Source organism: Meleagris gallopavo, chromosome 1, assembly GCF_000146605.3.
Source record: "Meleagris gallopavo isolate NT-WF06-2002-E0010 breed Aviagen turkey brand Nicholas breeding stock chromosome 1, Turkey_5.1, whole genome shotgun sequence".
Classification (NCBI taxonomy): Eukaryota; Metazoa; Chordata; class Aves; order Galliformes; family Phasianidae; genus Meleagris; species Meleagris gallopavo.
This window is the reverse complement of record NC_015011.2, coordinates 107,381,989-107,443,364: the sequence shown is the minus strand read 5'-3', so window position 1 is coordinate 107,443,364 and position 61,376 is coordinate 107,381,989. Positions and strand designations below refer to the sequence as shown.

At 37.2% G+C, this 61,376-nt stretch overlaps 1 long non-coding RNA gene across 2 annotated transcripts; it reads left to right on the top strand.

Moving 5' to 3' along the window:
* The first annotated feature begins 22,714 nt into the window (after positions 1-22,714).
* LOC104914463 lies at positions 22,715-53,955 on the top strand. 2 transcript variants are annotated; one of them, XR_002120417.2, is made up of 4 exons: positions 22,715-23,622; positions 26,722-26,830; positions 40,088-40,137; positions 42,867-47,108. It is a non-coding gene; the product is annotated as an uncharacterized LOC104914463 (long non-coding RNA). The 2 variants fall into 2 exon arrangements; XR_002120416.2 differs by lacking the exon at positions 42,867-47,108 and adding an exon at positions 53,751-53,955 and having other exon boundaries at positions 22,716-23,622.
* The last annotated feature ends 7,421 nt before the right edge of the window (positions 53,956-61,376 follow it).

The window sequence follows — 61,376 nt, the reverse complement described above, 5'->3', positions numbered from 1 at the left end:
TTTATTGCTCCAAACTTAAGTCTTTGAGTATTTTGGCTATTTCATAATTTTAAAGTGCGATGTTGTTACTTCTTCCTGTGGACGAGGAAATGAGTGAAGTTACAGTTGTACTTTTAATATATTAAAGAGAAGGTAAGGAAGGATTAATCTCCTCAAACAACACTGTTTTCTCTGAAGTGTGGTTAGATTGCAGGGAAACTAACATACCCATTTCAGTATAATGTCCTCCATCAAGAAGCTTTTGTGAGGGAATACAATATAAGATTTTTCTTTGTTACAGTACCTTTCTTTAATAGAATACACGTTGTTACAAATGGCAGCCTCTAAGTTCTAATCTGCCGGTCTCTGAAGGCTGAAGTGACCTTTTACTCAAACCTATCCGTAGACTTAAGACTGTTTGTGCCCTACTGACTTAATTATTAAATAGACAAAGCAAGCAGCAGGAATAAAGAAGAGGGAATTGTTATTGTGTTTTAGCAGCTGAGGAAAAGGGGTTGTGATAGATTACTTGTTTAAAAATTGTGAGGAAAACTAATGGTGAGGATGGGGCTACCTTTTTCCACACTCAATTCCATTCTGATAATTTAACCACTCAGATCCTTCCATTAATCCTTCTGTGGTTCATGGTAATAGTGGGCTCTGTTTTTCAAAACTCTGTGTGGGTAATATTGGACACTGTATGCAAAAATGAAATGTCCAAAGTATGCGTTTTGTCTATGTGTAGTATTCAAGTGTGTTTCCTGCTTGTGAAACACAGGGGCCCTCTGCCTCTTGCCAGCTTTTGTGGCTGTCTATTCAGATTGAGTGTACATGTTAATTACAGTGGTAAGACTATCTGCAGATATTAACATCATTGTAGGTAAATGTTGAAAGCATGATGTAAAAACTGTACCATACATTTGTTTTGCATACAGTTTTAGAAAAGAATTACATTCAATACTTGGGCAGTTCTGCTTGTAGAACCTCATGTTTTCATCACATTTGTGTAGTGATGGAAAACTAAGGGAAGTAAGTGGAAAATATTTATGGCTATGAAGTTATTTGATAGTGATTAGCATTTATTACAGGACTCTGGTACCAGACTTATATGCAATGGCCTACTTTTATTCTTTTTTTCTTTTTCCTTTATTCCACTGAGAATTAGACAGGCTTCCATTCTGTGGAGAAATTAAACTTTGGTTTCCAGCTTTACATGTTCAAGAATTAGGCTTCAGGTTGTTCATGGTTGGTGAACAAATACTGTTCTTGGTCCTCAGCTGTTGGGATTTCCTGGGCAGCAGCAGGGATTTGTCCATGTTTCCAGCAGATGAAAGGGAAACAAATACATAGTTTATGAAAATGGAAATGGTTGTGTAAAACCTTTTAAAGGAATTAGATGAGTTTCTGCAGAAATGAACTAAGCGGATGAGTTGTGAATACTCTGCTGAGCAAGGGGACGGATTGTAGTGTTTGTTCATATGGTTCCAGAAGCTGACCTGTTGTTATGCTCACGCACTATGCCCGTAGGTAGGTTTACGTGTATGTCTGTCAGTCCCTTAGTTTCAAAGATACCTTGTGTTTACCCTATACCTTTGATGTTAGTTACTTTCTGTTGGGATCTCCCTTGTTGGTGAGGTCCTGCAGCTATGGTGTTTGAAATGTAACATTTGAATAATGTATCTTCACCATTAAAAGTGATGGAAGTGATGCTTATTAAACTTCCAGTGGCCTACAATTGCTAACAGCTTTCCCCTGTTCGGTGGCAGAATAGTTCTCTGTAGTTAAGAACAAAGACGGTGCTCAAGTCAGTGGTTCTGTATGGAGCCATACAGAGGTTGTCAAGTTTTGTGCAGTTCCTTCTGAGGAAGGAGAAGAACTGCGTTTGAGAAAGTCTAATCTGAGTTTGTCAGACCAGGGAAGTCTTGTGATGTATTTAACTCTTCTCTTACTTAATTATATATGTTCCTGGTTCTCAGATAAGCATAATAAAGCAATTGCATTAGTAGCTGTAATTTCTCTTGAGGAATGTGTTTTCTGGACTGGTCTGCTCAAAGCCTGCTTTCAAGACTAGATCTGCTGATACCACTGAAAGTACTGTGTGACATATGGCAGAGCTTGCATGAGGGTAGAGTTTACTGAATGGTACCCCTTTAAAATCAGCTGGTGTGTGTCAGGTGTTTGCAGTGAGTGAGTCAGGTATTAATCTTGATACTAGATAATATTTTTAATAGAATATGTAGATAAGAGTACCATGTTAATGAACAAATGTCCCTTAGGTGTGTTTGGCAGTTGAAGAACATTCTTTCTCAGATACTTTCACTTTAGAGTGTAAGAGGATGCACGGATTACCATCAGAGCAGTTCTGACAAAATAGCTTCCTTTATGATTCTTGCATTTGCTATATAGCATTCATGGAAGAAGCTTCTTTAATTAAGATATATAATTAAGGGTATTTTTAATGGGAGTGACTAAAAGCGTGTCGTGAATTACAGCTAGAACGCTGTACAGCTATATCTGAATTTCCTTTGTGGTATATTGTTGAATTAATTGTTGTCAGTTAAAATGCTTTAAGTAATTTCCTTTTCTCATGATGGTATTTTGTGGAAAGTTATTCATAGATTGGTTATTAAGTTCTAAAGCAGACTGAATCGTGAATATGCATTTCATGAAATTTTTGGTTGCATTTTGAGAATTTTAAAGTTTTGAACAATTTCAGGATATCATTTTTAGCATTAGTCAAATGTTCCAGTGTAATGGCTTCTAAAATGGAGCCCATCAATCTTTTTCGCTTTTGTATGGCGGTATCATGTTCCTTACATTGAAGTTGAGGTTGCCATTTTAACTTTTTTTATGTGAGCACTATTTTCATTATTTTGTGATTTGAAAACTTGTTTGTAAGTAAGTAAAACCTGTAAGTATTTATTGGCAAATAGGGAATTTAAGTTAAGACTTCAGGTTGTTTTTTTTTTATTAATTTTTCCCTTCAGAATTTTAGAATCTTAATTAATCTCTGTGCTTCTGTTTCTGTGCTGCTTCTCATATGTGCTAGTGAAACTATTTTTGGGCCTATGCAATAAACCAAGCTGGCAAATTGATTCAGATTAAAAAAATGTAAATAGTACAGGTTATTTTGCAGACTCAAAAATGGATGCATGGTTGTTTTAATAGTGAAAGATTTGAGAATCTAGTGTGGGTTCTGCTTAGCTGACACTTTCTGGAAAGGATATTTGCAGAATTGTTGCTGAAGCAGAAAGGATTGGTCCCTTGTTTTCTTATGGGAAGCACAAGTTGCTAGGATTATACATATGCCTTCTGAGGAGGGAAGATGGAATGAGTGTAGTGACCTGGCTTCGTTACCCTCTCTGAAGAAAGACCTAGCGTTTTGTGAAGGTAGCTGCCCGTATGAAACCAAGGACGGTTTCAGATCTGAGTTGATGTGCAGCAGCAAAGAATGCCTGTGTATGTGTGATCAGAACTGTGGAAGAAAGCTGAAAAAGTTTTGTGAAGATTTTTTTTTTAATGTTGTTATCGACGTGGCTCTGAATAGGGGAAAGATGCTGAAGGATCCAGGCTGTATACTCTGTAAACTGCATTTGAAGCTATGCCTTCTGAAAATGAGGCCTTCATTTGCTTTTGAGGAAGAAGAGAAATGAAACGTCCTTCTGGGAAAGTCTTTTCAGAAAGAATATAGTGTTAAAATAAAAGGAAGAGATTTTCAGTTAAAGGATATTGTGGTTTAACCCTACAGGTGGCTCAGCACCACAGTGTTGTTTGCTCACTCTCCCCCTATTCAGTGGGATGGGGGAGAGAATTGGGGGAAAATAAAAAGAGGGTAGAACTTGTGGGTTGAGATAGAACTAAGATAGAGAAAAGGAAAAGAATAATAGTTATGGCTGTGTGTTTGTGTATGAATGTGTATCACATATACAAGTGGTGCACAGGCAATTGCTCACCACCTGCTCACTGATGCCCAGCTAGCCCCCAAACAGTGGAAGAGAGAGAGCTGAACTCCCACTCCACTCAAAACTCCTTCTCCATGATGTCCTGTGGTATGGAATATCCCTTTAGCCAGTTGAAGTCAGCTGTCCTGATTCTCTCAGCTCCTTGGGCCCTTTGCTGTGAACAGCCTTGGCTCTGTACAGTTCTGCTTAGCAGCAGCTATAAACATCAGTGTGTTATCAATAGCGTTTTTCTCCTAGAACTAAAACATAGCATCTTACCAGGCATTCTGAAGAAAACAATTACATTCCAGGTGAAACTGAGACAAAAGAACCGAAAGAGAGGTTGACAAGGATAGTTGTTAGACATGAGGAAGCCAAGCAATAGGTGATAAAGTGATGCAGACAAAATGTGGGTGGCTGGGAAGCAGTGAAAATCAGAGTATTTTTTTCTAGCAACTACCTGAAAGCTGATCCTGGCTACCATCTAACTGTTACTGCTGACTTCAAGTAGCATTTGTGCTGTTGATGGTGATGTTGCCTGCTTCAAAAGGCTTTAAAAGCAAGGTAAACAGGAGCAGAATAGACAGAAGGAAGTGGAAGAAGGATTAGGAAGGGTGTGAGAAAGCCTAAGAAGAGTTATGTACTTTAGGTTCGCTTGTGTCTCTCTGTTCTCCCATTTTTGAAATAAAATTAAGGCCTGGTAGAGGAAGCAGCTCCTTTAGCAGGAGCACTGACTGCATTGTCCAAACCTTTGTCTTCTGCTGCTGCTGCCTCCCTTCTTCCCTCTGCCCTTGCCTCCTAACGGAGTGCAGGAGCTGGGAAACCAATAGATTTTGCTTTTTTCCTCAAGGTGAAAATGAAGGCTAAGAGGATTGACGTGTCTGTCTGTCCTCGTGTCATGTTTTCCAGCCTATAGATTTGAAGGATGGAGAAAGCTGAGCAAGTGAGGATGGTATAGGCGGTTATTTTAAAAGGGAAATAAATAGTTTTAAATGTGGAATTGAAAGTCTGAGTAAAGGGAGAGGAGATGTAACGGTATAATTCAGTGCTGAGAAGTGTAGAAAATGTACAAGATAAAGTGAAGGGTAAGAAAATTGTGAGACATCTTTTGCATAACATTATAAAGTGTGCCATAAGCAGTCACTGGTATGAAAGAAAAAGAGAAATGTTACTGGGAGGAATAAAGTACGGAAACTGAATACATTGGTTGGTAAACCATAAAAGAGCTTCTGGGCGGCTTGCAGATATGGTTTCTAAAGATATGGGACCACAGTGTTTCTTAAAATGTAATGCATTCTTGGTCTTCCTTGGGGGACACAAACCTGTGTTCTGTGTTTTTTTTTTTTTTGTTTGTTTTGTTTTGTTTTTTTTAATTCTTCTATTTTCTCTAAGGTTTTAATGGTTGGAAGGTCAGAACCTTTGAATTTTCGGTCTCATTAATGCTTATGCATTGTGAAACACGTTGAAGGATTATCTGATTTCAAATGCTACCTCTTGAAAAAGATAAGCAAATTACTCTTAAAAGTGCTTTTGTGGTCTTAAAAATTATAAAAAAAAGGCAGGAAAATTATGAAATTTAAGAGAAATTAGTTATTATTTCTCCCTTTCTTGGTTAAAAGATGAATATAGCTTTTAAAAAAAAAATCTGAAAATCTCATTAGAAGTTGTTTTTCAGCTAGTTTTGAATCAGAATGACACATACTCTTCTATTCCTTGCTTAAGAGGTGATAAAATAAAGAAATAGTTTGTATAAGGCAAAAACAGATATGAAAGAGATGCATGTCTGAGCCAGCTATGAAAGTGACCTCTGTGAAAATCCTCAAATACACTCTTAAGATCAGAGCACACATAATTTAAACAGTGAGTTACCTTTTGGGATTGTAATGGAGGCTTTCTTAACTGTAGTTACTGTGTGGAGGAAATGAGTAGTTTAAGTGGCTTCAATGCCTCTCTTGGTTACATGGGGAGAGAATTAGAGGGGCTTATGTTTACAGCAGAAATCAGTTTTGGTGCCTGTGTAAAATGACATGACAGAAGAAAATTACAGTCTGTGTTAACTAATGAGCAGAATAAGGTCTCATTTTCGACCTTAAATGGGCTCTCCTGACTTGAAAGTTCACGTGCTAAAGAATTTTAGTTTTGATGGTTTCTTGGATTAATTATACACCATCCATCTTTGCTGTTACTTTTTTTTTCTATGCAGAGCATAGAAAATGGGACATTTTTTAAAAAAAAGTTGCTTTGATAGAAATAATTTGCTAGTACTTTTAATGGTTGAGCAGGACCTGGAAAGGAGACACATGTTAGAGACAATGGAAGCACAGGAAAAGTTGCATTATAGTGTGGAAAACTGTTGCAGAGATGTAGTTGGAGGAACTGTGGAAGGTTGTATACAGATTCCTTAGATAATAGTGTGCGATGGGGATAGAGCTGTTACACTGGGCTTCAGTGCCTAATGTGTTGAAGGTTGTCTTCAGTTAATCTGAGAGCATAGATGGACCTAAAGCTGTGTGGAAAAACTTGGAGCTGGAATATTGCAATCTATTTATTCCCTGCCAGTAAAAATGCTGTCATCTTAAGTTGATGATCATTAGTTGATTCTCTTCCTCTGTGGCAGCTTGTTTGTTGATTTTGAATGGTAGGATGTTTTCAAGTGATGCCAGTTATGAACTTAGATCTTGCTTACGTTATGGCCAAAATTTTGAGAAAATTGATGAGACTTTTATAATCAGTGAGAAGAGAATCTTTTGTACTGCTTTCTTTTAATTGCTAATTATTCCAAGTCCTTGGTAGTTTGAAACAATGGCATAGCTCATGTCCTTCTCTTTAGATTAGCATTTGCTACTCAGATGGAAGGGGTGATTTTTAGAATGACTTCTAGATGAAAATGATCTTGTTTCTGAAAAAATGAGAATGGGTAAGCACAGCTGTTGTGTGCAGGAAGCTCTCAGAATTCAGGGAATGTGTGGCACCTGTGGAACTGAGGTGCACATTTGGATGACTTTGCTTCTTGAGAAGGCCCAGCAATGCATGCATTCCCAAAGCTCTCTTGGATTTTGCCTGACCACTCTGCTTTGATTTCTATTTATAGGAATAAAAGGTTTTTTAGATTGTCCAGGCAAGCAGCAGAGATCTTCTAGAGGAAGCTTTTTGATATTTGGAGATTATTTTAATTTCTTCATGGCTTTTTAATATTAGTTAAGGAGATTAAAGTGCAGCTTCCTTAATAGTGAAGCTCTGGCTCCAGTCCATTAACTCTTTTCTTCAGCACCAGTAGGTAGGAATTCTCTAACACCAGGAAATTGTGCCTCACGAGGAGCTGATAAGCAGATCTGTAGACTTACTGATTGAAACAGGGAACCAGGTCTCAACCACAGGTCACTTCACAGCTTTTTCCCTGGAGCCTTTTTCATTTCCAGAATCAAAACTCAAAAATGGAACAAACTGATGCAAAGCAATTCATTAATGATTGGCTTGAGGTCTGTTGGGCTTCAGACAGCTGTAAAGGAGAAAAAAAGCACTTCTACTCTAATGACTTCATTTTCACTAATTTTTCTATAGCAGTGTAAAACCTTTCTGGATTTTTGTCGTGTCATTACTGAAAGTGATTAACTCGTACATTCTCATAAGCAGATTACCTGTTTTGCTCAGCTCCTTGTTTGCCAATATATGGGTACACGAGTTCTGGAGTGGACGTATTATCAAATATCTATAACCTCTCTGTGTTTATGTTCACAATTGAATCTCAGTTGGACAGTAGTCTGCTGTTACAGCTGTACTGGCATTTTCTCTTAACTTGGCATTCCCTACATACAAGTTACTGTTAGCATCATTGCACTGTTATGTGCAGTGTCAGATTCAAAAGTGTAAGAGCCCTCTGTCGCTGTCCTGGTTGGAAGGTTGAGCCAAGATCTCTGATTATTTTTTTCTTCTTACCCTAATGTATGGGCCGCCAGCTTGGAAGCGTAGAGCTGACATTCTAAAAGTAGAGATGACATCTGTAGCTGTGGCTCTCTGTGCTGTTGTGATACTACTTGTATTATTTTCAATTTTCAGTATCTTCTGTGTTTTCTAAAGAATAAAAAATTGCAGTCAACCTTAAATGTTGTTACAAGTAATGTAATTTAGAGTCCAGGCCAATGGGGTCTTGCTACTTATTATCTCGAAAGACCAGAAAAGCTACATAATGTTATGTTGTGAAACAACTGCACATGTGGAGTGTCCCAGTGGTTGGCGACCCTGCACATAGCAGGGAGGTTGAAACTAGATGATCATTGTGGTCCTTTTCAACCCAGGCCATTCTATGATTCTCTAGATGAAAACTGTTGTGAAGTGGTAGCTTGTAACATTTGTTAGAGCCTTCATAAAAGGTGCATTGCAAGTTATGAGGTTTTCACTTAGCATATGTGAAGCTTCCACACCAGGATCATGACGTGACAGTGTAAGAGAAATGTGTTTTTAGTGTATGTTGTGTTGTACAGTTTTCTTGAAGATTTTTTTATTGTTGTGCAGATTCTTTGCTTTGCAACTGCTGTGTCAACCTACATCTTGATTACAAGCTAGTACATTTTTCCTGTTTTTAACTTGGTTTAGACAAACTACTGGAAAACAGACGTTGGTGATTAAATCCACAGTGTGAGAGGAATGACTAGTGTTGCTTAGATTTGCAGGTAGGAGAAATTATTAAAAACAGATATGTTTTGAAGATGATGCAACATTTATGTAACTTGATAATGTAAGCTAAATTGGTAGCTCATTTAAATAGAACAGATTCCCATTTTGTTTAGAAGACGCTGAACAAGAGGGACAGATACTGTGGTATTGCCTCTTCTTCCACAGTCTGATAAGGAATTAATGTTACTTCTGAATAATTTTCTCTTTGTTTGAGGATGAGTTATATCCTTCATTAAAATACACATTAAAAGTGAAGTGTTGGACTTTTTTTCCTTCATGTATATAAAAATTTTGGCATTTGATTACCCTTCGGTTGGATCCCTTTGTTGGCATGTAGAGCTTAAAGAAAGATTCCCTGAACTTTGGAGAAGGGATACCTGTTGGAAAGTGTTGTTCTGTACCACTTGCTAGGGGAATTGAGCTGAAATGAGTGAAGTTTCCATTGCCAGTTGACATTTACTACAGAAAAGTCCCCATGAAGTTGCCTGAGTGAAGCTGTACGTCTGTTAAGTCATCTTTTCTTTGGCTGGGTAATAGCAGTTAGAGCTTAAGGCTCCATTGCTTGCATAATGTTGACCTCCTGACCTCTCCAACAAGTTAACCATTTCATTTTTTCCCTACACCCCTCTGCCCTCCAGCATTTCTAGCTTTATCTCAAGTTCTTTGTGTGCCAAGCCCTCTGTCACTGTCAGTGTCAAGACGTGTGAGTTGTGGGTCACATTCTTACGTGTAGTGATAAAATGGGTGTGGGTGAGGGGGAGGCCCGTACTCTTCAATTTTAGAAAAAATAGTTTGAAATAATCAGTAATATTGAAAATGTTTTGAGATCTCCACCTTTCCTTAAGGAAGCTTACTCTCTACATTTACTCTATAGAGTGTACAGTAACAAAAAGTATGTGCTTGGCATGGGAGGAGGAAAGAAAGGGCAGAGCTGGCTGTGGGTGGGGACCTCTAATATAGGAAATTGAGCCCCAGTGGTATTTCTGGAGCTGCCTTAGCACATCCCAGTTGTGCGGTAGGGTTGGAGGTAGTGTATAGCGTGGGCCATGCATAATTAAATCACAAGCTGCATGCTAATCTCTCACTTGCTTATAATTATTGTTTACAATGGAAGGAGATCTCCCAAGGCTTTGGGAAGTAGCCCACTTTTGGACTTAAATGTCCCCATTAATTGCGCGCTCTTACATATACTCTGAAATACAAAGGGTTTTGCTTCATTCAGCCTGTGTGACGGAGGAAGGAAAGGAGATCACAGGACAGAAAAAGGCACTGTGTCATCTGCACACCTGTATGTCAGGTATGAATGGTCTGGCTAGTTACATCTGGCACGTAAAGTCATGGACCCTGTGAGCGCCAGTGGTTGTAAATGAGTTGTAGAGGTGAAGGAAGCCTAGCTTTGTGGGGAGGAGTTTTGAGTTCACAACCCGTAAGTCTTTTGAAATTATAGCACAGTTCTTGGGGGGGAGGGGGTACTTGAGAATTGCTTAGTATCCTTTAGCTAGTGATGGCTTTGCCTTATGCAATCTCTCTAGATTGAAATAGAAAAATAGAAATAGAAAAGATTATTTCTTCTGTCCTTCCCCTTGCCCTGCAAATTCAGTGTTAACAGCAAAAATTGTTAGTTTATGCAGTTAACTTTGTCCTTTGCTGTCTTTTGTCCTACATGACTGGTCTAGCAAGACTTTTGAAACTGGGAAATGAAATTGTTGTACTTATGGACATAACTTCAGCTCTAACTTCAAAGTGTGATGTTCTTCTATTTCTGTATCTGTTATCTATGCCGTGTGTGTTTCTTTTGCCACCCTCTGCAACTGGAGAGTAGCTGCCTGTAGCATTGCTATGGTTCAAGTTTAAGGCTGCTTTCCTGGAAGTTCACCTGCTCAGCTTTTTTCTGAAGTTGGGTATTTTTTACTTTTATTTTTTGTTTTCCCCTATCCGCTGATTTGCTTGCCATCCTTATCTTATGGTACTGCTGATGGTCATTGTTGCTTGGTGTCCCTCACATTGGTCCTGCTTAATATGGCACTGCTAAATAAATCATAGTGGTTTTCTGAAGGCACATGAGTGTTCTTCCATTTGATCATGTCAGCAGTCAGGCTCACAACATCTCTCAGGGGAAAGTCTTTTTGTTACATCACTGCTACCATAACTCATGCTTTTTTAGCTTAATACCTTAACTGTAGAGGACAGCCAGCCCTTCTGCAGCTAGAGTGCTAATAGCTGCTGCCCAGTGACTGTTGTCACAGCACTGTGGTTACATGCATTTCCTGTTCTCAGGACATTACTTGGTTGTTTGAAACCTTCTGAAAGACCTCATGCAAGCAGGATTCTACTTAACTATAATCAGAAAACTGTTAAATTTTGACAGAGACTTTCATGGTTTTGTGCTTAGCTTGCTGCTCTTAAAACTTGCTTCACTGACCGAGAGCTGCGATTTCTGTTTAGAAACTATATTATGTTTTCTGATATCACTGTCATTATTTGTATAAAATTCATCACTATTTGTAGATTTCACTATGGATGGATAGTGATACAAGTGTAGCTTTAGACAGTGATAGCTTTTTGATACTGAAAGCAAGTAGTAACATTAGGAAATAAATGTTGAAAATACCACTTCTCAAATTTTAAAATAGTGTGCCAGTGGTCTACCAGCAACAGAGCTGAGATTCAGACTTAATGAAAATGGGTAATAAGTTAATTATTCGATTCATTATTAAGTCCTGAACAAAAATCACAATAGAATCCAACTATAATGCTGCATTTTGCTGATGTTTCTTCATCTATCAGTTGCTTCTGATCTTGTTGAAACCACTTTCATTTTAGAGAGAAAAATCATCAGTCATAGAGTTTTTTTTTTGAGAACTAGAAGCACTTCAGAATTCTAGGTGACAGTGGCTGTTCCTGTGTGTTTTGGAAAGAAGAGCAAGTCAGAGTTAGAAGCCTACCTGTTTGGTGAATGATGCAGCAGAAAGCAGACTCCTTTCTCCTGCCCATTTGAATGCTATGGGGATGTCTTTGGGAGAAAAATGTTGTGAACACTCACTTGGAGCACTTTTAGAAAACTTGAAAAGGTAGTTGAACATAATAAAACCTTTAAAAATACCCTTTGCTGATGTAACTGCTGTGATTTCTGAATGCCTGCTTTACTTGTCGCATGTTATTTCTAGCTCTTGAGATCAGAAAGCTGTTTGTTTATTTGGTACCGTGCTTTGGGTGGCAGCACATGTTGGGCAAGAGACATCTGAAGTTATTTGAAAAGGGATATCCAGTTCTTTTTTTTTTTTTTCTATTAAAGCGTTTTTTTTTTAACTTAATAGAAAGTTAGGAATAACTGTTCAATTTTTGCTTCAAAAACTTTATTTTCTACATGAAGTTTTAGAAGCGCATCACCATGTGTGATGCTGCTGGCTTTCTGTGAATATTCTTACTTTTTTACTCCATCACTTTTCTTTTTTGGGAGTTGCCAAATGAAAACTTGTCTTCAAGTCTAGGAGGAATTTGTTACACAAATGACTTTTGAAGGGTGGTTACCTTTGTGTACAGAAATCTAGTTTGTATGAGGATGGGAAGCTTCAGTTATGTTTAGCTGAAATTAAAGTAGCTGCAGTGTTAGTACCCATCTTGCTAGAGTAATGCCAAAATGAAAAAACAAACTAGGTGAGTTTAGTTCTTAATAAACTAGATATAACTGCTAAAAATTGCATTCCTTCATTAATTGAAAATATTGAATCTCACATGTATTTCAAATATTGTCTGTAGTTTTGGGACTGTAGTTACACTCTCCACTGTCAGAAAACGTGGTTGCCTCCTTTCTGGATGGTAGAGATGCCATTATTTGAAATCTTAAGATGTTAGATCATTCTTCCTCAGGCTTTCCCAAATACTCTCATCCAAAAGAGCCTCAAGGGTATAAGTCCTTTGTTTCAGTTTAGCTCTTTATAGTAAGTAATTGGTATTGGTCTGTTGCACTCAGATAGAAATTGTTTTCAGAAATCCTGTGCAGAGTCTTCTAGAGAGAACACAAAGAATACATAGGTTTACATGAGAATTTCCAGCTGTTTATGAAGCCTATCCCTTCTTGTTGCAGGCAGTTATGTCATAGATCTTGTTATATTTATGAAATCCCACAGTCTTAAAAGTGGTAATGCTCCTTTGCCTCTACTCTTGTTATGTAAATGACAAGAAAATCCTAAATTTTCTAATTGTCAGAATCCTTTTTTAATTTTCAGTTTGAATTTATACATGTTAGTTTGTCAGCACTGCTGCCAGGCTGAAATAGCTCTCCTCTTTCTCTGATGTTTGTCCTGTTGGTACTTGTAGAAAAGAGTCGTGCTAGCTTTGGATTTGTTAACCTAAGTAACTTGAGCTGTTTTGACTTCCTTTTCCAAGAGAGGAACGTCTTTTCTCTTATCTTTGCATCTGGATGTATTTATATTTTTTGAACATGGAAATTACATAGAATGCTGTAGGTCATAGCTGCCAAGATGCTATTAATATTTCTGCCTTTACATGGGGTTATTCCCCATCTCTTGTACTAGGAGAGCTTGGGAGCACCAAATGAAGCTACAAGGAAGCGAATTCAACAAACGGAAGACAGTTCCTTGCAGTTAATCTGTGGAACTAGTTGTGACAGTATGTTGTTAATGTTAAATGATTTAACACGGTTTAAGAAGTAGTGGAACAAATTAATGGGAGGAAAATCAATTAATACCTGTGCTCAGGAAGTTTCTGAACTAATTTATGTTCTACAGTCTGTGAAAATATTAATAAAATGTTGTTATATGCAACCTTTTTCCTTTTGTTTTTCTTTCAAGGATGTGTGTTCATGGGAAGGCTGTGCTCATCTTTTCTTGCTGTTTTAATACACATTCTGTTGAAGTGAATGTGGAGACAGGACGGTGGGCTGGGCAGACTACTGGTCAGACTTAACACAGTGACCTCATTTTATCACTGTCAGGAAATTGATCATCTGTTGATTTTAGAATTGTGTACACGTTCTTTCATCTGTCTTATGTTGGCAGCATATACTCATTTTGCTTTGTTGCATTAAAATCCAATAATTAACATACTTGACTTGTCAGAGTAGTTTTAACAAGCCTTCTGAGGAGATCATGGTCTTCTGTGGATGTATAAAGTACTGCTGCCTGCCTCCTAGTTTTACCTTTGTAAAATGCAGCTGTGGCATTCTCATAAGTGTATTTTCAAGTTGTAATGTCTTCACCTCATTTATAATACTGTAAATTCAGTCCAAAGGCCGATATGGTGTCTCTGCAAATTACGGAGATAGTGATAGGCTGCCACCAATCAGTGTACTTCAGAGGTAAAATTCTGTAATACTGTGTTGTATTTCGTGTTTCCTGGACACAATAAAATACCTTTGAAAATGGATTTTAAGTAGAGTTGCGTCTGACCCACAGAAGAAATGAAAGCATTTTGGACTCTATGTGAAACAAAGCCCAGGAAACTGTTTCAGAAACTGTCATCTCAGATCTCATTCCATTACTACACAGAAGGAATAAACTTTGACAAATGTATTCAGGCCTGCTGCACCTTGTGGTCTCATGTGCAGCAGCTTAGCTGTACTGTTAATATTAGGGGAGTAAGGAGAATGTGGCTGAGGTTCTGCTCCTTTTAATTTACCTGAGCATGAGAGGGCCTAGCATCAAGTGGGTAGCCAAATCTTTACAGCTGGGAATGGAGAAATAAAATGAACAGGAGCTGTCAAATTTTAACAGTACTTGATTTTAATATTTCACAAATACTTTCAGTTGAAGTGTCTAGCAAAAAAGAAAAAAGTTTTCTTAATTTTTTCTTGTTCACTTACCATAAATTAAGAATCAGTTCTGTATGGCTTGCCTTTGAAGAGAGCAATAAAAATTTGGAATCTTACACCTGCAGCTTGTAATTTGTGAATGTGTTTTCCCTTCTCTCTGCCCTGATTCTAGGAGTATTTGTCACCTTCTTTTTGAGGCTCAGTGCCTCTGACTCACACTTTCTCTTCAGATCTGGGCCTCCTTGTCTCCTGTTGTCACTTTACAGAGCTCTTTCACCTGCTTGGCTCATGGAAAGGATGGACCCAGAGTTAAGAAGGCAGCTCTCTTAAGAGCCCCCACCATCGCTATTGCTGCTTGGCCCTGATTGCTCCATCCAGGAGAGCAGCTTCTCCTCCATTTATTCAGTGCTAGTTGGCCAAGAGGCTGAGAACAGTTGTAGCCTTTCCGTGCACTGCAGAACTGCAGAGCTTCACTAGTTAGCAGTTTTTTGCCCCTGTGAGCCACATTCATAACGTAGTGTAGCCACATGCACCTTGTAAGATACCAGTTCTCCACCTGTGACCTAAAGACAATGTAAATACAATATAAATAATTTCTTGCATGGGCACATGTTAGTCACGTTCTCAAACCTAGGTGTAAAGATTACACAACCTCCTGTTGCTTGCATAAGGTTGGCCTTGGTGGTCCTGAGTGGTAGTTGTTGCTTTGTTTAGATACAAATAAAGCTGTTATTTCAGACAACTATGCAAAATGAATCTTTTGTCTACAGTTGATGTCCTCAAATAAAGGAACTAAGAAGACTGATACTTGGGACTGACTTGCATATTATTCTTTGTGCTTTATTTTAAGTTGGGAGTTATAATTTTAATTTGATGTATTTTAAACTTTTCAAATGTTCTCGGACTCTGTAACCTTTATTTTTCATTCTCCCTACACATTCACAACAGAGGGCTAATTACTTGTTCTTTGAGTGACTGGTACCATTGAAGTGATCCATGGAGAAGTGATGTATAACAGGAAAACTGCTGCTGCTAGGTGGAGCAGGAGTGAGATGATAGGCAGTGTAGAAAGTGGTGATGTTCAGTTCTGCTGTGAGTGAATAGTGAACTATCTGCTTCTCTTCCCTGCCATTCCTCTGACTAAGGTTTTATCTCACTGCCCCTCGTATGTTCTCCCTTGCACACTTGTGATATTCTTTATTCTGCCTGAGCTTTTATTTGCTGCTTCTTTGGTTGTGCCCAGCACGTTCTTTAGAGTTTTACTCTGTGCTGGATGTTGTCATGCTTGGTTTGTAAATACTTGCTTGGTTTTACTCTTTTCCACGTTACTTGTCTAGGGGAATTGCTTGTTCACATACTGTTTTAATTGGGATTTTTTTTTACAGTATATGGTGATTTTTAATTTTTTAATAAAGGCAGTTTTAAATGTGCGCACCTTTCTGCATATCCAGTGTAGATGTCATACTCTTCCAGTGATTATTTGTTCCGTTCTTTGGTCAAGTACTGGAAAAAGTCCAGTCTTCTATGTAGTGAACCTTTTCTTCAATTGAGGAGTGTTTTTGTTAACTGCAGTTCTCACCAGTGTGTTTTCTGACAATGTAAAGGTCATTTGTGCTCAGGCCGGTGAGTCCTTCACTGAGTAGCTTTATGCCCTGGGTCAAATATTGGTGGTTTTGCAATCTCAATCTGCTTGCATTTTGGAAACTATTGTTTTTCCAGTAAAATTGATGGAGGTCTTTCTGAGATTTGTTGCAGTAACATGTTCTTGAAATTAATGATGTCTGCCACTATGAACAATGAAATTGGTTCTTCTCCAACTGAAGGCCTGAGTCATTACAGCTTCAGTTGAAGAGTCAGCTGCTTAACTTACCAAACACCTCACCTTTCGTGGAGTAAATCCAGTTGAATACAGTACATCTATCAGGAGGAGACGTTTGTCAATAAATGTCTGAAATACATGTTGTTGACTTCTGTCATTTCATTCTAAATGCAAACCCTGCAGTAATGTTAGGAGATCTTCAAAGGTATTTGATGAACAAATGATATAAGCATGCTGGTTTATGAGTGGTAGTAATAGCATGTGAACTTCCTGACATTAAATGCTGAACTGTGCATCTGTTCTTTTGGAATACTTAGTCCTATTTCCAATCTGTGATGATGGAGCTCACATTTCTGTGGGTTTATGAAATACTTTGTAGTAGTTAGATTATCACTCAGAGAATTTGTATTTTCTCCCCAGTTCTGAGAGACAAGAATTGTTTTTGGTGCTCAGGATGCTGAAAGTCAGTATAGATACAATGAAACGTAAATGCCAAGTTAAATGTTAGGTTTCCGTAAATAGAATTCTACTTGCCTTGTACATATTCATAGTTTTTTTTAAATCTACAAATAGGTAATGATCATCTTAGCTCCTAAAAATGCCTGTTTACCATGCAGGTTGGGACTGGCAAGTATACTGAACAATAAGAGCAGTGAACTGTGTATAAGCTCCAATAAACAATTTTATTCTTTTGGAGAACCTTAGCTGGTTCAGAGAATTGGATATATGTTGGGATAAGTTTATAAAAAAAATGCTGACTGTTGTCTAAGGTTTAAGTTTTTGTCTCCTAGTATTTTTTTTTAAGTTAGATTTATCTACGGAAGAATTAGATGTAACTGACTGTAGAAGAGCACTCAACGACAAGGAATTCTATATATAGTTTGAACTGGTGGCTTCTTGTCCACAAGTACTGGAGTATTATGCATTAAGTTGTCCAGGTCCAGTCCAACAGAAAGGGGATATTGTACCGTATGCAGCTGGACATGGCAGAAAAGAGAATTTGCAGATCATTGTTGGAAAAAATAGTGGTGTGATGGAGTTGATTAGAAATTACAACACAGGCTAAATTTATTAGCACTCAGCCAAGATGGGTAGTGAGATGGCCCCTAATTCCTCAGGGCTTTTCTCTAATGAATTGCATTCCTCTTTGTCCATTTACATACATATGTGTGTGTGCATGTGTATGTATATATATATATAATCACAAAATCCACCTTGTCTTCACAGCGTTACACTCTGCTTGTACAGGATTGGAAAATTTTAGGTAGAATTGAGTTCCCCTTGTATAACTAGGAGCTCAGCCTTTGTTATTCATCTTCACTTCTACTATGAATCATTGTGGTGACTTCTGGCCGAGAAGTGAGGAAATTGTCTGTGGAATCAGATATTTAAGGCACATGTTGAGTACTGGCCACTATAATTAAAACCTTTGTTTTAATTTGGAGAAAATCCTGAATTTTGGTCTTTCATATCCTAGATGAGTGGTCATACCGAATATTTGTAATGTTTTTTTGGGGAGCGAGGAGGGGGGAGGAATTTCTGAGATATTTTCTTTCCTATGCATATGTTTTTGTATGTTGGCTTTTTTAATCTATTGTCAGTGGAATTCTGAGCTGCTGTGGTTACTAAGAGCTGTGTCCTTTAGAGGAGCCTTTGCTTTCTAGCTTAATAGCAGCTCTAGAAGCACCCAGATACATGGAGAAGCAGTGCGAATGTTGAAACATGCATGTTTTTTCACTTAGTCTTTGTCAGTATCCATCTCTTTATCAGCAGATCAGATAGGGTTTGGGAAACACGTTCCAGAAGGAGGTCTTGTATCCAAGTTCAGCTGAATGTTAATGAAAACGGTGTCAGTTGACAGCCGGCACGGCTAGTTACCCCACAGTTAGTGACTTCTTCGGGATGTGTTGCTTGTGAAGATGCAGTACAAAGCTAACAACGCTATTCTTCTCAGAGGACTGTGCTGGCAAGTTCCTGAGAAATATTTGAGCGTATTGTCATCACCCTGGAATCTGTGTGAGCGCTCCCCCCACACTCGCTATTGCTGTGTTGCACAGGCAGGCCTTATTTTTTTCCTTGAATGCGGCTCACTAGCCTTGCTGTTCAGTAGTGGTACTGGCGCTTAGTTGTGTGACTGCATCGGGAGGATTCTATTCCTCGCCTTTCCTCACTGTAATTGTCCTTAGATCGGAATACCACATAAAGTGGGAAAGCTTTGGGATAAGGCTGGGAATTTGCAGGCGTTAACTACGAAGGGCTTCAGCTCTTAATGGGAATTACTGTGGTGCTTTTCAAGGGCACTGGGCATAAAGTTCTTGCCCAAAATATTTTTGTATGCAAGCTATTTTTCATGCACGTTTGATTATATTCCGGTGTTGCTGACTTTAAGGTTGAGTGGGTTTTCCATTGTCTAAGCATAATTAATCAGCCAGCAGAGGAGTATGTATGAATGGCTGTGGAAAAGGTACATTGTGTGATACCCTTGTTTGAGATTGCAGTGATAAGATAGAAGATGTTTGTGAGGAGCCGTTCTTAGTATGATAGCTATGTCAATTTGAAAGGTGCCAGCGTTCTGAGAATCCTGAAAATAACATTCCAGTATTTGAAACCAGGTTCCTTCCATTTACAGAATTTTTGTCCGTTGTGTCTTACTGTAGTGTTACCAAATTAGTATCTCCTGTGGTGCTGAAAATTTCATACTTCCAGCCTATTAACATTCTTCATGCACAGCTTCTTCCCTGTTTTCATCTCTATGTTTTAAAAATCTTCTTTTCCGTGTATTTTCATACATAAGCTACCAATAATATTTATTTCTGAAAGTTGAACCACCTCTGATACTTAAATAGTTTTGAGCCTGAACTTCAAACTGTGCAATTTTAACAGCATTTGGTGGAGTTTTTTTAATAGTTAATAGTCGTTGCTCCCCCTGTATTACTTTGCATTTAGACAACAGCACTGACAAATTCTATTCAATCTGAAGCTGAATATTTTCACGTGTGTTACGTCAGAATCTTGGTAGAAAATTTCTTCCATATATGTGTATTTTTTATATTTTTAATATTACTTTTTTTCTTTCTCCAAGCTTCTTTATTCATTTCTTTCTCTTCTGCTTTTGTTCGTGGTAGCTGATAGTCACTGTTGCATTTCCCAAGACTTAACCAGATCAGTTTTTTTGCATGAATAACAGCTGAAATCTTAACTTTTTTTTTCCTTAAGCAAAGCAGGCAGTTACTAATGCCATCTGGTTTTCATTGATTTCTCCCCCCCCTGCTGCCCCCCCAACAATTAAATGTTGATTTAATTGTATTTCCAAAGTTTTATTTATACAGTGAAACTAGTAACACAGGCATCTAATTTAGTTGAAATAATAATGTAAAATGCTACTAAAATCTATACAGGAAAATTTATCCTCCCAGATACAGCCGATGTAACATTTTCAGAAAGAATGTTTGTCTATCAGAGTTAACTGTCTGAATGTTTGGAAGGATGATGCCCTTGCCCCTCAGTTGTGATGTGCTGTTTGGTATAGTTAAGAATTGCTAACATACAATCAGATGAAGTAGTCTAAAAGTTTGGGTAGTAAAATAATTAATTAGCTTTAGAGCAATTGCTAAATTAAGGTGCTAAATCTTACTCAAAAGACAGTTATTATGGAAACTATATTATTATGGTAATTATATTTAAGAATCTGCCTATATTCTGATAAAAATCAGCCATTTGAATTGCCTACAAAAAAATCTAGTTCTTGCTTAAAAAATAATAAAGTTGAGAATCCATGCATCTATATAAAAGTAGAATGCAGGATTTGGAACGATGAAATTCCATACAATGCTTGTCATATCTCTTGGGTTTCCAGATCATGAAATGTTTTCCAAGGACAGAGTAGAGAACATTCTGTTCAGTGGTTGTTGAAAATCTGTTTTAATTTCCTGTACAGTGTGTGTGTACATTCATACATACATATATTTATATATTTGCAAGAATTTTTGTAAATACAGTTGAATAAAATGGATTTGGATCTTGAAGTTCATCCTGAACATCAACTCCAGTCAGTAATTTTTCATCAAAATGCACTTTTTTTTTATGGATGCTGTCAGCTGCAAACCAGCAAGCTTCCTATGCTTATGTAAGGAGCCTTCATTATGGAGTTTATGCTGGTGACAGAAAGGACTCAGAATCTTAGCATTAATACCAAGTGTTCTTGATTCAGTGATGGCACCTTTGTGTTTTTGTTTTCTCCACCCTCTGCTAAAATGTCACTCTTCTCCATTTGTCATTTGAATATATGCTTGCTTGTTCATATGCTTCTCTGCAGTTCTGTGCTTTTAATGAAGTATTATCCCCCACTTCTGATAAATGGTGATAAAAGGCTTCAGGAAGAACTCTCTCGGTTACTCCTGTCTGCTTTTCTCCCTCAAACTGTATGGTTGTTTTGGCGATGTTATTTTCTGCAGTAGGTTTTTAAATTACTTTTTTTAAATTATGCTGTTTGTTTCTAATGGTGATAGCGTGCTGCTTTCACTCCAGTCTATACAATGTTTTTTTGTTTGTGACATTCACCTTTCAAATAGTTTGTGTGTTAATTTTGACTTTATATTCAGCAACCCTGACTTTAGTTCTGCTGCTTGCTTCTTCGTCTTTCTCTTCTACTTCTATATAAAACTGACAATAATACTTGCAACAAGTGTTTTTTTTTTTTCCTCAAATGATAGTTTACCATTGAAAAGCCACTGCAGCAGTGGTTCCATCGAGTTATGCTAACATGTAACTGCTTGTTCTTCTTTCTTGCATGCAGTGTTTATTCTCGTGTACAATTTTGTGGAGCAGTAGTCAGGGGAAAATAAATTGGCTAAAGCTGATGATACATCTGTAGAAAAATCATGCATGGGGAGGATCAGTTTCCACTGCTGTTAATTGCTTACTGTCCCTGAAATGATAAGGACTGTAATGATCTTATTACTGTTAGTAGATCAGAGTTGACATTGAAATATATTATAGATATTTTTGCAAAAAACGGTCAAAATTACCAAAGACCTCAGTAAGTATTTTTTCTCCTTGAGGCCTAAACTGATTTGGGTGTGAGCATGTTTGTGCCCGGCATGCTGAGCTTAAAAGCCGTGCAGAGGTTGTTATATAATACAGCCTGCATTTGAAATACAAGGAGAGCTCACTTGTGTTAAGATGAGAGAGAAACTTTATTTATAACACAATATGAGCTTCACAGTGAGTATATAAAGAAGTCCTGAAAGCTCTGTTGGGAGTTGATACTAAGCAAGTAAGGGAAGCTAAGAAAGAGTATTGTGCCATCCATATGGAAAAAGAGAGCCTTTACTGAAGGATGTGTTGAATTAATGTAGGTTACCTTTCATCAAATATGAATTGTATGCTTTTCTTTATAGATGGATATGAAATGTTCTTTTAAGTCTGTGGAGTTGGTGTTTATCCAGCCAGTTGCTGATAGGGGAAAAAGCAGCTGTAAAGAATTTGAGCCTTTTTTCTCTTTGCTTGTGCTAAGGAAGGTAGCCTTGATCAGACTTGTGTTGCTGCAGAGCAGGAGCAAAAACTAAATCAAGAGGCTCTTAGGATGATATCTATCATCACTGTTGTTTGAAAATAACATGCATTTCAGTCAGTTGCAGCATGGAGAAAGGAATGGAAGAGCTGGCATTGAAAGCATCTGCTTTCGATGCTGACGGGGGGAGAATGGGCCCAGGATGCACATGGACTTCTGCTTTCCTGGTCTGCAGATGTCCCTTGGACTGGCTGGTCGGAGACATTGTATAATTATCACTTTAGTATCCAGCACTATCTATATAATTATTTTCTTTTCTGGAAGAGTAAAATATCCCTTAGGAGCTAGTTAACATTTTATTTCTATGTGTAGTATTCCATTTGTGAAGAGTATGCAGGTGTCTCCTGGTTTGTTTTTTTTTTTCACCTGAAATTTCCTTCTTGCTTGCAGTTCTTGTTAGCTGCATGCAAGGCCAGTATGTTCAGATCATTCAGAATACATTTAGAAAGAAGCGACTTGTTTTTTTTTTTTAATGTACAGTTACAGCAGTGTTTTGTACTTTAATGTTGTGTTCTTTAAGGCTCTAGGAACATCTCGGGGTTTGAATCTGGCATTCTACACTGTTGTCTGCTTTTTCTTGAACAGTTAGTTTAGTTTTTGTCTTTCTGTGGTTCTGTCTTTTTCTGTTGTGAGTAAAAATCTTCTGCGTTAGTGCATTCTTGCATTTTCATACCATTAATATACTGAAAAATTAAAAATAAGTAGCTATCGTTAGCCGTATACTCCTGCTGCTTTCATCTTGGTCAGTGACGCTTGCAAGAGTGAGGAAGAACATACATACAGTGGCCTGGGAAAAGAACCACAATGATTATCCAGTTTCAGCCCCCTTCCTATGTGCAGGGTCGCCAACCACCAGACCAGGCTGCCCAGAGCCACATCCAGCCTGGCCTTGAATGCCTCCAGGGATGGGGCATCCACAGCCTCCTTGGGCAACCTGCTCCAGTGCATCACCACCCTCTGAGTGAAAAACTTCCTTGTAAGACATTGTTACATCATCTTCTTTATAAACTGTTCAAAAAAGCTGTGCTAAGTTTTTTCCCTTAAAAATTGTTCAATAGTATTTGAATACAAATTATTACAACCGAAGTGGTAAAGTTTTTTTTTGATTGTTTGTTTTGTAATAGATGAAACAGAGATAACATTCCCTACCTTCTCCTTTATGAAGTAGAACTGTAAGATGTTATCAGTGACACCTGTGTATCATACCTCAAATTCTGAGCGCTCCCAAATCGAGAGGCTTTTCTTCATGAAAAGAAATCATGTTCTTAATAGTCAAAGTAGATATTTGCTTTATTGTGTTATTTTTTTGTTCAGTGGGGGAAAAAAAATAGTACTCTGCAGAAATGTAATGAAAAGTTCTCACGAAGGAAAAAATGAATCCAGTTCCTTCCCCCTTGAAGTAATAAGTAGTGAGCATACAGGGATTTGGTAGTGGTGTATTTTGTTGGTGGTGGGATTTTTCTTTGGTAAAGTGCTAAGGAATTTTTTTTCTCTCCTAAACAATAGGAATGTTATGCAAGCATTTTCCTAGTTGATAAATATGTAGAACTATGTGTTGTATCTAAATTGTTGTATTTAATCTTGCCCTAGGAAATGATTGTTGAATTTGTGGAATCAGAATTTCCACAGTAATGGGCTCTGACGTCATAAAAGTTGTTTCATAACCGTCTTGTTAGAAGTTGGCCATGTGTGTTGCTTAGGTTTGCTTTTAATCAGGCAGCTGGCAGACAATGTGGACATTATTGTTAAAAGAATACATATACATATATTTTTTCCATCTCAAACTGTAGTTTCTTTTCCTGAAACCATTCCTGAATTTGTTTCCTGCTTCTGCTCAGGCAGCCGTACTGCAAAGCAGCTGCAGGTGATGGTTTTGCCGTGTTCTTAAATTCTTCAGGTTTCCCTTTTATCTTCATGCAGCCTTGAATGAAGGGAAGGAAGCATACGATGCTGTGTAGCAATCTTCCTTATCATTTCAGAGTCTTTCTCCCTCTTTTTATTTGCTTATATGCTTATTTCCTCCACATTATATTGATTTATAACAATACTTAGGAATCTGGGTTTTGTTTTTATTTATCTTATTTGTAACTTCTGCAGAATTCTCAGTGTACCAGAATGATTTAAATTCGTTGCACAAGTGGTGTCATAGCTGACCTTTTCAGTTACGGAACCACTGAAATGAGATCTTTAGATTACTCATTCAAAGAAGCCATATGTGGATGCATATAGTTGTGACATCCCCATTTAAAAATGCTTTAATCTCTTGCTGAATCTGTTAATTTAGCTAATAAACAATTTATTATCTGTGCAGATAGATACTTGTTATTTCTAAAAGTGATTTCAGGTGGGTTTGATTAGCAAGAAGGTTTCTCAGCCAGGACTGAAACTGGGTAAATCCAGTTGTATGGGTGACTCCTCTTGGGCTACTCAGAAGAATAGCCTTGTACTGAGCATTCTCAGCCTGCCCAGGACTCAGGGGTCGGCTCAGGTGTTCCACCAGGGATGGAGAGCAAGGGGTGCTCTTGCTTTCGGTTTCTGTTTCATTTGGTGAGAATGTGCTAGAAGAAAGTTGGAAATTCATATGAAATAACCAGCCCCAATATGAGTGCGCTTAAATGTAAGTGCTTTCTTGGCAATGTTGCTTGCCAGTTAGAGATCAGCTGAGGCTGTGTGCTTTGATGGCACAGCTAGATTGCTCCTGCAGTTAACTGTTATTTCAAGAGGAAGTTCTGTTCTGTTACGTAGCTTTGGTGTTCTGTGCCTTTCCTTTTGCTGGCAGCAGGGTCAGAAAGATGCTTGAGCTGTATTTTCAGAGCATGTTTTAAGACAGAGGGCAAATCTGCCTTGCTGAGGGCTGGGTAGAGTTCTGTGAAAGGCATGGACACAGCTTTTGGTATCCCTACTTTATATGATGTTTCAGAAGCTTCTCATGCATCTTCTAATGTGCACTTATTTGAGAAGGGGCAGAGAGAGTGTTAAGGGTCCCTGTATGCCTAGTTGTTAAAGTGTGTATATTTATAATTTCCTTGAAGATGCTATATGGAAAAATCCTGTTATATTTGTTCACAAAGTTAAATTCTCCTAAAATACCAGTAGTTCTCTAGTTAAAGAAATAAACTATCTCTAAATTCTTCTCCAACAAATCTCATATATTGACAGTTGTGGTAGTGGCTTCTTTATGCTCTGTGCAGTGACTGAATTATAAAGACAAAACGTTTGTTTCAGAAAATGTCAAAGTGTGGGTATTCTCTTCAGCAACTACAGCAGCTATGGCATATTGTCAGAAAATGGAAGTCTTATCTGCAAATTGTAATTGTGGCAGTAACGTTAGAGGCAGCAGCAATATTTGTGTTAGATTTATACAAATCCAGAGACAAGACCAGAAAGTGGGGAGAGAAATTGAGGCACAAAAAACCCCAAGATTAAATATAACTGCAATTGCAGATGGTTCAGTGGATAAACCTGAATGCTGAAAATTGACTCAAACATGTAATAATTTTAAGAAATTCATTTCAAGCTTATATGCTTGGTTTGGATTCCAGGGATAATTTTCTTTAGACTGAGAGTTGGCTAACTTCAGTAGGTATTTTTAGTGGTGGGAGTAAAATTAAAGGAGCAGTACCTCTGATGAATTGTCAACAAAATCAGTCTTTTTAGAGCAGTTTGGTAAGGCGGAATTTGCAGCATTAATGAAAAATATGAACCGGTATTTTCTTAACTATTTGACAGTATTTCCTTTTCATGTTGTTGGAATTTCTCATTTTGAGTATTAATACAAGTTTTTAATGAAGTAAATCACAGGTATGGACAGAATGATGTACTAGTTGGACTATCACAGGGATAGATTGGCATGCTGCCTATGACTTCCTGCTGTCCCCCAATTACTTACAGTTTTAATAAGATGACTTAAATTGTCATTTCATGTTAAATATTAAGGTCTCTGATTGTGGTAGTATATTAAAGTCAAGCAGTTCATCACAGTAGCTGCTCTGGAAATATGTTTTAGCCATGAGTTGATGGAAAGTAGGGACTAGCCAACTGGATTTGGAATTCACTGGAATTCTGACAAGTTTTTGAGAGCTTTGAAGGTCTGTCGATGCAAAGGACCTTCACTCACTTCATCCCTCTCATTTAAGTTTGTTCAGATACTTCACTTCAATGGCTAGCATGTTCATAATCAGGAAACTGATTGGAAGTTCAAGAAGTTGAAAGACTTTATCTTTTCCCAACCTGTCAGTGGGGTCATGAAGTAAGAGTAGAAGAGGTCAAAGATCATAACTGTTGTGATGAATTGAAGATAATAGTTTAATAAAAGTCTATCTTTGTTGTGCAGAACATATTTTGTGAGTGCTGCTTACAAACTTCTGGGGCCACTTCTCTCAAAATTCTTTTCTGTTGGATTCAGGTTTCTAACTTCAGTGATAGTCTGAAGTGACTGTGTAGTAAATGGAAGGTAGTAAACAGTGCATTTTACGACATGACAGCGGAATGTCAAGAGTCAGATCTTTGAAAATGCATGCTAAGCTTCATGAATTGTCCAAGAAAACATGTTGAGGTGCTGTGTTCTTCAGTTTAGCAAAACCTCATTAAATGCTTAGGATGATGAAAAGTGATTCCTTTAGAAATGAAAGCCAAAAACCATGAGAATAAAATGACTGATTTTTTTATTTTTAATGACTTTCAGGGTATGGAAATTTGTGTTTGGGAGAGCAAATGTTTCTGAAGTTGACAGAGAACTTACAGTTACTTGTTTGCTATTGATGTGCATTAGAAGATTTGAACTTCTAAAACTGCTCTGTCTTAAATACTATATTTTATGTTTGATAAACAATGCTAACTGCAAGTTACTTAGATGATGGGCTTCTTCCACTGGAGAGAAACAAGATGTATTATTGCTCAGAAAATATATTATTTGCTTTAGTTAAATACGGGATTTTGACAACCTTTTCTTTCTTTTTCTCAGGCTGTTCGCTGCTATGAATCGCTAATTTTGAAAGCTGAAGGAAAGGTCGAGTCTGATTTCTTTTGTCAGTTAGGTCACTTCAACCTCTTATTGGAAGATTATCCAAAAGGTAAGGTGGTTTTTTATTTAGCGTTTCCAATATTGGCTGATATAATAGAATACAAAACATTTGGGTAATTCACTGTTTTCATGGCTTGTACTATATTTCAAAGCCTGTAACATAGTAAGACTGATGAAAAACTCAGTTGTGTTTTAACTTATTAGCCATTTCTAAACTGAATTCTAATTGGGGAAAGAAAAAAAACCCACAATACACTTCTGGTTCAGATATGCATATGAAGTTTATTTAGTGTATATAGTAGTACCACACTGCTTGTTTCGTTTTCTGATCCACTGCATGACCATACAGAGTTGAGCCTGTACCCTGAAGGGGTTCTTAACTGAAACGGGAAACATGGAAACTTCAGAAGCTAACAGTTTCTTCAAGAAGCACAGTTGTGTAGAATGAGTGCCTTAGATTGGGCTTGTGCCTTCATATTTATTTGCAGTATCAGTATAATACAAGGCTGAAAAATGCTAATTTAAGAAAAAAAGATGGCACTTTATGTGTGTTTCAAGTTCTGTTTTAAATACTGAGTGGGAGAATGGAACTGTGATTTTATTTGGGGTAGGTGTTGGTTTCTTACGTCTGTTTCATCAGGCTTTCCAATTATTAAAAAGTTTTGTTTTTTTTTTTTTAACCTATTATTTCAGCCAGTGCTCATAGAAATTTATAAATGCTTGTTCTTCATTGCATGAGGGTCAGTAGACTTTGCTTTTATGATAGTCCTGATGATTACACAGTATAACCTGCTGTATTGCTGACTGAGACACAGGGGCAAGATCTTCAGCTTGTGCTATTGCGTGCTCATTGCAGGCTGTGTGTCAGCTCAGTGTCTGATAGCTGCCTCCCTTCCAGTGATTGTGGAGTGTATAGAAGTGCATTGCATTATAAATTTAAAGTGTGAATAAGTTTTTTTCATTCTATTGCTCTTAATTATTAAACATACTAACTGCAATTATGGTTAATTTCGTAAATGCTTGGGATCTGAGAAGTACAGGCAATTCAGACATGTTTAGATTGTACCGATATGTATAACATCCAATTTTAAAGTCCTGAGAAGTTCCAGAAGTATGAAATGCTGAAGCAGGGTGGTCTTCAGAACTGCAAGGTGTCTAGGATGAAATTAGCCTTGGATAAGTTGTGGAGAAGATGATGAGGGATGTAATTACTTAAGAGCAGCATGACTAATGTTGTTCTGCTCATGAAGAAGTGAAATTAATTCTGACAGGTTCTTGGCAATACCAGGCAAAGTATTCCCAAGTAGGCCAATACAGAAAGAACAGAACTCAGCCAACTGGTGAAGGTCTCTCCAGCACTACAGCACTCACTGTTAGGAAGCAGCTTAGGTCCCTGAGATGCTCTCCCTTCAGTGCTGGCCCTTATATGAGCCCAGAGTGGCTCCACCCTGGATCCACCCTTCTGCTCAGATGGGGAACACAATGTGCACACAATGGCATGTGTTCCCTGGGCCAGCCACAATCCCTTCACCAGGTGCCTAATCACTAGCTCAAGCCCTGACCTAACAGGTCCCCAACAAATGTATATATTTTTTTCCCTTGGAAGCCTATTAGTTTTATTAACTACCTTCAAATATATGCACTTGTGCATATAGTAAAGGAGGGTGTGTCTTTATTAAAGGCATAGCATCCTTTGTGTAAAAACATTGGCAGTGTAGTTTGCACAAAGTAGATCAAAATTGTTAATTGATTGCAAAAGTACAAAACGTGATCAAGATGAAGCAATTCTGGGTTGATAGAGATCTGTTGAAAGCTTCATGTTGTTTTCTTCTGATTTGATCTCTCACAAATATTTTGACAAACGTGGATCATTCAGTTAGATATAGCTGTGTGTGTGTTAGTATTTTTAAATTGTCAGCTATTTTGTAGCAACAAAGACCATCAATCGCTTCTGGGTAAGAGTTAGGATTTGTAAGATTCATGGCAGGTTATTGCATGTCATTATAGGAAGCAAAGGCTACCCTGGTAGCATTGTATAGAGAATATCAGTTAGGGACAGACAAACTTTGAATGTGGAATGAGTTGATGGCAAATGTCTTGCTGAAGTCCAGGTAAATCTAGCATGTGTTTTTATTTCATTAATTGAAACCCATCAAACCTATTCTTCTAAAGTGCACTATGTTTTGGGTCACTTGTATCCACTGAAGTTCAGATTTAATATTTATTTTCAGTAAAATAATAATAATAATAATACTTCAATAAAAGCTGTGAGTTTACATCAGATATTACTGGATGACATCCTTCTTCTCTTTATTATATCTGAGGTCAGACTGCAACTTGTAGTCATGCCAAAATGCAATGTATTTGAATTGTTGTTGTTAACTAAGAGGTTTCATTTGCAGCCGTTGCAATTGAGTTATCCTGTTGATTTTACTCAGCTGTTGTTAGGAGAAGGTGCTATAGGCAAGAAGGTGTCAACTGTTAGCAGATTTTGAAATACTGTGAGCTACTAGCTTGGGTTTTCGGACAGTGATAAGTAGGGCAGATTGATTCAACTTAGTGTAGATGTTACAGGGTGGTTTGTGTGTCTGGCTTTTGTTTTTCTGGTCATTACTGGGGAGAACTGGCTTCAGGTGTATCTGAAACAAGAACATTAATTTCTCCTAGTGAAAACTGTTTTTCTTAACTTTAAGATGATGTCTCTGCTACCCAATAGGAAATTATTCACCAATGCTTTGATCGTTTCAGAGGCTTCCATTGTTCCCTGGCCGTGTCTTAAGTGACATCACCCATCTGCTTGTTGCTTCTGTGTTCTGCTGGCACAGTTCAATTTGCAGCTGTGTGGGGAACTGGTCCAACTAAAAATAACCTAGCAGAAAAAACAATGCACTTGCCCCTCAGTGTGAAACCTCAGCCTCAGGTTGCCTGAGGAGGCTAATGAGTGATCACGTAGGCTTCTGGACACAGCAATATTGTGCATCCAACTAAGACTGTCAAATTTTTGTTGCTGCTACATTCCTTGAGTGAGCTGGAATTTACCAAAATTAGTGTGTTTCTGGTCTTAGGGGAAACTGGTGCTGTATTAGTAGTTGGAGATGATTCCTTAAGGAACGGTTTCCATGAGGAGTACAGAGTGTAGACAGTTGTTTTAGAGGTTTTAATTCCAGTTGAAGGCTCTTTGAGTTCATGGACTCTGAAATCATCAATGTTTTCCTTGAGATTCCTTATTTTATGGAAGGTTCGTGTATATTGGCTGTGTTCCTGCCTATGACATGGAGGGCAGCTATCACTTGCGCACGTGGAGGCACGCTTTTAGCGTCGGCCGCTTTGGATTTCTGTTCTCTGAATAAAATTCTTGAAAGTGGTAGGTAATGCAGTTAATGAGATAAATGGGAAAAATGTGCAGTTATTCACATTACTGGTGGAAGAACGCAGTAAATAATGCACTGAAATAATTGGTAGTGCTGCGCTCAAGAGCGATCACATTTTTGATGTGCTATGCCAGTGTAGTTTGAATAATTGTTTATAGATAGTGACTGCATTGTCAGAAATACTAATAAAAATATTCTAAGTAATTTGTATGACAATATTAATTAGTTCAAGAGCATTTTAATCAGCATATAAAATACTTTCTACTCATTTATTAATAAACAGACTAAACCTGGAGTTTAAGCACTCCAACTATTCTTACGTAGAGTTGTTGTAGGAGTGATCCCCAGCTTCAACAGTGTGCCTGCATTTGTTTGTTCTTAGAGTTAAAGCTTTGTAGAGAATTTGTATACTTGCTAATATGCTAGACTTTCAGAACTTTTAAGGAAAAGAAACCATTTCATTGTGCTGTACTCTGAGGTAATTGAATAATAAGCATGATCATATGAGCATAAGAGAGCAGTTCTTGGCATAGGTAGAATCGTGCGGGTTGCTTCTGGACTGGCTTCTGCTGAGTCCCAGAAGAACTAGGATGCAGATAAAGTAGGATAGGATCTGACTGAGCTGAGGAGGAGGTGGCAGTGTTTCAGGTAAGTGTGTGTGTGTGTGTGTGTGTGTGTGTTTACAGTTTTTTTTCTGTTGCTGTTTGTAATTATTAATAATTGTCTGAAATCGGGTTGCCTCTATTTAAGGCTGTTTATTTCATCTTCAGGATGCTGTCGTTAAATTTCAGGCAGTTTAAACTGCCACATGGAATTCCTGTAGAGAGTAGTAGGAATGTTCTCTCAAGCTTTTGAAATACAGTGCTCTTTATAAATAGTTTTTTGTTTCATGTGTGTTTTGTTAGTGGTAGAAGATGCATTTTATGGGATATAACTGGGCCATGCTTTTTGACTGAAAATTTTCATTTTGGGCAGTGTTTGAAATAACACTCATTAAAAAACGTTTTGTGGAATAAATTCTTTGAAGGATTCTGAGCTTCATATGGTTCCACTGTGTTCCTTCATTGGTACTCACCATATTTTAAGACCTTTTGTAGTGTAAATATGCTTAACTAGAATTAGGTAAAAGATTATCTAAAAAAATTATCTAAAAGATTTCTGTAATAGCAAACTCATTGTTGTGATTAACTTATGTCTTAACGTTTAGTACTCCTTAGTTTCTTGTGCAGCAAACAGTTGGATATGTTCATAGTACAGTGGCATCCCACCAGTTTGGTGCTGCATTATATTTCCAGATGCGAATGCTTATTTGTCAATAACATTACTTTGAGGACTACTTGGTATTTTGTCTTTTGTAAATGTATTGCATTTGTGTGTCTGCATTCATTTTATGTTAAAAGGAAGACATGCTTTAGACTTCTTTGATCGTGCATGTTTTGGTACTTTCAGCAAAAATCTCTGAAGGAAACAGAACAGTGCCTTCCCTGAGGCCTTGGAACAAAAGACCTGAATTGCATTTCTCTGCTCGAACTTCCACATTTTCTTTCTTTTTTTTTTTAATTTAATCATTGACTCAACCTTAAAATTTCATCAGCTTTTGATGTTTTCAATTCTGTAGCCTAGCAGTGTTCTTCCTAAATTAAAATGCTGTTGTGGATAAAACTTTGTACTGTGTAATCAGCTGTTTCCATAATCTACAAATATCTCCCACGTGTTTAATGAACATTTATTTTTTTCCTGGAAATGCTGTCAGATTTGAAGTAATGTCTGTATCCTATGCTTGATTTGTGCAGTTCTTCACTTAATTTTCTATCTTATTTTCGCACCAAATAACCAAATTGTTTAAAAATTACTACTACCACCAAAAAATATTTAAGAAAAGGTCTGATGTTCATAGACAAATATAGATCCTTGGGTTGTTGTTTCCACAGTGGATGGGGGTAGCACAAAGGTCAGACATCAAGTTAAAGTAGCGTGTTTATCTTAAGTTCAAAGCAATGAGATAATAAGTGAAATGATACAGCAAGAATGAAACAGAACAAGGCAGTGCACTTAGCTATTGCTACATGGGGGTTAAGAAGAATACATCACCAATTGCCCTAATACTTTACCATAATCCAGATTTGTATTCAGTAGTGAGCGAGCCCTGGTTGCAGCGAGGATTTGGAGAGCCTTTCCTGGCAGTTGGGGGTCCTATGCAGTGCGTTCACTCCTAGCAAAGTTGGAGAGCTCGCTTACAAGAGGGTCCGGTTTTTATATTGTTGAATAAACAAATTTACGCAACAATTAGATGGAAACATCTGTTTTCATTCTCCCTTTTGGATTCCACCTCAAGTCTGGCCAGGGCTCAAGGGGGAACCAAGGAAGTTTGTAGGCCTTGACACTCTGCTTCTAAACAAGGAAAGGTTAATACGTTCTCATAACACTTTATCTGAGCTACATCTCTTGCTAATGAGGTGTTTTGTCCAAGGTATGTATTTGGCTAATGATGATACATATTTTGCTAATGATCGGATACTGATGATACATAATGCTGGGTTGTAAGATTCATCTAGAGGTCAACCTTGTTTGCAGGCTTACTGTTCAGGCTTTAGTACTTCAACTCAGGGGTAAATGCACATCATTCAAGCCTGCAGTTATATCATGGAGTGGCTTGGACTGGAAGAGACCTCAAGGATTATCAGATTCCACCTCCCCTGCCACAAGCAGGGTTGACAGCCACTGAATCAAGTACTAGATCAGATTGCCCTGGGCTGCATCCAGCCTGGCCTTGAACACTTCCAGAGATCAGGCATCTACAACCTGTCTGGCACCTCATCACTGTCTCAGCAAAAAAACTTCCCCCTGACATCTAATGTAAATCTTCCCTCCTTTAGTATCAAACCATTTCCCCTTGTCCTATCACTGTCTATCCATGTAAAAAGTTGTTTTCCCTCTGGTTTGTAATCTGCCTTTAAATTTTGGAAGGCTGTAATGAGGTCTCCCCGCGGACTTCTCTACAGACTGAGCAAGCCAGTTCCTTCAACCTATCTTAATAGGAGAGCTACTCTCTGATCATTTTCATGGCCCTCCGATGCACCCCCACCAAAAGCTCCACATTTTTCCTTCATTGGAGGCCCAAGACCTGAGTGGAATACTCCTAAGGGCAGAGTAGAGAAGGACCTCCCTCACCAAGCTAGCAATTATTTTGATGCAGCCCAGGATGCCTTTGGCCTTCTGGCCAGTAAGTGCACACTGACTAATGAGTCTTCCATCAACCATGTTCTTCTTAGTAGGGCTACTCTCAAGGAGTTGTTCTTCCAGTCTGTATACATATGTGGAATTACCCTGACCCAAGTGCAAAACCTTGTACTTGTTTGTTGAACCTCATTCAGTTCACGTGGTCCCTCCTTTTGAGTTTATCCCTTTGCATGGCATCCCTTCCTTCTATAGGATCAACTGTATCACTCAGTTTTGTGTCATCAGCAAACTTACTGAAGGTGCACTCAAACCCATCACTTGTGTTAATAACTGATAAAGTTACTAAAGAGTATCAATCTCAAGACGAACGCCTGGGGCACACCGCTTGTCACTGGCCTCCACCTGGACTTAGGGTCATTGACCACAATACTCTGGCTGTGACCTTCCAACCAATTCCTTATCTGCCAAATAGTCTGCTCTTGAAGTCCATATCTTCAATTTAGAGATAAAGGTGTGGTGGGGAATCATGTCAAAGGCTTTGCAGAGGTCCAGGTAAATGATGTGAATTGCCTTCCCTTTGTTCACCGATGCTGTCACTCCATCATAGAAAGCCACCAGATTGGTCAGGCATGACCTTCCCTTGGTAGAGCCATGCTGGCTGTCCTGGATCACTGGCTCATCCCTCATGTGCCTTAACATGTCTTCCAGGAGGATTTGTTTCATGATCTTCCCAGGCACAGAGGTGAGGCTGATCTGCCTGTAATTCCCTGGCTCTTCCTTTTCTTTCTTTCTTCATCACTTGGAGTGATGTTTCCCTTTTTCCAGTCACCAGGCACTTCACCTGACAGCCATGACTTTTCAAATGTGATGAACAGCAGCTCAGCAGCCACATCAGCCAGCTCCCTTAGTGCCCTCAGGTGCATGTCATCCAGCCCCATAGACTTGTACATGTTCAATCTAAGGAGGCTTAGCTTGTTGAAGTTTAGCCAGCCAAATATCTGTGCTGGTCACATTAGCCTTGCATGGTGCCACTAGATGGTGTCAGTATCTAGTTTGATCTAACCTTACTGTAGCACTAAAACATTAAAAACTGTTCAGTTTGCATCAGCTTCAAAGGTTTCTTAAATGTTGAGGTATCATGGGGCATATCTGCTAGAGTAGACCATAGCAGAGCCATTCTTTTGTGACTATATGATTTGTGATTGAATGTGCTAAAAATGACTAGTAGAGGGGTATCTTCCAGGCAGTTTTTTGCTTCCCATTTTCACCTTACTTGTTTGTTCAGGTTACACATTTGGAGTCAGGGTATGAAGAGAGATTGGCTATCACAATGCTGAGATAATTATGTAATTTGTAAAGTTGTACAATTTTCTCATGCAATTAAGTAGATTAAAAAATCCTGAAACCACATGCACGGTAATTACGTAAAATCTATTTTGTATTCATTCTCAGAATGAAATCTAGGAATCTTAAATAAGCATGAGTAAGAAAATAGTATCATCCTTGTCACGATTGTGAGATGTCCCTTGACCTTCATCCATAGTACGTGAGGAAGCAAAGTCTGTGGGGAAAAAAATTGCATCTTTCTGTCGGTGTGTGTAGATATTGCAGGGTGGGTGGTTCTAGGTGGCTGTAAAAGCCTTTTAATATGATGCAGGCAATATAATGTAACTGTATGAACTCACGGAAGGCAAGCTTTGCACTGGGTGGCGGAGGTTAGAAAAAGAAATTCTGAAGCCAGCTTTGATTCTGGCACAGGAGATAAGGTTACTTACTGTCCAATATCTCTTTAATTCTCTGGGTATAAAGACAGTGTTCTTTTCAGAGCTATTTTAGGCAAACACAATTTTATTCTTGTCAAGCAATACAGATTAGTTTGATCTGAAAGGCTGTTTATACCTTTAGGGCAAACAAATCCATTATTCAGGGTAGGATCCACAGAAACACAGAATGGCCTGGGCTGGAAGGGATCTCAAGGATCATGAATTTCCAACCCCCTGCCACATGCAGGGCCGCCAACCTCCCCATTTAATACTAGACCAGGCTGCCCAGGGCCCCATCCAACCTGGCCTGGAACACCTCCAGGGACGGGGCATCCACAGCCTCTCTGGGCAGCCTGTGCCAGCACCTCACCACTCTCTCTGTAAAGAATTTCCCCCTGACATCCAAATGCTGTCTACCACTCAGTGGGCTATAAGGTTTACCAAGATCTGAGCATAAGGATCATTTTTAGGCAAGTATCATAAAATTGCTGGATTTGGAGAATGATGTTGTTTGGAAGAGCGCAAGCTAGAATTGATTTGGTAAGTAGTGAAATACTGGGTGGAAGGACCAAAATAGATATCCAAGAACCCCTTTTATAGCAACTTATTGAGTTCCTTGTCCTTTATTATTTTAGATGTTGAATACGGTCTTTCAGCTTTGTGCTTTTAAGAGAATTTTCTGTGGGTGACAAGGTCATGTTATGAATGTGGTTGAGTATGAAGAAAAGTGTTCGGCACACTGGGGACAAAAAAAAAGTTTCTATATGTTTGGCCTCTAGCAGTTCCACAGGTATAATTTCAGTGGTGAACTTTCAGATCTGAAAAGCTCATTGATAAGCTTATAATCAGAAGTTTGTCTGCAAAATTCTTCTTTGCATAAGAGTGATTTCGGGCTACTCATTATGATATTCTGTAGTGCTAGATTACTTTAAATGGATTTTTAAGGCTAATTTCAAGTGGCATGTGGATGCTTAGATGCATAATTTAACTTTCTCTGTTTCAGTAAATATTGATTCCTTTCAACTTCTTTCTCTGTATTTGTAGTTTCGTATTACTCCTGGAAATGATGTTACTTGCAAAACCGACTTTATGTACAGATTTCTGATATTTTAATTTCTAATTTGTCTTTCATGTTATCCGTATGTTTTAAATGAGAATTCCGTTTCTTTTTAGAAGCATGTAGATGATCTGGCTTACTCTCTCTGGAAGCCTTCAGAATATGGGCTAATCTAAAAAAGGATATCTTAACTGAGAATGAAAATGTAATTTTAAAAATGGGAGTTTACAGCAGAGTGGAAAGGAAGAGTGGTTCACAGAGTTTTTTTTTCTGACAAAAATCAGCTTGCCTTGGAATGACCAGTCTTGAATGAAAAACAATTGAGCAAATGACAATTTAATTTTATTTTCTAAATGCTACTAATATGAGTCATGACATAAGTTAGTATCTACTTGCTTTCTAAAAATCCAGCGTACCCCATACTACAGTTAGAACTGTAGTACTGATGAAGAATAGACTTTGTCTCAGAAGGGGATTTACTCCAAATTCTTATTTATTCAGTCAGATTCACTCTTGTCTTTTTATTCCCTCTTCATTTAGAGCAAGTTTTATAACTCGGTGGATTTGCTCTCATCTCGTACCATTCAAAACTTAATTTAAGGGAGAAGTTGTTTATAGTTCCATAATATGGTTTTTAGGTGTTGAAATTTTGGTTTCTATTTGTTCTATTGAGTCTAGACTCAGTGTAATGTCTGCACATCATTGAATGAGCACTGGGAGTGGAAAGTATGATGGGCTTCAAGGCCACGTTTTACTGCTTTAAAATTAGCAGGTAGTTTCAGCTTTATTTCATAATTTGGTTTCAAGATTCCTGTTAGGGATGGTTCGCATAGGTTCTGGGGGAAAAAAACAACACAGTTGAATCCTTTTCAGGTTTTTCTGTCTGTTCTTAGCAGAAAAGCTTGTGTGTCTGTGCAGTAGATGTTTAATATAGCTGTAAACAGAGCTGGAATAAACTTTGACATGTAACTAAGTTGAGCACTTCTTGAATTCTGAAATTGTGCATGAATAACAGTTTCTAGTTGTCTAACTTACTTGAGTAGGAAAGGGACATTTAGCTCCTATTAGCAGGTGTAGAGGATCCCTCTGGGGTTTATCGTTGTTAGCATTTTCAGCATGATATTGAGAATTCTTTCATTTCATTTTCAAGAAACTCAGTGTGGTGGCTGGTAGCAGCTCAATGCTGTCACCCCAGAAGGAAAGGATGGTAGCTTTCTAGGTATGACCAGCAATTAATAATGAATCAGAAACAGTTGTGAACTGAGAAAGGGAAGGAACTATCACAGAATATGTTGAGCTGGACCTGACTCACAAGGATGATCAAGTTCAGCTCCTGGCTCTGCACTGGACCACCCAAAATCAAACCCTATGTCTGAGAGCACTGTCCGGACGCTCCTTGAACTCCAGCACTGGTGGCCGTGCCCACAGCCCTGGGCCCGTTCCACGCCCACCGTCCTGTGGTGCAGACCTTTTCCCCAACCTGCAGCTGCCCCTCCCCTGATCAAGCTTTAAGGATGAATCCCCAGAACAGCTTACTGAAGCCAGAAATAGGATTGGGTACTACAGACACTGTAGAGGAGGGACTGTCTTGTGTTCTTTCATTCTTTATAAGAATAACGTGATTTTAGAATGAATGTCTTGCCTCCTAAATATGTGTATACAAAATATGCTTCAGCAGGCCATGCTTTCCATGCACTTGCTTTTAATTGTAGCATGAGGCAGGAACATTAAAACAGTCATTTCAACTGTTACTGTGGGAAGTTGCTGAATTTTAAAGTGTGGAAGAGATAGTAAAGAAAATAATTTGCAAACATCAGAACTAAGGATAACTGGTACGGTATCATGGTGCAAAGATTTTTATTTATTTATTTATTTTAAATCTAGGATCTTTTCTCCACGTTAACTGGAGGTCCTGGTACTTTTTTGGGCAAGTTGCCTTACAGCAGTGGCTTTAGTGGATTCTTGTGCCTCCTGTGCCGCCTACTCTCTGACAAGTGCTTTGTCTGGTCTTGATGCAGCTAATTATGTCTTTCAGTCATGACGTTATTAGTGAATCTGGAAAGAGTGTTTGGGGCAGGAGCTTATTTTCTGTTACGTGAACATATAGTGTACAACTCAGTTACAGAATGTGACTGAAATGTGCTTACTCTCAACATTCATAAACTTACATTTAGACTGCAGTTATGTACTGAAGTTTGTACTGATTGGTGGAAGGGAATTGTATTTTTATGTTTTGAAAAGCTTAGTCTAGCGAGGTAAGTCATTAGAAGTTTCTGTTCAGCTGAGCTGCGTATAAATATCTGTACTTTCATGTGTTGATAATCTGAGGTTGATGAATATTCTTCTGTTTGTTTTTTTTCTGTATTGGGCATCTAAGTGAATCTGCAGTTGGCTTTGCAGGTGGTTCCAGCAGTGAGAGGCACAGCATAAACATGATTCACTACATATCAGTTAGGTGCATGAGAAGCATAGTTTTGAGGAACAATATTGATCAGCACTCAGGAAGACTGGCAAAAGATCTGAAAGGTCTGAGTGTTTCGGTAGTGAACTTGATAGGGAAAACAAAAACAGTAAACCAAAAGAAAAAGATATTTGCTTTACACTTCGGTGTTTTGTTGAGGAAAATAAATCAGTGAATTTATCCCTGCTCCAAATAGAGAGGTGTATCAGCTAGCATTGATAATTAGCATGCTAATTTAGTGTATTTATTTCTACTGACAAGCAGAATTTTGTAAATGCAATCCAAAAGTATTTAAGGCTATAGTAATGAAGAAAGATTGGAGATCACCAGGCTGCAGGATGTAATCAAAAGAGATGGAAGATGTCTGGGTGTATCCTCAGCTGAGTGTTTAAGAAGAGGACGCTCTGCATGCCCTGTCATTTAATCCATTTTGTTCTTATTTTGCTTAAGCCTATATACTTCTGTTAAGTTATGGAAATGAGTGAGTAGGACAGGCATTGAAGGATGATGTAATGTTGGTACGTAATTTGTCTGTGGTACTTGCAGGAAATGAATCTATGCATAAAATACATATTATTCTTACTGTCTTAATCTGCTCAGCGCTGGTAGTTTTTCAAAGCAGAGGTCTTTTTTTGTCTTCTTTTGTTATTTGGAAAATGCACGCTATGTAGAAACTGTTCTCAAATCTTAAGATTTGTTGAAAAATTAAAATCTTGGTGTTAGTGCAGTGAATCATTATTTATAACAGTACAGTTTTGATGGGGCCTATTGTAAAGTTCTTAGAAGAACTTAAGGCCTGTTTGCATTGTAGTCTGATGTTGCCGTATGCCTGTTAGCCAAAGGGCAAGTTGCATCAACAAGAATTTTTAGTCAGAAAAAAGAGATGAGGGAATGGTTAATTGAGAAGTTCATTACTAAGTAGTACTCGCATTCTACAAAACACTGCAGTGCTTGTGCTGTTACTCAGCTTAGTCTCAGTCTTCTTAGGTTAGTAACATATAAATAAGCCTTTTTTAACTTGCTTTTGTTTCTCCAGTTAGTGAGTGAAGGGACATGCGAAAATGCTTCCTCTTTGTATATCCCTCCACACCAGTTCTTTAGAAATTACAGTACATCAGGGAGACTGGCAAATGAGCTACATGATTAAATTTGTAAATCTTATAGCAGCATTGTCCAGGAAGAAAGTTCCAAAATTTAAAATGATTCCTATGGTTGTAGTTTTTCCTTAAAATGCTGCTTGATTTACATTTGTATGATTAATAATAAGTATAATTTTTAGTTGACATCTCATGAAATTATAATCATAAGGAATGCGTTACCCACAACAGGGCACTTACTGTGGCAGTGTTACTTTTATTAAGCCATTTGTCATTTTAATGTTGTGTTCTGACTCTTAAGATTTTCTGTCTTACTCAAAGAAACAAACAAACAAACAGCAAAACAAATTCAATACTGTTTTTTTTCTTTCTTACAGCATTATCTGCATACCAGAGGTACTACAGTTTACAATCTGACTACTGGAAGGTCTGTATACGCAGCTTCTAACATTTATTTATTTATTTTGCTTAAATATATTGCTGTAATGATTGAATTTCTAAAATAGATAAATTTCAGTATGTTTGGAGTATCTTCCTGCTGTTTCTTTGTGGTGTACTAATTGAGCCTAAATGGAAATGTTCACCTACTTGTGCAATTTATCATAAATCGAAGTGGAAATAATCTTCACACTGTTTATTGAAAGGAGAGATGGGGTGATTTGCCACAGTGTTTTTTTGTTGTCTATTACTTCAGGTTTTTTAATGTAAACATATATTTGAATGCATGTGAGTACTGAGAGAACCTTAACAACTTGAAGGCTGCTGCATAGGTTTTGGATTTGTACTTGGAAAAATGTTCTCAGGTTGCTTTTTACTTTCATAGATATCACTCTCAGTATCTCAAGAGAGTGTCCTTATATGAAATGGGAAAAAGTTCTTTTTGTATAGACGTGATATCTGAAAGTTAACGTGAAGATATCAGGAGCTTAATTGAATAACATTTTTAAATTCCTTAGTGATACTGTGGAAAAAATAGGTAGCATTGTTGCATTGTCCTGTGAAATAACGTGAAGCTCATAATTCAGTCACAAGTGCAGGAAAACACATAGCACACTGCTTTGTGGTCTTTACAAATGTTTTCCTTAAAAGTATTCTTAAGTACATATTTCAAATAGGGAGAGAGGGCTCACTCTGGAGAAGACATATCAGCCTTCAGTAAACAACATTTTGTTTGTTCTTTATGTTTTCCTAAGTCCTGTCAGTACGTTATGAAAAGTCTTGTGCTGTCCTCTCCTGTTTGGGAGGATGGGAAGTGGAAGGCAGTGTAAATAAAGCGTAGAAGAATGAATCACACTGAATCACAGAATGGCCAGGGTTGGAAGGCACCTCAAGGATCATGAATCTCCAACCCACCTGCCACAGGCAGGGCCACCAACCACCACATTTAATATTAGACCAGGCTGCCCAGGGCCTAGTACTGAGCTGAATATGTAGGGCCTAGTAATTGGCTGAAATAAATGCGTTTTCCATGCACATGGAATAGCTGTACAGTGGGACAGTCCTAGGGAAATTGTGCAGTTGGTTTTGTCATAACCCTTAGTCCAGTACAAATTGAACAAAATCCATTTTTGGACCAGAGCATTTTGGAGTTGAGGAAGTTGTTTTTCAGAGATAAACGTTGCATTTAAAAAATGCAACAAAAGTAGCATTCATCTGTTCCTTATGTATGCGCTTGGAGAGTAAAAGATTGTTGTAAATGAGTGTGTTGGAATCAATTAAATGTCTATTGTAATTATTTCTATTATTTGTACTCCTCTCATGTTAAACATTTCACAATAATTTATTTCTAATGTTTTTTTTACTCTACTGAAGGAAGTGATGATTAGGAATTTTTCTCAACATTTTCAGGGTGCACAGGGTGGTGTGTAAGTGATGATATATTTTCAGAGACATAGAGTGGTTCAGTGTGGCTCATAGTATCGGCAAGTAAAAGAATTGCAGTTTTGCAGTTCTATTTCATGGGCATGGATGTCAGTAAAATGTGTAATCTCTGCTTGACTTGTTGAAACCAATTTCTGTTTATTCACTACGGTAATATTCTAAGTTAACAGTTTTTTGTTTGACCATGCTGAGTTCCTTGATGTCATTAAGCTTCCCTATGTATAGTGTTATTTAGTGGTTTTTTGGTCACTGGGGTTTTTTTTGGGTGGGGGAGTTCATAATTAGTTTTGAAATTTTCTTGACTTTTATCTGCATGAAAAAGAGCTTGAAAAAGTCCAAAGGCATTTTTCAACTGAAGCATCTTTTTGATGAAACTGATTAAAAATCAGACTAACCAGATTGCTTTCTTAATGGATAGTGAAGCTAGTCTGGACTTTGCAGCAGAAAGCTGCTTGGATTGGGGCACCGTGTTTCCCAGCCCTGCAACCCTATCCTAACTTAATCCAAACTTAATAATTAACAGCTACTTGCAAATGCGCAAAAATAAACAATAAAAACCTCCAATTACATTTCCTTGGTTTACAACATTTTTTTTTAAGATTCTGTGCTAAAAAAAATTGATTTGAATTCTTTTGGGGATCAATTAAGCTGTTGGAAATTCTAATGGTGAAGGAGGAGAGAAGGGTGTGAAGAAAGGGTGGTATTTGTGAGCAGTGATGAGAGCTGTGCGAAAGTTCTGAGAAATTCATGGAGATTGCTGAATCACATGAGGGTTGTTACATAACTCAGGTTTGAAAACAGGCAGGAGCAGTCTTATAAACTTGTGCAGCGTATCAGAAATTATTTAGTGTTGCTCTGCAAATTGATGTGGTTGAAATTAGTGTCCTTTTTTGCTTTACAAATAGAAGGACTTCTAGAAGGATTGTGAGAGGCTTTGTGCTTGTTTTGTGCGTACTTGGGCCTCCTTGCTTAGTGTTTTTAGTCTGTGCTGCTTTGGGTTTTCATTGTTGCATCAGGTTGGTAAGTGATTGTTCTGTCAGTGGATTATCATCAAAATACATTCATTCTGTGATTTTTTTTTCTATTATTTTTTTTTAATAGAGTTTTTAATGGTCGCAATTTTTTTTTACCAAATCTGTCTGTCTGTCTGTTTCTGTCTTTTAAAAATTTGATGCCTGGGTTGTTTTGTTGCTAATATGGGAGGCAATTTTCTTGATTCTGTGAAACAAAGAAGAAGAAAATAACTTGTATTTAGAATTTATTTTCATGTTATAGGTGCAGAAGTGAAAGGTGAAAGAATGGAAGGAGGCTGTATTTTGCTGTTTACCAAAAGAAAAGTTCATTCTTGCTGGTGAAATACTACCTGCTTCCTAAGAAATATTATTTGTGTGGGTAGTTTTGACAGAGCTGCATTGCATTATGTCATATACTCCTGGGCTACTTTTATCAGTAATCTCTTTGGGCACCCACATGTCAGTGCAAATGTCCTGCAGAATTTCTGAGTTACTGCAGTCTTTGTCACGGGCACCGTGGTGTCTTAACTCCATTAAAAAATACTTGACTTGAAACCTGGTAAAGTAAATATCTCAACTCGGATAAAAGCTGAGAAAACTTAATAGAGCTCTTCAGTTCAAGTACTTTTTTCCAGTGTTTCTTCTTATGTCTGTGCTAAAATAAATCTGCCTTCTGTGCAATGTACTTCATTCGTATTTCTTTTTAAAACTCCTGTGTCAGAAATTTTGGGGGAGGTGAGGAGGACTGCGGAGGATGAACAGATAGGAAGGGCAGCTCAGGAGAGGGAGACAACAATTAGAAATCCAATTTGTAGATTCTGATGCTGCTGAGAAAATAGATGTCAAGTGTTAAGTGTCTGCCATAGTTATCAGTTTTGACATATTCTAAGGAGGGAAGGACTAGAACAGCAAGAATTAAGATGCTTTTTATTTTATCTGAACATGGTGGGAGATATCTGGCACCTGGAAAAAGCTATTTTAATCGTCTTGTGTGGCTGTATTATAATACAGTTGGTCGCAATGATCTCGTTCATGTAGCATCTGGGTTCTATTAGGGCTGTCTTAACCAATTTCAGTACAAGAGTAAATGTGTAAGTGTAAAATACGTGCATCTCTTGAATTGACATGGTTCCTTGAGGCAGAGGAAAGCTTCCCCTTCCTCTTTCTCTTCTCCCACATGTGGGGCTGGGAAAGGTTTCACTGCTTGCTGAAGTGATTCTGGTGAGGTGTTTGCTGAAGAGTCTGGTTGTTCACTACTTTCATGAGATCGTCTCTGCTTTGATGTAGCACTGTTACTGTAGCCCCCATTTTGGTTTGATAATCCTGTTTGAAGTACATATTTGTGATTTTTTGCAGGTAGGTGTTTGTTCACATTCTGTTAGTTACAGTTGTGTACCTGTCGATGTTACAACACAGATTTTGAATGAATAAAACTTTTTGGTGCAGGTACATATTAGGTTGAGCTGCATAGGTAGCTGCAGGCAGACATAGATAGTGGGCAGGTAACCTTCCTGGCAATAGGTCTTACCTGCAGGAAGCTCCTATGTGCTAGTTCTCTGCAGTGCTCCCATCAGCCATCTGTTATATACATCTCCATAGTTGGGGAATTGGTATGTAACTTTCTAGACAGTATTTTAGTCAAATCCAAAGTACTGAGGATGAATTGTGAGAATATGAGGACAGCACTGATGTTGTGCACGCAGTGCATGTGATTAGGAGTGTGTGAATGGAAAGTGGCCATCTCTCTGCCTGTGTTTTACTGGACATTAGAACTCCTGTCTAAATTCATGATTTTACCTCAGGCCTTTTCCATATCTATTGGTTTTTGGCATCATGTTTGCAAATAACAGAATTTCCTTGCAAGTTTCTCAGCTTGAAGAGAGTCTAAAACTATGCAGATGTTGAAAAACAAAAATAACAAAACAAAAAACGATAACAAAGCCAACTTAAATTCTGTTGAGAAGGCCCAGGAAAGTGAGACTGAGTAACTGTGTGTGTGTGCTTGTCATGGACGAAGAATCATAGAATCACAGAATTATTCATGTTGGAAAAGACCTTAAAGATCATCATGTCCAACCACAATGTAATCATAATACCCTAACTCTGACATCAGTCTTTGCTGAGTTGTTGACTTATAAAGAAAGCAATTTTACGATGTTCTTTGATATGTAGCCCTGCAGTGTAATGTAGTACCAGTTAATTTTTTACAGTACTGTTTTATAATTAAACCTTTGTAAAATTGTTACAAACGTTATTTTGTAACTTCATGGCTAAAACAGTAGTAAGACTTTTTTTCCATAAAGAGCTAAAAGTAAGACTAAATGTGTTTATTTTTGAATTTGACCTGGTGCTCATCTTAAATATACTTGTACAACTTCTTTTCTTCTCTATTAATTTTCTCTTCTGATTGGCAAAATGTGATGGCTTTTTTCTTTTTTTTTCTCAATGCTATAAAGTAGGAAAACAATGGAAAATGATGCTTTAATTTTGGATGCTTTGTTGTCCCTTTTTTTTTTGCAGACTGTAAGTCCATTTTTCCCTTTTTTAAGAAGTTGGACAAAAAGCAATTACTAGACACACTGATAACAACAAATAAGAGAACATTTTGCACCTCAGAGGGTCTGTTATAAAACAGAGCAATTTTCCATTTCATTGACTCACAACTGTTTTATTTTCTGCTGTAACCTCAAAATATCTAGTAGAGGTTTTACACATAATTCATCAAAACTTCAATTATTTTTTAATAGGCTATAAATGCTTAGTTTAATTGAAACAGTACCATGGTACAGGACCAGTAAGAATTACTGAAGCAGACGTTCCTGAAACAAAAGTTGGAAAGGGTAGTAGGATTATGATATCTGGACACTGGATTTTCATTCAAGCCATTAGTTTTTTTTAAGTGAGTTTTAATACATACATATATATTTTTTTAATGGAATGAGTATTCTATGTGAGGAGATGCACTTGAAAAGTTTCCCCACAGGAGTCTTCCGAGGTCAAAACTTCAAAATGATGTGCAAGGCTTTTAATTTAAATGATCACTAGCTTAGAAAAGATACCTTTATCTGAATAATTCTTAAAGAATGATACATCTTAAGAGTTGCAGCTTTGGTTTTGTTGTTGCTTTTGTTTGCTTGTTTGATTTTAATTTTTCTTGTAGGATGTGTCTGTCTGAAATTCTGCTCCTCTGCCAGCAAGAATGCTGAATTCTTAGATAGGCCCATGCCACTGTTGTTAATGCAGACAAATAATGCAGCATGTCCAATTTTGTGTAAAGTAAAATTGTACATGATTCTAATAATTAACTCTCGTGTTAAAAGATTTATCTAACAAAAATGACAGGCACTCGTGTTCCCTCTGCTTGAAAGGAATGGAGTAGGTGTAAAGTCTGAAAAAGAATGAGACAGCCAATTTAACTAATAAATTTTGACATGTTGCTTTTGGCCTCTAGGTAAGTCTGATAAATTGCCCCTATAACTGTATTGAGGAATCCATTCGTGAGCATATTTTAACCACCTGTTTGGATCACAAGAAGAATTATACTTTGCATGGAGTGTACTTTTGTATAGCATGTTGCTATACTTTTGAAATATTTTGTATTTGCACTAAATAAGAATTTTTGCAGTACCATTCATCAGTTTTAATTGATGTATTGATGAGAAAATTAAAAAAAACTCCAGGAAATCTGTAATTTACCATTAACATTCTGAGTATAAGGGGAATGGATGTCCTCTGTTGAGCAACTTTGCTTGAGTTGGGAGGGGGAGAAGACAAGACAGTATCTCAGAGTAACCCCTCCTCCATCTGGGCATTATTTTGGTTTCCAAATAATACAGCATTTTTTAATGGTGATGCTTCACCCTGGAATTTCGCAGGAATGCTGTTTTCCCCCTGTGTGTATGATGTCTATAGATGTCCAAATATTCTGGGTGGAAATGACATAAGTATCATCAGGGTTGATGGAAAAGTGCCTTCAGTAAAGCTTTTAATGCATGTTGAATTCTCCTACTGCAGAACTTTCCTTTGTGCATTAAAAACCTGTCATCCTTCATCTACTGATAGAATAATAGCATGCTTCCTTTCTCCAGTCTATGATGAGAAAGTAGAATGCTAAAATATGAGACATACTGAAGTGTGTCAGTGAAGAAATTCATCAGTTTAGATTGCTGGGAGAGAGGCACGTTTAGTTGAGTAGAACAGCTCTGATTTGAATGGAGGACAAATCTTCAGTAGGCGAGAAAATTATTTGACTGCTAACTTTATTGACAATGACTGTGATGCTTGCCATTTCAGAAGTATTGCATTCTTTGGAGAACCATAAAAATAGAACAGTTCCTTCATATATCCGTATGATTGCTCTTAAGTTGCATAAAAAAGGTAAAAACAACTACACTTTTCCTAGTTTGTAGATTTCTGCTGAAACATAAGTAGATGTTGTATTTCAGTAATGAATGGCATTTCTTTTCTTTGGAAATAAATATTTTTAAATTATAACATTCTTTCTTTAAGGGGGAAAAAAAATATTTCCTTAGATTTAGAAACAAAATAACTGTATTTTTTTATTTTTTTCAATTTTGGCATTTTTTAATTTGCTCTCTTCTGAACTGAAATTTCACTTCTAATTTTTGTAATCCTTTTTCAAGCATATGCATATATCTAATGAAAGTGTTCAACTGCTGCGTTTGGTACAGCATTACCTTGGTAATATTTCAACCGCTTGTTTTCTTCCTTTTCAGAGGGATACAGACCTCAAATTCTCTCTCCTGTGGGGACTGGGGAGGAGTGATTGAAGTGCAAGTGGATGTAGTGCATGTAGATGGAGAAAGTTATGGGTGGGAGGGTTTGGAGATGCAGAACTTGGGTTCTCTTAAAGAATCTGTGAGTATCTAATGTGATGCTAATAAGTCCTTCACTTGAAGAAAAGGCAAATCACATTAAATGCTTTTTAGACTTGTTTGATTGTGACCATACTGTCTGTGAAGCAACCTCAGAAGGATAGATGTTTAGTGAAGAAACGGGAATCAGCTCTTGAATTGGCTCAGCAAGAATTAGTCTCTTGTTCTGCTCACCTTGGAATACGCCTGTTCATCAGTGTTGAAACCACTGAGTCTTCGTGTTCTTTGTACTGTTCCTTGAAGGGAAGTCTAGATGTTGTAAGCGCTGTGGAATTTGAAAAATCCTAACAGAAAGCAAACAAAACTTTGGAGTTCAGATTGTTTCAAGCAGAGTTATTTCTGAATTTATGTTGAGAACAAGCTACTTAGAGAGTTTGATCATCTGTTCTTAGATAACTTGAAAAGTTGCATTAAGTGGATAGGGACTTGCTGCCATTCAGAAGAATTTGGAAAAATACTTACCTATTGCCCATATCCACTTTTCTGGGCTACTGTGTAATATCAGTTAATCTTGTAGAAGTGATTTGTCCTGCTGTGTCGTATTTTTTTTCCTCATTCACAGCAGGAATGGGATTGATGAATCAGAATGGCCCGGGTTGGAAGGGACCTCAAGGATCATCAAGTTCCAACCCCCCTGCCACATGTAGGGCCACCAACCTGCACATCTAGACCAGGCTGCCCAGGGCCCCATCCAACCTGGCTTTGAACACCCCCAAGGATGAAAGATCTAATATCCCAGATATGGTAGAAATAGTAGGCAGTTAAGAGCTTCCACCCTGTTTTTTCTTCCTAGCCTAGTATTCATTCTGCCTGGCTGGAAGGTTCCTTGATTAAATTTTATCTGATAATACAGACAAAAGAAACGTTCCTGGTTTCCTTCCTCATTCAGTCTTCTTTGCTTAGCTTAACTATTTGTGTTTTTTTCTTTCTGTGTAGGCCTATCATTTAAGGAATTATTCTAGCTGCTTCTTTCTGAATTCTCAGGCTCATCAGAAAGATAACAATATCATTATTATTAGATATCATAACTACATAGATGCTGTGTAACGTGTGTTTGTGAGTTATGTGATTGTTGTTTTGATTTGAGGATTTAATATATCTATACTTTTTCTTCTGGTTCTTGGGACCAGACAAAGATCTGTTCTCAACTTCGTGAACTCTTAATGAAACTAAAAAAGCTGGAAAAATTATTCCAGTCCTGGTAAGCAGTGTAAAAGGGGAGATAAATCAAGGAGCATCTGATACATGTTTAAAAGAAAATATGTGTGTTGGGGGAGGGTGTTCAGTCATCTATGCGATTGACTTGATTGTTATTTTTGGAGTGAGGAACATAAACATTGTCATTCGCTATTACTATTTTCATTTTAACTAAGGTATGGAAATCTATAATGGTTGCAGAGCAAGAGGGATCTCTTTAAACAGAACTTCTGCCGATGGTGCTGGTTTATTTTCTGCTGTCAACTGATCTGCAGGAAACTTGGCTTATTGCAGCTTCTGGAAGTTTTCATTTCATTGGTTTTGTTGAAAGTTGCATCAGTTTTGCAGAATGCTGCAGACTTTTGAAGTTCTAATGATCTCAAAGAGCAAGTTGACAAATTCAGGGATTAAAAATCCATTAATAGCAATTAAATACTAAGACATTTTATTTGGCTTTAGAGTCCTCTGCACCACAAAGCACTGGAGGTTGGGAAATGTATTCTTGGGAGGGGAAGACTTAAAATAATAGTTTAAAATAAATGAAGTTACTCTGAGCAGTAACTTTTTAAAAGTTCATATTACTCTGATATTTTATTTATTTATTTATTTTTGAAAGCTTCCCATCACTCCCTATCTACACAAGAGTTTGAGTTTCATTTCCATTTGGCGACATACTATTTCCATTTTGGAAAACAAGGATGATTTTCTGATGAAATATAAAACGTTGTCTAGAGCAAATTACTCTGTGGAGCTGTATAAGGATGTCAGCACACTTTATCCTGTTCTGTCTCTGAAATCCATAAAAATATAATAACATAAGTGAAATCATCCATCCAGTTCATAATGGAGCATTATAACTCTGTCTCAGTTCTGTTTCTGATCTCAGAATTTAGGCAGAGCCCTCTGTCTGAAACTTATAATAAAATTTGGAAGAAAAGCTCATCTGGAAGGCACTTTGTCTTTGCTATTCTCAGACAGTATGTCTTTCAGTGGCATGTCAACCTTTTCTTTCCAAAATTTTATCCTTCATAAAATCATAGAATGATTTGGGTTGGAAGAGACCTTTAAGATCTACTAGTTCTAACCTCCCTGCTGCAGACAGGGACACCTCCTATTAGACCTTACTCATAATCCCATCCAGCCTGGCCTTGAAGGCTTCCAGGGAGGGGGCATCCACAGCCTCACTGTTCCAGTGTCTCACCACCCTCACAGTGAATAATTTCTTCCTAATATCTAGTCTAAATCTACTGTCTTCCAGTTTAAAACCATTTCTCCTTATTCTGTGCCCTTGTAAAAAGTTTCTCCCCAGCTTTCCTGCAGGCCCCCTTCGGGTACTGGAAGGCTGCTGCAAGGATCTCCAAGGGGTTCTCGTGTCGGGGCTGAATAACCCCATTCTTGTGCATGTGTGTTAAAAGCTTTCCATGATGGCTATACCACTTGCTTTCATAGAAAGAGAGCATTCAGATACTCCTTGCTGGAGAATACTTCTGAGCTAGGCTTAGAGCGAAGAGGAGTCTGGAGCAAACAGATAATTAATGTCATTTCTGAGCTCAAGACAAATCTGGATACATGATGCTACAAGAAGACAAGTAGTTTTAAATTGAGAATGAACATCACAAGCTGCTTTGGAGAAGTAATGCAAAATAAAAGTGTCTAAAGAAACACAATTGATATTTTAGATTCTTTTTAATGCTAATATTGAGTGCTTTTATTTATTAATTCTGGTATTTGACATAGTCACGCAAGTTCAAATTCATGTGGTATCTATGTTCACTGTTAACTAACCTCTTTAAACATTGATTTTATCTTTTCTTTGGATTCTAGTTCTTGTCTTTCCAACCCTCTCCCTCACCCCCTCCTCACCCCCCCTTCCCTCCCCAATTCTCACAGCACATACATACAAACTAGGAGTTTGTGTCTTAAGATATTCTTGTCTCCAGTTCAGAGTGCAGGTACCCAGAATGACTTTGCTTTGTTCTTTGGCTGCAACGCAGTGAATCACTGAGGTATTGGAGCATTGTCTTACTCCTTGTCATGGTAACTCACCTGTTCTGGCTGTTGAAAGAAAGTAGTTGGCAGTTTTCCAATTATTTGGAAGAGTGTGATCTTCCATGTTGACAGAGGATTACTTTGTGTTAAGTGGAACAAAGATTCCTGTCTCTATACTGTGTCAGTCAAATGTGAGATGAGCAGCAATTTGCTGGACTGAGTTGCTGAGCTACTCTAAAACCAGAAGCATAGTTCTACTCCTGAGTCACTTTGTTAGACATTGCAGTTAGAAAGGATGATTGGCCATATGCAAGAATTACAACATGGAACTCTGAATGAAATTGAGTTCGACAAAATACTCATAGACTCATAAAACTAAGTTGTATTAAATTATTGGTGTAGTAACTCCCACTTCATTTCAGTGAAAATAAATAAAGCAGTCTTTTTGCTTTATTCTGTCCACCCTATGCATTTCACATAGACAGCAGGATTCTCTAATTGAAGGGGTTTAGGTGGACAAGGGAGACTGGAGCAGTTTGCTAGGCTGGAATGGTCTTTGTTTTGCTGCACACATTTTCTGAATTAACATGTTGAAGACTTTTCAGTCTTTTCTGTTTAAGCAATCAAGAAAGAAGTAACCCACCTCTCTCACTAAACATCTCTATTAACCCAAATAACTGGTTTATAACCTCTCTGTTGTTGCACGTGGAAGTATGTGCAACGTTGAACTCTGCTCTCCAGGCCAAATTCACAGTAAAGCTTTTTTCTCCATTTTCAAACGTGTAGCCATGGCAGAAATATCAAATTAGATCACCACAGTAACACCTTATCTATCAACACAAGTTCCAAAAAATGCACCTGTTCTGTATACCATCTTTGTGAACATACTCATGTTTAGACAGAAAAATTGCCATCTTATACTGAATCTAGAAATATCTAGCTACTGTATCTGTATAAAGATATTTTCACCTGTAGCAGACTTGATCAGCCACCAGCAGCCGAGACCTAGTAATTAACTCAAATTTTGTTTTATAAATACAAAAATAGACAGAGAAGTTATGCTTACATGTGTTCATCTGCATTGACACATAGAAGAAGAAACTGAAGAGTCAGAGCAGCCTATGACCAACATTGAGTTGAAACCTTGCAGCTTGAAAATGTAAAGGAATAGTTTTGTCATAGTTTTGTAGCACTCCTGATTTAGAGACATCTTTGCCAGTGCTACCATTTCTAGAGTGCTGTAGTCAGTGGCTGCCAGAATTGATCTGAGTTATTAATATCCAGATAATTATTTTTAACTGGATCTGTTTCCCTGTCAAGTTCAATGTGTAGCTCCCTCCGACCAACTGCAAATGTGCAAGTAGAAAAGTGAAATGCAACTGAAGCATGTAGCTCTTTCAGCCTATACTAGTACAACGAAAATGTCTATTCTTACAGTGAATTTTTGGAAAAAGAGAGTGAAATCCTACCTACACAGTCACGGAGAAGTGAAATGTCAGAGAAATCAAATTCTGTTGATCAGTACAAGATGAATGAAAAACAAGAAATTGAAGGTGGCCTGTCAGGCTTTTCCATGCAGGTCTTTAACCTTTAATAAATGTAGGTAAATATGTAATTTCTTCTTTATGACTGTAACCGGCAGGGTCAAATGTAGTTGAAGTAATATTGTGATGTTTATTAAAAGCTCAACAATATTTGAACAGAACTTAGGAGTATATCCTACCATACTCTGAAATAAATATATAAATAAAAAGCATAACAGAAGCAACAGTGTCCCCTTGCAGTTGGTTAGCAGAAGTCTGAAGGAAGAGTATGGAAAAAGGTGAAGATGAGCACATGTATAAGACTACTCTTTACTTTCCATTTCGTGCTACCGCCAGGCATCCAAGTCTTTGACATATTAAAGTTGTTTCCAGCAGGACTCCAAGGGCCACTTCCCCTGCTGCTCAAGTCCTCATAGAACTTGCAGTCTGGGCCACATAGATCACGTGGCTATGCAGAAAATGTGTGGGCATGGGGCCACTGCTTTTTAGAAAACCTTAACAGAAATGCAAGATTTTACAGCTTAGGTTATGTTCTGTAATCACAGGGTCTGTCAGCCACCTGCTCGAAGCAAAAGAACAGTTCTTTTATGTTCCAGATATGTGAATTTGTTTCTGCACTGAAAAAAAAGCTGAAGTTTTGACACTATTGTCCCTAATAGTTGATCCTGACGTTACTCAGTATAAAGTAACAGTTCCCTGGAGAGCACATACCGTTCTCCAAATATATGCCACAAAATATGCCACTGAGGCTCTTATGCATAAATAACTATAGGTCTTTGGGAGCTGACAGGCTGACTGAATTTGGAATTGTTGTAGGAGTTGAAATGCACCTCTAGAGATTATCTACTCTATGCCCCTTGCTAAGGCAGGTTCCCTACAGTAGGTTACACAGGAAAGCATCCAGACAGGTTCTGAGTATCTTCAGAGAAGGAGGTTCCACAGGTTGTTCCAGTGCTCTGTTACCCTGAAAATAAAGTTAATTTTCATGGTTTTTTGGAACTTCCCATATTCCAATTTGTGCCCCTTGTTCTATTGCTGGACGCTGTTGAAAAGAGCTTGAGCAGTTCTGAAGTATGTGGAAGGAAGCATTGTACAAATGAGGTTTGTACAAATGTTTAAAAAAAGAGAGAAAGAGCTACCTATCAACGTGTTCTCCACATTCTCAGCATCTGCAAAAAGACAAAAATCCCTGCAAGTGGTTTACTACAAATGTGTGGTATTAACTTTGGTTTATTCAGAGTCATCAAGAAATTTTCTAGTACCTTGAAAATGATTAGATTTATAAAGGATTTCTAAAATACAGCTGAATAAATCATACTTGCTAAAACTCTGTTTCTTAAGCAATAATCACAACAGTTTAAAACTATTAAAGATCATGTGCCTGTAACTCAGCAGTATGAAAACAATTAATATGTAAAAGTTATTATTCCTGTGACGTAGTCCGGCATTTGTAACAAATTCATTAGTTTAATATCTTAGTAAATAACTACAATCTTGACTGTCAAATTTTTATCTTTTCAGAATAAGTATTGCCAAAGAAACAACAGTACCTGTGGAGGAAAACTGGCAAATGCATTTTCCTTAATTCAGGAATACATCTATCAACATCACTGGCAGGGAAACCACAGAGGGCTTTAAAAGATTCAAGAAGTTACCATTGTTTTGCATTAAAATGAGCTTTAAACTAATTTTAAATCATAAGAAGTTACACATGATATAGTAAACTCAATTGCAAAGTTATAGTAGTACTTTATATATATATATATATATATTAGTTATGGCAGTACTGTAAAAGCAGTCTAAGTATTTTAAGTAAACTCATTGTAGCTCAAAGGTTTCTGTCTTTTTTGGCCATTTTTTAGCATCTCTAGCTGCGTCTTTCATCATTTAGAAAACTGTTCCATATATACTTGATACATAAGAAGTATGACAGATTAAACACTTCACTCACGAATAATGAAACCACAGTTTCATGAATCAGTAAGTTCAGCTGCCAGTCAATCTTCCTTTTGCATGCATTATTGCAACTATTTTTTTATTTTTTTTGGAAGATGACATTTGGATAGTTTTCTTAAAATGTTTTATTCACTTTTATATGGAATACAGGTCATCATTATTTATACCCATCATCTTCAAAACATTTTATGAAATAGAACAATGAGCATGGAATGCTATGTTCTTCATTTGCCTATTTTTTACATCCTTCTCCAGCAAAAGTAGGAGTCCCACTGAGTTTACAAGATACACCATTATTTCTCTGTCACTTTCTTACTACTGGAGAATCATTATCATGAATCACAAGGAAAAAAGCCTTAGAACACAGCTGCTCTACCTGAGACACTCCACATAAAATGGGAGTGGACAAGCTGAATTTAACGAGGCAGGAGTGACTACAAAGTGATACAAATACATACAAGGAGACAGCTGAAAAAAACAATGAAAGAAAACAGCCACAAAAACTGAGGCAAAACTGTCTACAGCATCTACTGTTGTCATGAGTCTTAGCTCATGCTGTGCTGGGCAGTAACTGCAACAGAGTTGAATATGGAATTCTGTTTAATGGAACATTTAACATTGAATTTTAACCAAATTCCCTAAGGATTCTGTTTTTACCTGTATATTGCTTTCTTTTCTTTCTTTTTTTCCCCTGGCTGAATAGGTCTTGAACCTGTTAGCCATCGTTAAATCAATTTCATAGAAAGTGATACTTCTCAAAGCTTAAAACCTCAAGAAATATCACAGAGAGTATTTGCTGGAGAAGAGTCTCCAGACCAAGTATACAGAAGTAAATCAGCTTCTCTTCTTTGGGAAGAGAGATTTAACCCATCAGTGCAAATATAAAGCAAGCATTTGCTCATCCTGCCTGAAAAAGCTGTCACAAGGGGCAAGATGTCATTCAGGATGCTCCCCCAGGAAAACCAGAGGAATTCCAGTTGATGTGTAAGCACACAAAGACAAGTGGGAAAAAGAAGGACAGGAGGAGCTAAAGGACAACAGGCAGAAGCTTTTCATTTCCTCTTCATTAGCGCTAGTTGAAAACGGTTTGTTCTGTAAACTGCAAACTGAACAAAATCCCACATTTGGAACAAAATGCTGAATATCAGCCTTAGGCAAAAAAAATCTTACTACTTGCTTCAACTTTGACTCGTTTTTTTAATATGAGTAACATTTAAAAATGGATAGCTTAACTGGATAGCATAGTTTGGATATATGTGTATATATTTAATATTTGTTTTTATTATAAATATATGAAATATTAAAATGTAATTTTTAAGGTCATTATTTAAAGTAGAGAAATACCAGATCGTTGATAAATGGTTGCTAGTTAGATATCAATTATTACTGAAAATGGTTTTCTAATTAAGACAGTAGTTGGTTTAGTAGTAATCTCTAATTGGGATTCTAATTGGTGATTTGGTGTTTTATTTGTTAGAATGTACAAATACTTAAAATAGGATACAACAGACGAGCCAGCAGGCCCACATGACAGGCAGCTGGGGGAGCAGACAAGATGGCCAGCAGCCAAGAGCAAAGCAAAGCAGCTGGGCAGCCCACCAACCATTCCCACAGAATACTTCATTTCCATCAAATCATCATTTTTCAACAGAAGACCATACCTCAGTAAATTTTCAGCCCACTCAGTGAATATATATAGTTGTGAGTTTAAGAGCCTTCAATTTCTAAAGACAAAACAAAAAAAATTAGAAGCAAGGCAAATGGTCTTCACTCTCTGTTGTCTCTCTTCGCTGTTCATTGGTGCACTACTTAGCTCTTTCTTCATTTGTTCTACAACTCAGTCTTTTTCCCCTCACTAATTCCTCTTCTTCTTACTATTACATCACTGTTGCTGTGCCTGATATTGCTTATTATTTCTGTCAGTCGTTTAACTTCTGAAAAATCAACTCTGAACTGCTTCAGAAACATCACAACTGTACTGAAGCAAGAACCTGAATGTTTTTAAATCTATGAGTCTCTCCTTAATTCTGGCTATTACCGTATCTTCAAAGGGAAAGTTATAAGAAACCTCTCAATGTTGTTATCTCTAAAATCTTTTCCTCTGAGGCACTTTATTGCTAAACTTGATTATTTACACAGCTAGCCAATGGCCTGAAGGAGACGGAAGAGAGAAAAAAAGAAGACAGCCAATTCACCAATTTTATGTTATAGAGATTTTCTCCTCCTCTGTGTTAATATGACAACCTTTTATATGACTCTAGGGAGCACTTATTTAAAGATACCTTGCAAAGTTAAGTTCCACAGATTAATTTTAAACTACAACAGCTTTGCCTTGGTGTGAGTGGACACTCTCTTATTCTTGTACTAAAAATTTGCAGAATTCCTTTTTGCATCATACATGTTGATTCATCCTCCTTCCTGTCTCCTCTGGAAATGGTTCTCATATATGCTTCTGTCATTTATCTTGGAATTTCATTCTGCTGTTCTGTGTTTAAGACGAGGATGATTAGATTCTAACAAAATGTCAAGTTGAACTATACTTACCTTTCATATGATAATATATTTCTCAGTATAGTCTTCTGTATCTTTATTAAATTGCTTTAGGGTTTTTTTGGTGTCTGAATTTTCTTTCTGTACTGTTTTCTTATTTGATACTCGGATTAACTTCTCAAACATCAATGATGTATACATGAGATGCTGTAGACAAATAATTTTAAATAATGCTTCAGTTTAAAAAGCTCGAAGTACAACATGAAATTCTACCTGCTGTCATAGTTCTGTAATCAAGACAGCTTTTTTAGTACTTACAAATTTCTAGCATTCAATTTGTCTTCTGTTTGGGAGTACATTTATTCACTTTCACTTCAAATTCATTAAAAATGAATGAAAATTTAATACCAGCCCCACATTTACATTTTTTCCATAAGACACTAATGTAAGTCAATTAGATTTAATTTTCTAGATCTAAGTGTAGTTCTTTCCCTAACAACTTAATAAACAACAGTTTTCCATTACTTTAGAGAACTACTTAAACTTATATTTTGTATGTCGTTTTTCATTTTTCTTGAAGAAATTCCTCTCTAACATAACTTGTATCTGATGACCTCTTATTTAAAGTAAGATTTTCAAGAAAGACTGATTTTTTTTAAACACAGTCTTAAGATAAAGTTATCTACAGCAATAGAATTTCCACAAAATATGTTATTTAATTGCAGATATAAAAAAAATGAAGTAAATTTTCTTTGCTGTGGGGTGGTCAAAGATTGGAGTGTCTTCCTAGAGGGGTGGTTGATGTTCCATTCTTGTCAGTGCTCAAAAGGCATTTGTACAATGCCCCCAGTAATATGCTTCAACTTCTGGCTAGCACTGAAGTGGTCAGGCTGCTGAACTCAGTGATCTTTGATAGTCTTTTCCAACTGAACTCTTCTGTAAAATGAAATTAACTCCTCAGAGAAGACAATTGACATTAGAAAGCCTGCTCTTACAGGCAGGGAATATCACAGCCAGCTCTCTCCCAGAGTAATATATGCCATGGTGGAGAGAATAAGAGCTAATTTTCTGGAATGTCACACTGGAATAACACTGTTAAGATAAGAAGTTTTGTAGAAAGCATCCTCTTTTTAACATGCCTTTTGGCATTACATTTGATCATTTTCCTCAACAAAAATATCCACAGAAATTCTGCTTTAGGAAGTCCATGCTATATTTCATTGTTTTATATTTATAATAAATAACTGATTTGGTATCAGCTGGTAGATATATTATTCTTCTCAAATTCTCTTACGAGAATGATCTCTGCAGAATGATAGCTATGCTGTGCAGTCATTTTAAAACCTGTTACTGCCTTCAATTGAGATTGGTCTCCAATAAATAGATTTTTCGTGTCAGAAATTCAGTTACATAAAATAGTCACAAAAGATAATTTTTTGTCTCCTGAGTTACCTGTGAGTAAAATATATGTTGTTAAATGTAACTGAAAGTTTGCTCAGTATAAAAGAGTACTTGTGAGTAGCAAAATCCACAATATAAGACCCTACAGTCTTTTTTAACTACAGAAGCTTATAAAAATGGAAAGAGATATTTGAGCCATCTAGTGGTTGGTATGAAACATTTTAACATTCTGAATAGGTTGTAGAAAATGCAAATGACACCAACTTGGAAACTGCATTTTTAAATTTGTATGATTTTTAGCGGCATAGATGTAGAACGAAAGAGACTGACGTTCAGCTTCAAATTTGAGGTACAGTCTGTTTTAGTTTCAACTTTTTCTTGCAGATTTTTGTGAAGAAGAGATTTGATAACGTGGAAATTACATTTAGGTATTCAAGGCTGAAGAATGAATTTTAGAATGAGTTCTTAGGAATTGTGAAGTTTCTGAGGAACTTGAAAATTATCTTATTATGAAATTTTTCATAGTTTCTGTTCTTTATGGAAAAATGTTTGGAGGAAAAAAGGTATTGGTTTTTATTTCCCATCAGCAGCTATTTATAGTAAGGTCTTGAATAACAAGGATTAAATTAAACAAAAAAAGTTAACTGAAAAACACAGGACAAATATTTTTTGTGATATACTTCTATTCAAAAGCAAGTAACAGAGTCAAATGAAAACAGATTTGGTAAGTCAGAGTATGCGGAGTCGCAGAATCTTAAAACGTCAAGAAAGTACATTTTTAGATGAAAATTTCATGTTGCAATTCAACCTGCAAGATCTTTCTTGGTCCTTATAAGTGGTAAACTGTTCTACCTTTGATATTGGCTGTTGCCAATTAGAACTTGGCTGCATGTTGAGTTTGATGGTATTCTGCAATAGAGGCAGAAGAGTTAGTTACTGAAGTAATGAACTTCATATGTAACTCACCTTGAATGATTGGTGGGAAACTACTGCTTACAGTGAGCCACTATATTATCTTCTAGTCCTTGTGAAAGTCCCATCTAGCTTCAAGACCAGATTAAAAAGTATTTTTTAATTATAGGGCAAACCTAATAAATAATGAACAAGCAGTGCTTATGGTGTTATATTCAATTAGAGGTATAGTATTTCAGAACAGATGAATGTGCTTCATGCTGACTTTTCAGAATTTTCATTCTGAAATTTTCAGAATTTGCATCTTTACGTTGACAGTAAATTATTATGAAATCTTAAATCTTACCCTGTTTTATATTGAGAAGACAGTGGTATCTTGGCATGCTTTATAAGGTTAGTTTCAAATGCTTTGTAAGGCCAAATGGAAATGAGAAAAATTAGAAAACCAGCCACGGAACCAGGGACAGAACAGTAATAGTGGATTTTTATTTTACTGGGGCAGGAACAACCTGAAAGCTTTATGTAAATTTGATATATTAGTACATTTGGACAAATCACTTGTATTTTGGTCTTGTCATATGCTTTCAGTGTTGAGTATTATTAGCACTTTGAATCAAAATAACAGGTACATCAATATTCTGAGTGTATAACTCACCTGTATTGTGAACTTTAGTAGATATCAGAAGAGGAAATTAAATTCTTTGAAGACTGAAGAAGTTGTAGTTATCTGGCATATTTTTTTGTGGTTGTGATGAATTTTGCAGTTGTGATGCAGTAGTGATTAAGGATTTTTTAATTATTCTTCTCAACTGGTATGGTGATCTGGTCTTGAATCACAGTTGTTGAATCTCCAAATAACATTGCACAATTTTGTTATCTTCTGTTCTGCAAAGAAGCCTGAACTGAATAGAGTAAAGGTTGCTATGCGTGTATTCTGTTTTGCAGATTTCCAAGTTGCACATGTGAAAATATCTCTTATTGTCTTACTTTGTTTAAAAAAACTTCTAGACCAAGACATTATGCATGTTCCGTTTTTGAGCTTTTCTTTATTCCTAGTCTGTTGTTGCCAGAACACATTTTGATAATTGGAAATTAAGATCTGTGTGTTTATAATGTCCGTGTTGTGCTTTTGGGCACTGGAACTGGAATGTAATTTTATGCTAATATTAGCGTATCATCTTTTATTGTTTAGGTACTTCCCTTTCCACCCCTTTCTACAGTGCTCTGATAGTCATAGTATCTGGTCATTCCAAAACATTTTCTTGGAATGTGTCCATTTCTCAAGCTGTGTTCCAACTGTATTCATGAATGGATCTTTGGCGAATCCCCTGTTTATAATTTGCATTTAGAAAATACAAATGAGATATATTGAAATCATAATGCTAGGTTCTGTTTCTGATGAATGGTTGCTCTTCAAATTAGGTTTTGGTTACCACTTATTTTCTGGGAGAAACTTGGTTATGTCTTAAGTACTTCAGTTTGGTTTAATGCATTGTTCACATTCTTTTTCTGACATTCCATAGAAATTAAATTGTTGAAGAAGTGAATGGGAGTGGAATAGGGATTATCTTGAAGAAGAATCTTCAACAGTAGAAATTTCATCTGTGTTCATGTGTCAGAGCCCCTTCATTTTGGATGTATTCATGGTCTCTCAAAAATGGCAACATACAGAAGAAAAACCTAAAATTGTGACATAGTCAGCATATATGTTTCCTTCTGTAATTAATAGAATAGCTGCTAAATAATTATACTGTGACATAACATTTTATCAAAAGAAAAAGCAGTTTGTTTATTTTTCCATATTTTAAGAAATATGTAATAATTATTTGTAAACATTCATTGAACTCCTTAGTAATGTCACTTTCAAAAAAAAAGTGGAAAATGAGTTTTTGGTACAAGATTGGTACTTTTTTTTCTTTTTTTCTTTTTACTACAAAATAAGAAAATCAAAGATAGAAATTTGATTAATGATGAAGAAACATGGCTATCCTCAATTTGATGCTGATGGTCTGTGTTTTTAATATTGATAAAAAATAGAAGTTCCTTGAGCATGTTTTCAGATTTTTTTAACTCAGCTTCTACTCCAGACAGTGAAATTGAAGTGTGCATCTTTGTTTATTTTTACGTGAATGTAAATTACTGTAACTGTGGCATACTCTTAGGTTATAAAACATTTTTGTTGTATTAAATTGCCAGATCATCATTTGCTTCCCTGCTGTTCTGCAAATAGAACAAAGCACATTAGTTTCTCTTGATGTAAAAGTACTTGCATATTATTGTCACTGTTCCTCCAGAGATAAATTTCTACATTTAAATTCAGAATTTAGTTTCAAATTTTACAGAGAATTTAATCTATTTTTTAAATCTCTAAAATCTCATTCCCTTTTT